The 72,089-nt window shown below is 44.6% G+C and overlaps 1 pseudogene; it reads left to right on the forward strand.

Annotated features, from left to right (window-relative positions):
• The first annotated feature begins 20,241 nt into the window (after positions 1–20,241).
• On the forward strand, positions 20,242–20,413 carry LOC137324078 (U2 spliceosomal RNA; annotated as a pseudogene).
• Positions 20,414–72,089: the final 51,676 nt, after the last annotated feature.

Consider the following 72,089-nt stretch of genomic DNA (forward strand, 5'->3'; position numbering starts at 1 on the left):
TCTTATATCCAGCTAGATTTTGGTGGCAGTACTAACTGATATATGTTGCTACTGGTGTATCCAAGTACTCAAAGGTTAGAAAGGAAACTTCATTTTTCATATCTCATTGTTTTAATAAAGATTCTACAGTCTTTACTACTGTCATGTGGGATTTATAAATGAGCAAATTCTAAATGAGAGCTACAGAAAAAAAATTCTGGCTAATAAAATATTCTTTCACGCAAAGTAAGAAAACCTTTCTCATATAAAATGCAACCCTAGTCTTGAATTCTTACCTTTCTGTGTGCTTTCTGCCTCTCGGGTAGAGACTTATACACTGATATGACATACACGGCTGGAATGGCAACTCTAAAACAGGAGTGTCATTTAAATACCAACTTCTTTGCAACTCAACTACTTGTCAGCAAAGAAAGTACCGGTTTGCTTATTTGATTCTTTCAAAGCACCTAATGTTCAAAGGACTAGAGCTAAAAATTCTGTTTCTGCCCCGATTTCCTGTCCATTTACTGTAATATATGAAAAATGGCGAGCTGATGAGTTCAGAAGTCGAATTTTGTCCCCTAGGTTTCCACATTGGGCCTTCCTGATTTTAAATTTGGTCACTTACCAAAGTAGGTAGTGACATTTGTAGGAAGGTACAGGTTATCTGTGATGGGAAGGAGGAGAGGATCAGATTGGAGCCAGGACTGGTAGTGTCCCAGCAACGATTAGCCAGGAATGAGAGCTATTATATAATTCTGAAACTGCAGCGTGACTCTTTATGATAAAGTACAAACCCAAAACCATTTGCCTGGAAACGTGTCTGCAGTTCCTTTGACAAATTGTTTGACAGTTGCTTGAAGCTGTTTCTGTGTGAGAGATGTAACATTTTAAAGGGAAATTTTTTTATCAGCTGAAAGTCAGTATCATACCTTTCTCTCGACATTATCACTGCACAGTATGGAGCATAATTCACTCTGGTCTTGAAATTACATTATGTGATGAACTCTTCAACTATCATTTAAAATTTCTTTGTCCACTATTTTAACAGAGGTGTAATCCTGTTTGTTTTTTAAAAAAGTTAATTCCTTCATTGAATTAGGGATTAAAAAATTTCGTATGAACGTATTAAGTATTCATATGCTAATATTGCAGAGCTCAATTTCAAGGCCGTTGTTCTGACATAATTTGTGCTGAAAATGACACTGTGTCTTTTGTACTTCCCATTATTGTGATACAAAATGATGTGCAGCTCTTCTGGGCTGTTTCCATCTCAGATACAGTGGTGGGTGTGCTAACCTGTGGGCTGGTTAGGATATTTAAGGCTGTAGTTGTTCTGCAGTTATCAGTCTCAGACCAATATCTGTTTAGTGCTGTAAACACACAGGGGCCGATTTTCAGATGGTGGAGCGGGTGCGTTGGTTGGGGGGGGGCTCGTAAAATGGCAGAAATCCGGAGCGGGTTCAGAGCCCGTCTCCAACCCGCTGACTTCTGGGTTCCCCAGTGACGCGTTCGGGTGCGCGCACACTTCCTGAATGGGACTCCCACCGGCAATTAAAGCCGACTGGTTGATAATTTATATAGTTAGTCAGACAGTTGAGGTACTTGAGAGACCTCATTGAGTGGAGATTTTGGCAGGGGTGCAATTTTGAAGGATCCACAGCGTGTTTCCCGTGCTGTGGGAAACACTCCCTGTTGGAGCAGACGTATTTCAGCCAGCAGCCAGTGGGAGATGCAAAGGATTATTTGACAGGCAGGGGGAGAAACCTCATTTATTGCAGCAGGGCACTCTGTCACTTCAGGCAAAGTTTTGGCTGCAAGACCTTTGTCTTTTCACTCAAAATTCTTAATTTATGCCCAAAACTCTGCTGTGCAAACACATTTACCTACTTTGCGGACCCCCTCAAACTCACACCATCAGGATGGGGGAGCGCCATAGCTGCATTCATCACTTCACCCGAGGACGAGCAACATCACCAGGCATGCCGTCCACCTTCGCAACATGGAGCGCCACAACACAGTGCTGCATCACAGGCACCTGCACAACAGCACGGAGGGCAACAACAGAGAGAGCGACATCGCAGGAGGCACTACCCTCTCAACAGGGTCTACAGATCGAGGCTCAGCTTCCTGGACCTCTCTGAGGAGCAGTGCATACGGAGGCTGAGTCAGTCACCAGTTGGTCGCAGACATCTGCAGCCTCTTTTATGCTGAGCTGCTCCCGGCTGGCCCGAGCAGCATCTCCTTACCTGTCGCTGTCAAAGTCACCACTGCCCTCAACTTCTTCGCCTCTGGATCGTTCCAGGGTGCCACCGGGGACATCACCGGGGTCTCTCAGTTGTCTGCATAACAAGTGCATAAGGCAGGTCACTGACGGCTTGTTTCGCAGGGCCTCGCACTACGTCAAATGCCCCATGGATGACCTCAGCCAGACGGAGAGGGCAGTGGGATTCCACGGTGTGGCCGGCTTCCCATGGGTGCAGGGTGTAATCGATTGCACCCATATAGCAATACGAGCACCTCCACACGAGCCAGGACTGTTCATTAACAGGAAGGGCTATCACTCCATCAACACTCAGCTCATCTGTGACCACTGCAAGAGATTCCTTCACGTGTGTGCCAGATTCCCTGGAGTCCAACATCCCGCCCCTCTTCCATGCACTGAACACCCGCAAAGGCTGGCTCCTCAGGGACAAGGGATATCCCCTGCATACGTGGCACATGACACCTCTGAGGAATCCCACCACCGAGCAACAGCGTCGATATAACGACAGCCACATCACTACCAGGTCTACAATTGAGCCTGCTAAAGGGCTGCTCAAGATGCGCTTCAGGTGCCTTGATCATTCTGGGGGTGTGCTTCAATACGCACCAGTCAGAGTGTGATGCATTACAGTCATGCTGCACAACATGGCACAACAGAGAGTGGTGCCGCTGGAGGAGGCCCCTTCCACATCTGCCACCCACATTGAGGAGGATGAGGACGAGGACGAGGCGGAGGAGGAGGAGCAACCCATGGGCAGAACAGTGGCTCACCTGGCTGCTCATGAGGCCAGGGAGTCACTGATATGTGAACGGTTCTCCTAACATCAGACAGTGTGAAGAGTCCAGTAATCACCGTCTAGACAGAGCAGCGCCCACATCAGCCCCCCGTCCCCCCGCCCCCTGCACAAAATAGTCGTGCAACTATACATAGACCCACTGTAGAGTGACCCAATGGGTGGCATCAATTGTGGGCGTTCATAGTGAATCTCACGAAAGCCTTATTACACAAGCCAGTCAAGAATGGCCAAGATATGGCAGTAATGGTGACAATAATAATATTTAATGTGCGATTAACAGAAAGCAAATATAAATAAAAAAACATAACAAACCGTCAAACATCCTTGTGCATCCCCTCCGTGCTCACAAAACCTTCGCCTTACGCTTCCGACTACTCCTATGTGGTGCTACCCCTGTGGCTGCAGTAGAGGTAGTGGCAGGTTGCTCTTGGTCATGCCCTGACCGATTAGATGCTTTGGGCCTACACCCTCTGGGTTTCGGTGCCCATGAGGGCCCCTCCAAAGACTGCTCCACCTGCACCTGTGCAGAGGCAGACTCAGATATCTGGAGAGGAGGCAGCATTGCGGGTACTGGTTGAGAGGGGGGCAACGGATGAGACGTGGGGGTGCTTTGAGTGGCTTCCCCGCTTCCATTTCCCCTTTTGCCATCATCCCTCCCCTGGGCCAGGCCCACATGACTCCTACCACTCCGCTGGACGACAGTTTGGAGGACATGTGTGAAGCCTTGTAAGGCCACTGCCAGAGTATCTGCCTGCCTGTTTAAGGCGGCAGAATGTTGTTCACCCTAAGTCCGAAGGGCCATTGTCAGGGCCTCAATGGACTCATTTGTGAGCCGTGCTTGAAGCTCCATGGAGGTTGGCCTTCCCTCCATCGCAAACGTTCCCGCACTTACCCACGACTCTAGCTCAGAGATGCCCTCACATCCCTGTGACAGTATCTCAGAGATGCCCTCCCTTACCTGTGCCACCATTCCACACATGCAGGAGTTGGACTCCTCCATCCTCTGCGCGATTGTGGAGAGTGCGCGTGGCACCTGTTCCAGTACCTCGCAAATGTGCTGCTGTTCCTCGATCATTCTCCTTTTCATGGATGGCCCCCAGGGTTCAGCATCTGTGTCCAGCTGAGCAGAGCCTGGAGAAGAGTGCTCCCACCGATGCGGACTCTCCACAGCTGCCTCTGCCACCAGTGTCTGCTCGTGCTCACGTGTGTGGTGACTCACCATGTGCAACCCCAACTAAGTGAGGACGGGGACTCACTGAGGTGTGTGTATCTGCGCTGGTGGATGGCTCACTCTGATGTGACGGGGCCCCCTCAGAGGCCGGCAGGTCCTCTGAAGAATCTCCCTCCGCCGTCACGGTGGTCGCCGAAGGCCCTGTAAGAGAACAGAAGGCAATATTAAGCATGATGACAGATGTTGAGGTGCAGAAGATGGCAAGGCATGTTAACACCATTTGCTATTGTGAGTGCTGAATGTTAAAGTTCTGTCACCAGCCGTTTGTTGGGTGCCAGTCTCGGCGTCCCCGACGGACAGGCACTCAAGGGTGCGGCTCACTTCAAGACCCTCCCGCTCCGCGTCTGTGAGCTCGACTAGATGTTGCGGTCCCCCTCCGGTCCTCGCCCTCTCCCGTGCATTCTGGGCTGTCTTCTCCTATAAGGGGAGAAAGTAGAGCGGCGTGAGTGAGTAGTGGCGACGTAGTTTGGGTGAGGCTGACCATGAAAGAGATGCATCAGAGGGTGAGTATGAGACAGAGCCATGACATTGTTTGAGGATTGGGTTGAGTGGTGGTGGTGGGATGAATACTGGGGAGGCGAGGAAGTGCAGGTAAGTTGAGGATGAGCTTTGAGTGGGTGTGAGGAGTGAAGTGATAGAGTAGTGTTGGCATGTACAGAATGAGTTGTGGGGTGGGGGCGGTGATGTGGAAGACGGAGTGTAGGAGAATGAGTAAGTGTACTCACTTTGGCTGACCTGGTTAGGTCATTGAAGCGCTTCCTGCACTGGATCCATGTGTGGGAGACGTTGCTGCTCCTGGTGACCTCCTCTGCCATCTCGAGCCAGGCCTTCTTGGTGTCACAGGCAGGCCGCTTCCTCCCGTCTACCGGGTAAAATACATCCCTCCTCTTCCTCACCCCATCCAGTAACAACTGGAGTGAGACATCACTGAATCTAGGAGCAGCCTTTCCCTTGGGCTGCTCCATTGTGTAATTTGGGGTGTTTGCTCCAGGAGCAGCCTTGGAGGACTGCCCCTTTAAATAAAGATCATCCAGCTGACAGCCTGTGATGCGGGTGCGCAGTCCACCTGTTGCGCAGGTTTCTGACAGGAAACCCGGAAGCCACGTTAAGTGGCTCCAATTTACCCGCGATCGCGTGGGGAACAGATGGATTTTACTGGGTGGGTTACCCACGCGCCCAATCGCCTCCCACCTGCCATCCCACCTTCCGGTAATATCGGGGCCACAGTGTTTTTTATCATTGAATATTGAATATTTGCTCACTATTTCTTCCCCCTTTACTTGATTCGCAAGACTAGGGCTATATGGCATGCTCCATGGCTCAACTGAAACACATGCTTTCTCTGCCAGGCCTTTTTTCACTTCTTGCTCTCCTCTTCTAATGACAATGACTCATTCTGGGACTTGGATTCACAGGAGGTAGTAGCCCTTCTATATCTTGTCCAGTGTGGCCATTCATGAGTGTTGATGGATATTCACTCGTAGAGCCATTACAGCAGGACCTGAGCCTATGCTTACTCAGCTTCTGCATGTGCATTTCCAGCACACTCACTGCATAGTGATCAGGAACAGTAACCCTAGCTGTATTTCTTCCATCAAGATGGAGGGTCACCAGAAATAATTTTACCTCATTGGTGTCCCATCTGATGTTGGCTGAATCAACACTGACTCTGGATTGAGTGTGGGATCTGTGCGATCTACATATACCAATTCTACACCATGTGGAGTATTCATCCTCTGAGTAATCAAAGGTGAGGGGCCATTAGTGCAGTGACAAAGTTAGTTACCATTTGGGATTGAATCATTGCTTGTGATTAGCAATGTTTTGAAATGCTTCAAACGATGAATACTTGGCCCAGTATTTGCTCAGCCTTTGCGGTACAACTCCACTGGGTATCTGCTGGAACAGCCAGGAGCTCCGCTGAGACCTGGATATGCTTTAAGCATGAGTTTCCAGCAGCTTCATTTGGGGACAGAGCCTCTGACCGCCAAACAAGGCCACCAATGTGATGGGGTTAGGGGTGGGGACGCCCTACGCTGGCAGTCCCCACTTCCTTGACCTCAATGGGACCCAGCTTATGTCGAGAGACTAGTACACCAAGTGAGATGAGGCATACCGGCCTCCAGAAGGATGCAAGTAGGTCCCTCCGGAGGGTTCAGGCTCAGGGCACCAACTGAGAGAGGGCCTTGGACAGGATGCTTTCTGCCAGCATTTATGGAGTCTTTGGCAAGTCGGGGAGATGCTGAAGATGTGCCCCCCCACTATTGAAGGCCTGTTTCTGCAGCGTCTTCCCCAAGCCTCTTGAACTTTTTTGGGGTCAGCAATGGAATTCCACAACGGGCACGATCCTAGTGTAATTGCCAGGATTGTGCCTGCCACAGATTTTCAGAGCCTTTGGGTCTTTCAGTGAGCTCAGTGGTATTTTGAGTGAAACTTTGCATATGTTTTAGAGTGATTGCAATGATATTTTGAATGATGAATGTTTATGATATGCTTTATGGTGTTTGTCGTGATATTTTGAATGGTAGCACATATAGTATTGTAATATTCTGGGTTTGATTCAGTAAATTTTCACAGCACGAACCAAGTCTGTACTTTATTTCATAAACAGGCACAATAGCCCCGATTTTAACCTCCCGTGCTCGACAAGAAGGTTAAAATAGCAGTAAAATACTTACCACTCCATTCTCATGCACCCACACCTGCTGCCACTTTAATTCATGGGTTTTGGTCACCCCGTGTAAGGGGTTTTGTTTCCGGGGCTTATTGTAGGTCAGCCAGTTATGTTTTCCTGAGCTGCTCTGCCTGCTGTGCGGTTTCGAATCGCTTTCCCCTTCCTGATTCTGAGCTCAGGACTTATCGAGCGGTAATAAGGACAGACAAACAGACCAGTGGATTGGTGCAAGGAAAACCAATGTTTATTAATAAGAAAACTAAAACTACAAGGTAAACAGTATTATACAGAAGATAAAAGGAATCGCTATGGATGCAATACAGTCTTACACTTAACGGGGTGGAAGAAACAGACACATCAAGGGAAAATTCTAAAATCACAATTTTAGCAATACCCCTTTAACTCCCACCCTTACACCGAGCTAGGTTGTCTTGTGACGGCCAGAAAAAAAAATAATGCTCACCGATGAAACAGATGAAAAGGCCTGGCCCCTGTGTCCTGCTGCTGCCGTCGACACGTGGTTGCGATGTTTACTGGACGGCCTTCCTTCTTGGTTGCTAGCAGGCAAGCAGGACACCGGGCCGAGGCGAAGAGAAAAAGAGAGAGAGAGGTTCTGGGACGCCCCAGTGATACCCTCCCGGTGACAGGTTATTTTCGCGCCTCATCAGTTTGCTCCATTGTCCGATTTGGGCGTGAAAACGTAAGACAAGAGGGCCCCGATCTTGGCCCATTTACATTAATGGCCGGTACCTGTACTGATCTGTTCCATAACTGCTTTCCATTGTTCTGAATGTTCCTTGATGGGCTATCTTTAGACCTGGGATTACTCCTGCTCGAATTTTGATTGTGTAGACCGGCAACGTTGATGCCTTGCCTCAGGGCGTGAATGCAACTGCATTGTTCAAAGAGCCCTGTCTGAAACACGGAGCCTGCCAAGCTGTCCGAGAATCCAATTTCAAATGCTGCAGGCCCTTGGCCATGTGTCTGACCGCAGCCATTTTGAGACCCTGAATTTTTTAAAACAGTCACACCAGGGTCTCTTTAATAACTCCAATAAATCTTCGAGGGAGGGGGGGGACATGTGAAATTTTGCGAATCCCTTCACCCATGAGGGCATGGGCCGCATAAATATATTAAAGTCGTGGTGTTAAGAAGGAATTAGGACCCCAACGTGATTTTAACTACGGATCGCACAAGTCATGTGCAGTGCTCAACCCAGCAGTAAAACCTGGCGGCACACAGGAGCGGGGCCAGGAAGGTAAGTACTATTCATTTTTATGGGGTATCCTTGTGGGTCAGAAGGAGCGGGCGCCTTAATCCTTGGTCAGAACTGTACACAGATACTGTTTGTGCATTTTCTGTTTTTATTAAATTTGATACAGTGAGCATAGTTAGAAATAATAGAGGGGTAAATGTTTGCAGCATATTTTTATGACTGATAGGGTCATGTGGTTTTGCTTTAACGTTGATTAAACATTTCCCCTGTTATTAGACTAAATGCTTTGAATTAGCTGGATTATTACCATGAAGTATTTCTCCAAGGATAGAAGACTAAGGTTTGAATCTCAGAAAGACTGCTTGGTATTTTGGAGACATAATGGACACAGACATAATTCTTCTGTTTTCAAACAGAGTGTGAGCTTGATGTCTCTATTCATTAAGGAATAGACCTTACTGCATGCTTGTCATTCTGTTAAGTGTATGGATGCTGTTGCCCAGTGATAGCAGTTGTCAGTGAAAAAGACAGTTGGTTACCCATCTTAAAGAAACACATCTCATGCCAAAGCTTCTTATTTCTATTCAAATATTGAACTCGGTGTAAATAAACTGCTCAGGCAGATTGAATATTCAACTGTCTATTGAACAACTCAAGTTTCTTTTAAATCAGGATGACGATTCACTATTCCCAACAGAATTAATCTGAAGTTAGGAATAATTTTGCTTGTGCTGAATCATATGATGTTGAAATGACAGCTCTTCTCCAGTGCCTCTCGTATTACCTCCATGCTTTGAATCTTATATCAGGCATTTTATTCCATCCAGCTTTGTAACTCTTGACATGTTTTTTTTTAAATTGCAACCATTGCAAGGTCAGCATGCATCAAAAAGCTATTAATACAAGCAGTACTTAAACTGAAGTGATGCACTCACCACAATTGGGATTCAAATCAACATTACTGTGGCATAAAATACAGTACAATCCAAAAGTCTGCTCATGAAAGTTTCATTCCCATTGGGATTGGAAAGATTTTCACTGGTAAACGCAGAGAGTGATACATGCGTTTGCCGATTATTATGTAATCAATAATGGGGGAATTATAATTTCAGTAATATATGACTAATATTTCTAAGTGCTACGTACTTTGGTTAGCAGCTGCTTGATATCTGTGGGAATTCAGTTTTATGCAGCAAGGTTGTATCAAGACTGGAAAATTGCACCCACCCAGGGACCCTGGGTATGGCCACCTTCCAGCCTAGGAGAATTGAAAACCAAACTAATTCATCATCCGACAGCGAACTCAGCATATATGTCCCTCCACCCTCACTCCTTTATTGTTTCTTCACTGTTACATCCGATCCTTTGTCATCTGTTGCAACGTTCCCTCCCTCACTAACACCTCCTCCACACAAGAGGTGTTTTTTATTTCCCTGTAGCATTCATTTCCTTTGCTAAAGCCTACGTAACAATCATTTAATGTCATGTTAATGTAAGTGAGCTTTGAGCACAAAAGAAGCATGCCAAGCAATATGGAACCTTGAAACTATTTTACCTTCACAGACAGGTGCACACACGTTGCCCCCCTCGCTCCCCCGCCCCCCCGGTGTTGGTCACGGTAAGTTAGAGAATATGTAGTTTTGTAACCGCCGGGTTACAAGCCCAGGATGTACAGCAAGATGTAGCAGATTGGAAGCAGGAATGTTGGATTTAGTGGTAATTAGGAGAGGGCGTGTGGTGTTTAGCAGCAGTTATAGGTGCCTTCAGCTACCTAGGCCCTAAGCTCTGGAATTCCCTCCCTAAACCTCTCTGCCTTCTTTAAGATGCTCCTTAAAACCTGTCTCTTTGACCAAGCTTTTTGTCACCTGTCCTAATATCTCCTTATGTGGCTCGGTATCAAATTTTGTTTGCTAACGCTCCTGTGAAGCACCTTGGGAAGTTTTTATTAGATTAAAGGCGCTATATAAATACACGTTGTTGTTGTTGTTGTTGTTGCATTGGCTTTGGTAGTAGCAGGGAGTAGTTCTGTTGTATGGCAGCACTACAGAGAAGGAACCTGGCATTTGGTAGCACTACGGGTAGAATATGGTATTTACTTTAATGGGTAATTTCTAACATCAGGCCACAAAAACAACTTGCATTTATATAGTGCCTTTAAAGCAATAAAACATCCCAAGGCGCTTCACAGGAGCGTTATCAAACAAAATTTGACATTGAACCACATAAGGAGATATTTGGTCAGGTGACCAAAAGCTTGGTCAAAGAGGTAGGTTTTAAGGATCGTCTTAAAGGAGGAGGGAGAGGCAGAGAGGCTAGGGAGAGAATTCCAGAGCTTAGGACCTAGGCAGCTGAGGCAGAGCCACCAATGGTGGAGCGATTAAAATCAGAGATGTGCAAGAGGCCAAAATTGGAGAAGCGCAGAGATCTCGGAGATTATAGGGCTGGAGGAGGTTACAGGGGCGAGGCCATGGACAAATTTGAAAACAAAGATAAGAATTTTTAAATCAAGGCGTTGCCGGACTGGGAGCCAATGTAGGTCAGTGATGGGTGAATGGGACTTGGTGCAAGTTAGGATACAGGCAGCAGAGTTTTGGATGAGCTCAAGTTTATGTAGGGTAGAAGATGGGTGGCCAGCCAGGAGAGCATCAGAATTGTCAAGTCTAGAGGTAACAAAGGCATGAACGAGGGTCTCAGCAGCCGATGAGCTGAGGCAGGGGCGGAGAAGGGTGATGTTTTGGAGGTGGAAATAGGCTGTCTTGTGATGGAGAGGATATGGGGTTGGAAGCTCATCTCAGGGTCAAATAGGACTTCAAGTTTGCGAATGGTCTTCGGTCTTCCCAATAGTTAGTTGGAGGAAATTTCTGTTCATCCAGTACTGGATATCAGACAAGCAGCGTGACACATGAGAAGCAGTAAAGCTGGGTGTCGTCAGTGTGCATGTGGAGCCTGACGTGTTTTCGGGTGATGTCGCTGAGCGGAAGCTTGGAGATGAGAAATAGGAGGGGGCCAAGGATAGATTGAGGTAATGGTGTGAGAGCGGGAAGAGACTCCATTGCAGATGATTCTCTCGCTCCAATTGAATAGATAAGAATGGAACCAGGTGAGCGCAGTCCCACCCAGCTGGACTTTGGAGGAGAGGCGTTGGAGGAGGATGGTGTGGTCAACCATGTCAAAGGCTGCAGACAGGTCAATAAATTAAGAATAATTTAAAGGAGTAAACTCCTTAAAGGGAGTGGCAAGTAGTTTTTCTTTCCTTTTTTTTCTCTTGACATTGTAGTTGTTGTTAAGCTAACTTAAGGGTTAAGCCATGGCAGGAGATCCCAGACCCGTGTCATGTTCCTCTTGTGGGATGTGGGAACTCGGGGATCCTTCCTGTGTCCCTGGTTCCTTCACCTGCGGGAAGCGTGTCCAGCTGCAGCTACTGTCTGAACGCTTGACGGCTCTTCAGCTGCGGATGGACTCACTTTGGAGCATCCGTGATGCTGTGGAAGCCGTGGATAGCACGTTCAGTGAGTTGGTCACACCACAGATAAAAACTACTGAGGGAGATAGTGAATGGGTGACCAACAGACAGAGGAAGAGTAGGAAGGCAGTGCAGGGGTCCGCTGCGGTCATCTCCCTCCAAAACAGGTATACCGTTTTGGATGCTGTTGGGAGAGATGGCTCACCAGGGGAAGGTGACAGCGGCCAGGTTCATGGCACCGTGGCTGGCTCTGCTGCACAGGAGGGCAGGAAAAAGAGTGGCAGAGCCATTGTGATAGGGGACTCAATTGTAAGGGGAATAGACAGGCGTTTCTGCGGACGCAACCGAGACTTCAGGATGGTATGTTGCCTCCCTGGTGCAAGGGTCAGGGATGTCTCGGAGCGGCTGCAGGACATTCTGGAGGGGGAGGGTGAACAGCCAGTTGTCGTGGTGCATATAGGTACCAACGATATAGGTAAAAAAGGGGATGAGGTCCTACAAGCTGAATTTAGGGAGTTAGGAGTTAAACTAAATGGTAGGACCTCAAAGGTAGTAATCTCAGGATTGCTACCAGTGCCACGGGCTAGTCAGAGTAGGAATGACAGGATAGCTAGGATGAATACATGGCTTGAGAGATGGTGCAAGAGGGAGGGATTCAAATTCCTGGGCCATTGGAACCGGTTCTGGGGGAGGTGGGACCAGTACAAATTGGGTGGTCTGCATCTGGGCAGGACTGGAACCAATGTCCTAGGGGGAGTGTTTGCTAGTGCTGTTGGGGAGGGTTTAAACTAATGTGGCAGGGGGATGGGAACCGATGCAGGAAGTCAGTGGGAAGTAAAGTGGTGACAGAAACAAAAGGCAGTAAGGGAGAGTGTACAAAACATGACCGGACAGATGGTCTGAGAAAGCAGGGCAAAGACCAAGGGAAGTCTAGATTAAACTGCATTTATTTCAATGCAAGAAGTCTGATGGGCAAGGCAGATGAACTCAGGGCATGGATGGGTACATAGGACTGGGATGTTATAGCTATTACTGAAACATGGCTAAGGGAGGGGCAGGACTGGCAGCTCAATGTTCCAGGGTACAGATGCTATACGAAAGATAGAGCAGGAGGTAAGAGAGGAGGGGGAGTTGCGTTCTTGATTAGGGAGAACATCACGGCAGTAGTGAGAGGGGATATATCCGAGGGTTCGCCCACTGAGTCTATATGGGTAGAACTGAAAAATAAGAAGGGAGAGATCACTTTGATAGGATTGTACTACAGACCCCCAAATAGTCAACGGGAAATTGAGGAGCAAATATGTAAGGAGATTACAGACAGCTGCAAGAAAAATAGGGTGGTAATAGTAGGGGACTTTAACTTTCCCAACATTGACTGGGACAGCCATAGCATTAGGGGCTTGGATGGAGAGAAATTTGTTGAGTGTATTCAGGAGGAATTTCTCATTCAGTATGTGGATGGCCCGACTAGAGAGGGGGCAAAACTTGACCTCCTCTTGGGAAATAAGGAAGGGCAGGTGACAGAAGTGTTAGTGAGGGATCACTTTGGGACCAGTGATCATAATTCCATTAGTTTTAAGATAGCTATGGAGAATGATAGGTCTGGCCCAAAAGTTAAAATTCTAAATTGGGGAAAGGCCAATTTTGATGGTATTAGACAGGAACTTTCAGAAGTTGATTGGGAGATTTTGTTGGCAGGCAAAGGGACGTCTGGTAAGTGGGAGGCTTTCAAAAGTGTGTTAACCAGGGTTCAGGGTAAGCACATTCCTTATAAAGTGAAGGGCAAGGCTGGTAGAAGTAGGGAACCTTGGATGACTCGGGAGATTGAGGCCCTAGTCAAAAAGAAGAAGGAGGCATATGACATGCATAGGCAGTTGGGATCAAGTGGATCCCTTGAAGAGTATAGAGATTGCCGGAGTAGAGTTAAGAGAGAAATCAGGAGGGCAAAAAGGGGACATGAGATTGCTTTGGCAGATAAGGCAAAGGAGAATCCAAAGAGCTTCTACAAATACATAAAGGGCAAAAGAGTAACTAGGGAGAGAGTAGGGCCTCTTACGGATCAACAAGGTCATCTATGTGCGGAACCACAAGAGATGGGTGAGATCCTAAATGAATATTTCACATCGGTATTTATGGTTGAGAAAGGCATGGATGTTAGGGAACTTGGGGAAATAAATAGTGATGTCTTGAGGAGTGTACATATTACAGAGAGGGAGGTGCTCGAAGTCTTAACGCGCATCAAGGTAGATAAATCTCCGGGACCTGATGAAATGTATCCCAGGACATTATGGGAGGTTAGGGAGGAAATTGCGGGTCCCCTAGCAGAGATATTTGAATCATCGACAGCTACAGGTGAGGTGCCTGAAGATTGGAGGGTAGCAAATGTTGTGCCTTTGTTTAAGAAGGGCGGCAGGGAAAAGCCTGGGAACTACAGACCGGTGAGCCTGACATCTGTAGTGGGTAAGTTGTTAGAGGGTATTCTGAAAGACAGGATCTACAGGCATTTGGAGAGGCAGGGACTGATTAGGAACAGTTAGCATGGTTTTGTGAGAGGAAAATCATGTCTCACGAATTTGATTGAGTTTTTTGAAGGGGTAACCAAGAAGATAGATGAGGGCTGTGCAGTAGACGTGGTCTACATGGACTTCAGCAAAGCCTTTGACAAGGTACCGCATGGTAGGTTGTTACATAAGGTTAAATCTCACGGGATCCAAGGTGAGGTAGCCAATTGGATACAAAATTGGATTGACGACAGAAGACAGAGGGTGGTTGTGGAGGGTTGTTTTTCAGACTGGAGGCCTGTGACCAGCGGTGTGCTTCAGGGATCGGTGCTGGGTCCGCTGTTATTTGTTATTTATATTAATGATTTGGATGAGAATCTAGGAGGCATGGTTAGTAAGTTTGCAGATGACACCAAGATTGGTGGCATTGTGGACAGTGAAGAAGGTTATCTAGGATTGCAACGGGATCTTGATAAATTGGGCCAGTGGGCCGATGAATGGCAGATGGAGTTTAATTTAGATAAATGTGAGGTGATGCATTTTGGTAGATCGAATCGGGCCAGGACCTATTCCGTTAACGGTAGGTCGTTGGGGAGAGTTATAGAACAAAGAGATCTAGGAGTACAGGTTCATAGCTCCTTGAAAGTGGAGTCACAGGTGGATAGGGTGGTGAAGAAGGCATTCGGCATGCTTGGTTTCATTGGTCAGAACATTGAATACAGGAGTTGGGATGTCTTGTTGAAGTTGTACAAGACATTAGTAAGGTCACACTTGGAATACTGTGTACAGTTCTGGTCACCCTATTATAGAAAGGATATTATTAAACTAGAAAGAGTGCAGAAAAGATTTACTAGGATGCTACCGGGACTTGATGGTTTGACTTATAGGGAGAGGTTGGATAGGCTGAGACTTTTTTCCCTGGAGAGTAGGAGGTTTAGGGGTGATCTTATCGAAGTCTATAAAATAATGAGGGGCATAGATAAGGTAGATAGTCAAAATCTTTTCCCAAAGGTAGGGGAGTCTATAACGAGGGGGTATAGATTTAAGGTGAGAGGGGATAGATACAAAAGGGTCCAGAGGGGCAATTTTTTCACTCAAAGGGTGGTGAGTGTCTGGAACGAGCTGCCAGAGGCAGTAGTAGAGGCGGGTACATTTTTATCTTTTAAAAAGCATTTGGACAGTTACATGGGTAAGATGGGTATAGAGGGATATGGGCAAAGTGCAGGCAATTGGGACTAGCTTAGTGGTATAAACTGGGCGACATGGACATGTTGGGCCGAAGGGCCTGTTTCCATGTTGTAAACTTCTATGATTCTATGATTCTATGAAGGATTAGGAGGGATAGTTTACCACGGTCGCAGACACAGAGGATGTCATTTGTGACTTTGATAAGGGCCGTTTCAGTGCTGAGGCAGGGGCGGAAACCTGATTGAAGGGGTTTAAACATGGAATTGTGGGAAAGATTGGCTCAGATTTGGGAAGTGACAACATGTTCAAGGACTTGGGGGAGGAAAGGGAGGTTGGAGATGGGATGGTAGTTTGCAAGGACAGAGGGGTCAAGGGTGGATTTTCTGAGGAGGGAGGTGATGATGGCAGATTTGAAGGGGAGGGAGACAGTACCTGAGGAGGTGGAACTGTTGACAATATCAGCTAACATGGGAGCCAGGAAGGAAAATTGGGTGGTCAGCAGTTTGGTGGGAATAGATTTAAGGGAGCAGGAGGTGGGTCTCATGGTCAAGATAAACTCGGATAGGTCATGAGGGGAGATAGGAGAGAAACTAGAGAAAGATGCAAGCTCAGGGCTAGGGCAGGGGGGAACCTTAGGGGAAGTTTGGCTTGGTGGGCTCGGGAAAGGGAGGGAAGCAGCAGAGGCAGCTGAATGGATGATCTCAATCTTAGTGACAAAGTAGTCCATGAGCTCCTCACATTTGTTGGAGGTGAGGGTGGAGGTGGTAGGGGAGAGGGGTTTAAGAAGACTCTTTGTAGTGGAGAATAGAAGCCAGGGGTTATTTTTGCATTCCAGGATGATTCTGGAATAGTGAGCAGTTTTGGCAGAGGAGAGAAGGACCCGATAGTGCTTTATGTGGTCCAGCCAGATCTGGTGACGAATGGCTAAACCAGTTATCCACCATAAATGTTCAAGTCTGCATCCCTTGGACTTAAGGGAGCGAAGATGAGGGCCATAGAAGGGGGAATGACCAAGGTCAGAGAGTTTTATGGTTTTAATGGGGACAAGTGCATTAAAGGTGGAGGTTAGGATGTAATTGAGTAAATTGGTAGCTGCAGAAATGTCGTGGTGAATGGTGGTCCAAAGGCTGGACAGTTGGGAATTTGAAAGTGCTGTTGTAAGTGACTTGGGAGAGAGTTTTTTCCAGGGCGAATACAGAAGGAAGTGGGGTTGGGAGGGGGAAGGGGGATGTGGGTGGAGATGGATAAAAGGAAGTGATCAGAGATGGCCTTATCTGTGATTGACACGATGGGAGTAGAGAGCCCATGTGAGATGGCAAGGTCGAGGGGGTGGCCCTGAATGTGGGTAGGGGAGTTTATATGGAGGGAGAGATTAAGGGAGATTGGAGGGCAGTGAACTCAGAGGAGAGAGGGCATGTTGAAATGAGATGGAGGAGTGGTGGGGAGTGGCAGAGTTTGGCAGCAGTGGGGAATGTGAGTTTCCAGGTAAGGCAGGACCATGAGGGGAGATCTTGGGTTCTGGTAGAATCAAGAGGAGGTTCAGGGGTCTTTCAACACTGGGTGGAGGATCCCAGAATGTGGCAGCATTAGGGAGAATGCTAGTCTTTGGAAGTGTGTGTGTGTGTGTGTGTGTGTGTGTGTTGGGTGGGGGGGTGGGTGGTGTCATGGAATAGTGCTATACACCCTCTATAGGGGTGAACTTGGTCTTTGGCATTAATGCAAACCAGGTGATAACGAATCGGCAGCCCATTTTACACCTCGCCCGAATTTCTTTTTGTTTCGTTATTGCCTGTTTTGCGCCAACATTGAAACCAATTTTATCCCCTATGTCTGTCTCTCTCTCTCTCTCTCTCTCTCTCGAGCACAACTGTCATAAGAACACAAGAACATAAGAACATAAGAAATTGGAGCAGGAGTAGGCCAATCGGCCCCTCGAGCCTGCTCCGCCATTCAATAAGATCATGGCTGATCTGATCCCAACCACAAATCTAAAGAACACAAGAAGTCGGAGCAGGACCCGGCCACATAGCCCCTGGGCCCTCTCCGCCACCCACAGGGCATTGACCGATCCGAACTCAGCTTCATGTCCAATTTCCTGCCCGCTCCCCATAACCCCTAATTCCCTTTACTTCTAGGAAACTGTCTATTTCTGTTTTAAATTTATCTAATGATGTAGCTTCCACAGCTTCCTGGGGCAGCAAATTCCACAGACCTACCACCCTCTGAGTGAAGAAGTTTCTCCTCATCTCAGTTTTGAAAGAGCAGCCCCTTATTCTAAGATTATGCCCCCTAGTTCTAGTTTCACCCATCTTTGGGAACATCCTTACTGCATCCACCCGATCAAGACCCTTCACAATCTTATATGTTTCAATAAGATCGCCTCTCATTCTTCTGAACTCCAATGAGTAGAGTCCCAATCTACTCAACCTCTCCTCATATGTCCGCCCCCTCATCCCCGGGATTAACCGAGTGAACCTTCTAAAACTGTCACTAATTCGAATGTTTTCATTTTCTAACTGTCAACAAATCACTGGTGATGGCAATTGTAGCCTTTATGTTTGTCTGAGAAGCTTTCAAAATTCAATTCATTTGTTTTAATGAACTTAACTTAGGATGAGGAAAGACTCGATGGTTCAAAAATTCCTCAAGGACATTGTCTGGCAATTATACCAGGACCTCTGTCACTGATCCTGCTGGAGTATGTGGAGTCAGTGGGAGGTCACTATATTTAAATGTGGGAAGTGAGTTCCCACGATTGGCACATCTTGGGTGTCTGTCACAAAATGTGGCCATGATGCCCAGGCTGAAAAGTGTTCTGGGGTCTTTCCTGGAAACAGTCTTAATCAGTACCCAGTGACTTCCTTTGTACGGTTGCTTCATTAAACAAAAAAAAATCTATTACATTAAATTTTCAGTGGTCCAGGTCATGATCCTAGCCTGGACCCCAAGGTAAGTCCCGCAAACAACCATCGAGGAGGCTGATGTGTCTCTTCCTATTGGGTTCTTCCTATTGGGTGTGCCAGCCTCCAAAGATACGCCAACCTCTTCCTAGGTTGAGGTGGTGAGAATGGAGGTGGGTTCCCTGCCTCCGGCTACAATCCCTCCACTTTACCAACCTTGTAAGGGGCGAGCGGCAATGTAGCATAAAGGGAAAGGAATCTCAACCTCTGACCCTATCTGTCTGGCTTCCTGGTGTCTCTGACTTATACAGTTGACTAAATAATTTAAAAAGTAATTGTGCAGCTTGTTTTTAAACTATTTGGAAAATATCATAAAAGGAACTCAAAAATCCTTTTATATCATGGGAGCTATACTTCTAGTTGTGAGTGAGCCTGCCACTTAGTCTGACAGATGCCTACTGATGCATGATGGGAAATTCTGCAGCTGCTCCAATTGCGGCATCTCCCTGAACCTAAAAAGCATCAAGTCGAAATATCAATTTCAAACGCAGGCTTTTGAGCGAAGTTGAGGCCTTCCCATAACAATATTAATGAAACTACTCAAACTCACAAAAAACAACTTAAATTTAATCATGTTGTTATGATTGTTTTTGTAAGTCCTTAGTAGTTTCTTAGTGGCAATTTTCGAGCACCTTTCCTCATTTTTAATTAATACATTCCCTACCTCCTCAAAGGAAAATAGCAAATTAAACTGAGCCAATCAATAGAGAGTGAAAAAAGTGTGACAGAAAACTGATAGGAAAAGCATGACAGAAAAGTGCTACAGGAAATAAATGTTACACTTACAGCAACTACATTGTTACCAATTCTGATCTGCTGTAGGTACCTTTGAGTTTAATGGTGTCAGTCACTATCATGAGCGGTCCAACCTTTATGGGAGTTGACTCACATCGACCCATGTCTACTTGTGGGGTAGTGGGATCTGAAGATGTAACAGTGAAAACCCCTTGTGACCTTCCCCAGATATCCCTGCCTTTTGCTTGTCCATTTCCACCCCACCTGTCCTTTGTGGAAAAGTTTGTGCAGAAAAACACCTTTGACCACAAGGAGATCAGCAAGTGGTCCGCACGTAACGTCCTCAAGACCCTGCGGGAAAAGGAGATGGTGGATCCTGTCGGTTGGTTCCCCGAGCAGACTGTCAATGTCATTTGGCAGAACACCTCATCACCAGAGCTTTCAAACAAGCACCAAGACCTAGCTTGGCTGGTGGTGAGAAGGGCCCTTCCCGTCAGATCCTTCATGCACTCCCGGAGTCTCAGCGCCACCGTGCACTGTCCCCGAGGAGGCTGCGGTGGAGACGAGACCGTCACCCATCTCCTTACGGAATGTGCCTTTGCAAGGAAGGTCTGGAGAGAGATGCAGTAGTATCTGTCCAGGTTCGTCCCGAGCAGTTCCGTAACACAGGACTCTCTGCTCTAAGGGCTGTTCCCGGGGACGCACACCGAGACAGACATCAACTGCTGCTGGAAGACCATCAACTCGGTGAAAGATGCCCTTTGGTCTGCCCGAAACTTGCTGGTCTTCCAGTGCAAGGAGCTGTCCTCGACCGAGTGTTGCAGACTGGCACATTCCATTATCCAGGACTACAGGCTCAGGGACGCACTGAGGATGGGTGCGGCTGCCGCAAAGGCTCTGTGGGGAAAGGCAACCGTTTAGAGCCTTCCCGCCGTTGTATACCGAGGGGATGCATTCAGGGAAAAACCCCCCTCGGGCAGAATGTAAAATTCAAATTGATGTAATGTACCTGTAATGAATCTGTAATGTAACTGTAATGTATCTGTAATCAATAATCCGTATTGAGTGTAATGCAATGAGGCACCCTATACTGTCATGAACTGTAATTATGTACAATGTGTTCATTGAATTGTACTTGATGTAACCTGCAAATTGTATAATCTGTATTGTGTACGTTTGGAATGTGATATGACAACTATTGGATGTATTGCTGCAAATTTTATGAATAAAGTATATTTTTTGAAAAAAAAATCTGTTCTTATCAGTTTAATATCTGATACGTCCCCTATCTGGGGACCATATATTAAGTTGATTTTTGGAACAGGGAGATGGAATAGGGGCTTGCTCCGTCTACTCCACGCATCGACCCAGTATTGCAGTGTCTCTGGGAACGGTGCACCTCCCTGTGGGGGGATATTCAAAAGGAAAAACAGGTCTTTCCCAGCGTCTCTGTACGTGTGTATGTATTATTACTGAGAATAAAGCTGATATATTACAAAAAAAAATTTCTTCAAGCTCTCTGAAGGCAGACTGAGTCAACGTTGGATGAGGCAAGACTTGGTTTACATCATTAAGCCAGCGAACTGGAAAACAAACCAAATCAATTTGGGGGCACATAAATAAAATAAAATGTAAATTAACGAAGTGGTGTAAATTAATTCAGTAGGCCAGAAAGGAGTTAAACCAGCCACATTTTAAAAGGAATGAAATGAAATTAGGAAGAATTGATGGGTCAAAGCGGCAATGATGGTGGCTTGATCTGCGGGGGCTCAAGAAGAAAATAAAGCATAACTAAATGTAATTGGCTAGAAAAGGGGGAGCATCAGCACTTTAGGTGGTGGGATGAAAATATGGGGCAGCAGTTGTAGGGGGGGCAATTGTTTAAAAGAAAATCAAATGACAACCAGGTTTGCTGCTACTCACTGATGCCAGGGTAATGTTGTGTGATTTCTAAACTGGCAATGGTGGCAGGTCAGGGACCACAGGGAAGATATCAGGCAGTGGGGGTGGGGGGACAAAGAACACGATGTGAAAATAAGCAAAATCATGAAATACAGTCAGAAGATAGAAAGATTGAAATACAGTTGGCAGTTTAGAAAGTAATTAAATAGTGGCTTTTGGATTACTTGCTAATCTGTTGAGCTGATGGAATCAGTTTTTGGGGAGCTGGGCACTTTATTGAATGGGATCAGCCAGTGAAGAGAATGAATGTTGAGCAACCTTTTGAAGGCTGCAATTGAAGCAGGCACAGAGAAGCAACATGCTATAGACAGAGCTAAGCGATTCCACAACCAACAGATCAGATCAAAGCTCTGCAGTCCTGCCACATTCAGTCATGAATGGTAGTGGACAATTAAACAACTAACGGGAGGAGGAGGCTTTGTAAACATCCCCATCCTCAATGATGGCAGAGTCCAGCACGTCAGTGCAAAAGACAAGGCTGAAGCGTTTGCAACCATCTTCAGCCAGAAGTGCCGAGTGGATGATCCATCTCGGCCTCCTCCTGATATCCCCACCATCACAGAAGCCAGTCTTCAGCCAATTCGATTCACTCCACGTGATATCAAGAAATGGCTGAGTGCACTGGATACAGCAAAGGCCCCAACAACATCCCGGCTGTTGTGCTGAAGACTTGTGCTCCAGAACTAGCCGCGCCTTCAGCCAAACTGTTCCAGTACAGCTACAACACTGGCATCTACCCGACTATGTGGAAAATTGCCCAGGTATGTCCTGTCCACAAAAAGCAGGACAAATCCAATCCTGCCAATTACCGCCCTATCAGTCTACTCTCATTCATCAGCAAAGTGATGGAAGGCGTCATCGACAGTGCTATCAAGCGGCACTTACTCACCAATAACCTGCTCACCGATGCTCAGTTTGGGTTCCGTCAGGACTGCTCGGCTACAGACCTCGTTACAGCCTTGGTCCAAACATGGACAAAAGAGCTGAATTCCAGAGGTGAGGTGAGAGTGACTGCCCTTGACATCAAGGCAGCATTTGATCGAGTGTCGCACCAAGGAGACCTAGTAAAATTGAAGTCAATGGGAATCAGTGGGAAAACTCTCCAGTGGCTGGAGTCATACCTAGCACAAAGGAAGATGGTAGTGGTTGTTGGAGGCCAATCATCTCAGCCCCAGGGCATTGCTGCAGGAGTTCCTCATGGCAGTGTCCTAGGCCCAACCATCTTCACCTGCTTCATCAATGACCTTCCCTCCATCATAAGGTCAGAAATGGGGATGTTCGCTGATGATTGCACAGTGTTCAGTTCCATTCGCAACCCCTCAAATAATGAAGCAGTCCGTGCCCGCATGCAGCACGACCTGGACAACATCCAGGCTTGGGCTCATAAGTGGCAAGTAACATTCGTGCCAGACAAGTGCCAGGCAATGACCATCTCCAACAAGAGAGAGTCTAACTACCTCCCCTTGACATTCAATGGCATTACCATCGCCGAATCCCTCACCATCAACATCCTGGGGGTCACCATTGACCAGAAACTTAACTGGACCAGCCATATAAATACTGTGGCTACAAGAGCAGGTCAGAAGCTGGGTATTCTGCGGCGAGTGACTCACCTCCTGACTCCCCAAAGCCTTTCCACCATATACAAGGCACAAGTCAGGAGTGTGATGGATTACTGTCCACTTGCCTGGATGAGTGCAGCTTCAACAACACTCAAGAAGCTCGACACCATCCAGGACAAAGCAGCCTGCTTGACTGACACCCCATCCACCACCCTAAACATTCACTCCCTTCACCACCGGTGCACAGTGGCTGCAGTGTGTACCATCCACAGGATGAACTGCAGCAACTCGCCAAGGCTTCTTCGACAGCACCTCCCAAACCCGCGACCACTACTACCTAGAAGGACAAGAGCAGCAGGTGCATGGGAACAACACCACCTGCACTTTCCCCTCCAAGTCACACACCATCCGGACTTGGAAATATATCGCCGTTCCTTCGTCGTCGCTGGGTCAAAATCCTGGAACTCCCTTCCTAACAGCACTGTGGGAGAACCTCCACCACACGGACTGCAGCGGTTCAAGAAGGCGGCTCACCACCACCTTCTCAAGGGCAATTAGGAATGGGCAATAAATGCCGGCCTCGCCAGCGACGCCCACATCCCATGAACGAATTTAAAAAAAAGCCAAGGCAGCAGTGAAAGTGGGGCAAAATCAGAGTGGAGTCAGGGCATCAGTGAGAGTGGGGCAAAATCAGAGTGAAGTCAGGGCAGCAGTGAAAGTTGGGCAAAATCAGAGTGGAGTCAGGGCATCAGTGAGAGTGGGGCAAAATCAGAGTAAATTCAGGGCATCAGTGAAAGTGGGGCAAAATCAGAGTGGAGTCAGGACAGTAGTGAGAGTGGGGCAAAATCAGAGTGAAGTCAGGGCAGTAATGAGAGTGAGGCAGAATCACAGAGGGACTCTCTTTTTCTCTCTCTCAGTCACTAGGTGGTCTGTGAATTTGACAGCGAGCAACAAAAAGGAAGTTTGAACCAATTTAGCTTTGAAGGCTTAAGATAGAGAAGTTGAGCCAATATTGAGAGAAGAAAGCAAGTTGCATCTCCATTGTTTTTCGTAACATGGAACGTAGGGACATACATGTTCTCACTGTGGAAACTGTAATATAGTTCATTCATGTATTTTATGTAAATAAACTAGTTATTCATCCCTTGTCCCAGTAGAATGCTATTTCAGTCCACCTTCCGTAAAGAGAGGAGAGTTCATATGGCGGTGGGGGGGTGGGTGGTGAAACCCTTTCAGTAGTTGGTATATGCGGTAAGCATTCTCTTGTACAATTCCTGGGATTTGCTACAATTTACCCAGTCAAAAAGATGTGCTTCGGATCATAGGAAATGCATGTTCTCACTGTGGAAACTGTAATATAGCTCATTCGTGTATTTTATGTTCCTTAAATTATGTTCCTTACAGAAGGAACCAGTGATGCTGAAGCTGAGATAGTATCTAGCATTAAAAAAATGAAAATGGTGACAGTAGATTTTAGGCTGAAATATGGTTATGGGGGGGGGGTGGGGATCTAAAGCAACGTGATAAATTATAATCACTTCAATTTATTTCCACACTAGTCGTTCTGAATTTATACAATATGGAATATTTCATCAGTGAGTTTTTAAAAAAATTTCATTTAATAGTCCAATTTTATTTATTGTGTAGAGATGACTAACTCTCAACTGTATCATTAGTGACTAATGTCATCCCGGCAAGTAAGATAAACATTGTTTCTGAAACATTGTGTAGGAACATTTTGTTCAATTAAACTGAATGGAGCTTCTGCATTTTTAAAAAATTACATTTATTACATGCAGGACACTCAATTCCATCAACAAAACTACCTACTTCTACTTCACCAATATCATTCACCTTCACCCCTCTCCCCCACCCCCTCACTGGAAAAAACCTTCATCCACACCGTCATCATTTCAAGGCTCGATTTTGTGCTGGCTTTCCAACTGCCACCTTACACAAATTCCAAATCGTCCATAACTCCATTGCCTCCAGTCTTCGTCGGTTCCCCATCCTGTGGTGCATTAGTTTTGTGTCCCAGTACTGGTATACGAATAGACAGAGGCTGCAGTCCTTGTCTATGTACCAGGAATGAGGGCTCTCGACATAGGAGTCAAATACTTACAACTTTATTAAGGGTGAAATGAACATACTCTCAGACAACATCCCCCAGAACACAAGGCGATGCTTTGCTATCGAAGATTACACGTTAGTCTTTGAGCTCAACACTCTGGATCTCTTTCTTCAGCTTCATCTTCTAACCTCGCATTACAATGTCTTTTTACATCTTTATAATTACATTGCATTCATACACTTTGCACCAGTTCATATCAGTCTTTATCAAGAAGTTCATCTGTGGTCCCAGGGCCCAGCAGGAGCAGGAGCAAAGCATAGAATGTACCTATTATGGCTACACTACAGTTAAGTTTGTCTCTTAGTGTGTATAAATTGTGAGGAAGTTCAGAGCCAAATGTACTCGATGTGTTTAACCTCGAAATCAGACAGTTTGTGACCTCTGTGAAGACTGCTGCTGTAAGAAAAGTTCTCGAGATTTTTAACTTTAGGAGCTTAATACAAAATGGAATCCTTACTTTCTCTTGGTCCCTTAACACTGGCCTATAAATCCCTTCAAGGCCTTGACCCTCCCCTCCCCCCCGCCACCTCTGCAAACTTCTCCAGCTCTATGTCCCAGCTCACAATCACTTCTCTTCTGACTCTGGCTTTCTGTGCATCTTCCCCCCTTTCTGCTCTTCCATTGGTTACACACTCCAATCACCTTTCGCCAGCACTCTGGAATTACCTTCCTAAAACCCTTTGCCTTGCTACATCTCTTCTCAGCTGTGCTTTTAGTCACCTCCCCTAACAGTCCTTCTAAACTCCTGTTGGGTGTTCTGTCCTTTTTTTTGTGAAGCACTTGGGACATTTTGCCACATTAAAAATATGGGCCTCGAATTTCCTGCATATTTGTGCCCAGAAACACACACAATTGGGGCACAAAGCAAATATGTGGCCTAAAAGATTGCAGAAAATTAGGCCACTTCGGCCTTGGCAAAGGTTGCTGATGGGTGGAGATGCCTTTAAATGGAATTCTTCTGGGGTTTGGTCGGTCTCCTGCCATAAAGCAAACCTGAGATCGATGGAAATCCCCAGAAAATGGCAGCAACCTAATTGTGTGACCATTTTACGTAGTTTGTGAGGGAAGGGCAGAACCATTGCCTGTAGCTTTGCGAGGCAGATATTGTCAGAGGGTAGGGCTGGGGCAGACGCTCCATTGGGTCCGTCTACACCTGGCATTTCTCTGGAGGCCAGTATGCCCAGTGAGTACCAGCCGTCAGGTAGGAAAAAATGGGACCCATCGGTGGAGTCTGGACCCTAAAGAAATTACGCATTTGTTTTTTTTAAAGAAAAGAAGCAGATCAGTCCCCTTATATAGAGGCCTGAGGACAACATGGCCAGGGTTGGAGGGTCCCTGGACACCCACCACCCCCTTCTCAATGGTGACCGGGTAATGAGTCTCCAGATGTGTAGAGCAAGCAGGTGCCAGAGATGCACCCTGAATGGCGCTTGCAATTTAAGTGCCCTCCCACTGACCCCGCAAACTATGATGGAGTTCTGATGTGGAGATGCCGGTGATGGACTGGGGTTGACAATTGTAAACAATTTTACAACACCAAGTTATAGTCCAGCAATTTTATTTTAAATTCACAAGCTTTCGGAGGCTTCCCCCTTCGTCAGGTGACGAAGGGGGAAGCCTCCGAAAGCTTGTGAATTTAAAATAAAATTGCTGGACTATAACTTGGTGTTGTAAAATTGTTTATGATGGAGTTGGCTTTGTGGGGCACCGAGGAGTGAAAGTTTAACCATCAGGATCGCGTTACAAGGAAATTTGGGGCTGTACACTATAAATCAAATCTGCAGTAGGATTTAATACCTCTTGCGCTGTTAGACCATAGAATTTCAAACTGGAATACAAGGACGCTATGTAGTTGGCTAAGCAATCCCAGAGGTTCGTGAAGTTATGATTTCTGGCCATCTGTCATCGGATTTCTGAACTTTTCTGTAATTACTGACTCATGGGCCGGATCTTGCTAGAGTGGGGCATCTCGTAGTGTGCTTCATTAGTTGGACTTCTTTTTGCACCCTTCAGCTCAAAACTTTTTGTGCCGTAACTTGCTGGAAGTGTGAGCTGATAACGGTGCGGCGAAGGCAACGGGGCAAGTGGGACCTTAATGAACGGTGGAACCAACAGTGCATCTCCATTGATGAGATTTAAGGATTGAGAAAGAAGGGTGAATTAGAGTGGGGTGAATTAGAATCAAATCAGATACAGAAAGAGAAGGAAAGAAAGATTAGATTAAGAGAGAGGGAAGAAAAAGACAGAAAGAAAAAAAAATGTCAATTAAAAATTTGACATTTTTAAAAATCTCTTAAGAACAATTTACCACCTGAAGGAATGAGATTGAACAGTATAAATTGTTCAATTTCTGGGCAAGAGAGGTTAATTGGCATTGCACTAACAATTATCACGTTATTAAAAAGGTACTTTTGCTGTTAATTACCAGACAACTTTCTGTGGTGGGTTTAATAGTTAATTAATGTGCAAATCCAGCAAGTTCTTAAAAATTATGGGGAGGCTAAGGTCAAGATGCAAAGCAAATGACGGAGTGAGGTAAATCAGGTTCTGGAGAGTCGCAACTCACGGCATAGCTCTTAATCCCCTGAATTTACTGGCCGATTTGCACATTAATAACGGCGTGTGTTGTTAACATTCCGTTATTTTTCCAGCAATATCACATCACTTCTGTTGCTGTATACTAATAAAACACACCTTCTGCAACGGTAGCACTGTTTTCCTTTGAATAACTGTCCTTGTCTTTTGAAAATTAAGTCACGAGACCCCAGGATTGTGTCAGTATTTGTAGGGTCTCCCTGCAATGTATCAGAATTTGCAGTGGGTCCCACACACACAAAAAATTGAAAACTACTGACAATTAAATCATAAACTTGCTGTTTTCAGCTAAATATGGCAGTCATTAACATCACAATGAAGTAATCTGAATGGGATTTTGAAATAAACATTTAATTCTTCAAACTGAAAGCAACTTTGTTATATTGTAATTAAAGGGATGGTATGAAATGTAATCTAAATTGAATTTGCCTTTGATTCAACTATATCTATTCTTTGTCATATGTAAGTTCAATGAAATTACTCAATTTTTTGTTCATGCAAATTCCATAAAATTTCTAATTTCCTGTTTTAATACAAATTGAAAATCATAATCTGAACTTCTGTACTAAAATGGCCTAGACTAGGAAGTTTGCTGAATAGAATAGAATGGACCATTTGCACAGAAACTCCAAAAGCTGGAAAAGTTCTTCTATATTTCTGTGTGTGGAGAAGGAATAAACATCAACTGGTACTTTAAGTCAGAGTTAATGGTTATTATTCTATCTGTGAGTATAACCTGTTTAATATTTTTGGCAGTGCAAAAAATACTTCTTACAAACCCAAATTATACTCCTAGGACACATGATAAATAATGATGGAATGTGAGCAGACCCAGAAAAGATACAAACTATCAGAGAGAGGCAAGTATCTTTGAAGATTGGTGAAGTTTGATGCATCCTTACAACACCTACCGACTTCGAAAATTCTTTTCAAATATAAAGATGACTAAATCAATTAAAGCCCAACAGAGCAAGAACAGTTTATTGATTTGGGACAAATATCAAGAGAGGACTTTTCAGCAAATCCAGATATTTTGGCAGATGCATCTTCAAGTAGCATGGGTGCAATACTTAAGCAGACACCAACTGATGGAAATTGGAGTTCAATTGCATGTATTTCAGATAGAACTGAGATATTTAATATCTGGTAATTTGTGGGCTATTACTCAGAAAATAAAGATGAAAGGTTTAGAAAGTCAGAAAAACCAAGTTGGTCCACTAATGTCCTTCAGGAAAGAGAGCTTGCCACCCTACCCGGTGAAGTTAAATGAAGTTAAATCTGTTGGATAAAATGATAGGCAGATTCAGTCCTAGTATCTTGTCTTGACTTTATTTCAATGTTATAGTGCGATAACAAGATTACAGTCAAGCCTAGGCATGAGCTCTTCAGACAGTACCTCTTACATAGCCAAAGTACGGTCCCTTTATACTACCTTTTCCTCATACTCTGGAAAAGCCTATCGAACCTATTTAATACACATAGACTGATTTGTCTCTGTCTGCCATTCAAACACTGCTTAAAACCAATTGGCTTTGGAACAGCCATTTCCTTGCAAAGATTTTGGGGTCGATTTTAGGATGGCCGAGCAGGTCCGTTCGTGGCGGGGGGGGGGCTCCGAAAATTTGGGATTCCCGGGGAGGGTCTGGAGCCCAGCTCCAACCCGTCCACTTCCGGGTTCCCCAATGACGCGCTTAGATGCGCGCGCAGCCCCCGCATGTGGGACTCCCACCGGCAATTAAAGCCAGCGGGATCCCAATTAAACCAATTATTTTGATACTTCAGGTCGTTAGCAGACCTGATTTGGAGGATATTTTAGGAGGGTAGGGATTTTCATCCAAACTGAGAGTGTTTCCCGTACTGGGGGAAACACTCCCAGTTGAAATAGACGTGTTGCAGCCACCAGCCTGTGGCAGCTGCAAAGGTCCATTTGACAGGTCGGGGGGGCGGGGGGGGGGGGGGTGGAGGAGGTGGTGGAGACCCTCACTCATTGCCGGAGGCCACTCTGTCACTTTGGGCAAAGTTTGGCCTCCACCACCCTCCTCCTAACAATAAAATTCACAAACTTGCAACCTCAACCCCGGTGTGCAGACACATTTACTTACCTTGCGGACCCCCTCAAATGTACATCTTCCGGATAGGGGCCACCATAGCTGCAGTCATGACCTCCTCAGAGGACGAACAGCATCACCAGTCTCGCTGTCCACGCCGTCCAGCTCTGACACGTGGACCTCCACAATACTGTGACACATCCACCTGCACAGCAGGAGGGAGGGCAACCACAGAGAGAGATGCGTTGCAGAAGGCACTACCCCCGCCACAGGGTCTACAAGCCAAGGCTCAGCTTCCTGGACCTCTCTGAGGAGCAGTGCACACGGAGGCTCAGAGTCACTCGACATGTAATTGTGGACATCTGCAGCCTCCTTGATGACGAGCTGCTCCCGGCTGGCCCGAGCACCATCTTCTTACCTGTCGCTGTCAAAGTCACCACTGCCCTCAACAACTTCTCCTTTGCATCCTTCCAGGGTGCCACCGGGGACATCGCCGGCATCTCTCAGTCGTCTGCACAAAAGAGCCCTGCAAATACACCTACACCCAATCTGCAGTGACACAATGGGTGGCATCAGGTGTGGGTCTTTATGGTGATCCTCAGGAAAGGGAATTATTGCACAAACCAGACAAGATTTACAAAGACGTGGCAGTAGTGTTGATAACAAATTTTAATCTGCTTGGCAAAACAAACGAAAGTAAATCAAAAACATGACATTTTGTCTTCCCTTGTGCATCCCCTTTGTGCTCACAAAACCTTCACCTTAGGTTTATGGGAACCCTTACGTGGTGCTTCCCCTGTGGCTTCAGCAGAGGTAGTGGCAGGTTGCTCTTGTTCATGCCCTGACCGATGAGATGCTTTGCGTGGATGCCCTCTGGGTTTCGGTGCCCGTGAGGGCCCCTCCAAAGACTGCTCCACCTGCACCTGTGCAGGGGCAGACTCGGCCACCTGGAGAGGAGGCAGCATTGTGGGTACTGGTTGAGAGGGGGGCAACGGGTGAGACGTGGGAGAGCTTTGAGTGGCGTCCCCACTTCCATGTCCCCTTTCTCCATCATCCCTCTCCTGGCCCAGGCCCACATCACTCCTTCCATCCTGCTGGACGACAGTTTGGAGGACTTGTATGAAGCCTTGGAAGGCTAGTTGTAATGTATCTGGCAGCCTGTTTAAGGTGGCAGAATGTTGCTCACTCTGAATCTGAACGGCCGTTGTCAGGGCCTGAATGGACTCATTGTTGAGCCGTGCTTGAAGCTCGATGGAAGCTAGCCTTTCCTCCATCACAGACATTCCTGCACCTACCCGCGACACTATCTCAGAGATGCCTTCACGTCCCTGTGACAGTATTCCACTCATGCAGGAGTTGGACTTCTCCATCCTCTGCGCGATTGTGGAGAGTGCGCGTGGCAACTGTTCCAGTACCTCGGCAATGTGCTGCTGGCTCTCGATGACTCTCCTTTTCATAGCTGGCCCCCAGGGTTCAGCATCTGGGTCCAGCTGAGCAGAGCCTGGAGAAGAGTGCTCCCACCGACACGGACTCTCCACGGCTGCCCCTACCACCAGGGTCTGCTCGTGCTCACATGTGCGTGGTGACTCACCATGTGCAAGCCCAACTAAGTGAGGACAGGGACCCACCGAGGTGTGTGTATCTGCGCTGATGGATGGCTGGCTCAGATGTGACAATGCACCCTCAGAGGCCGGCAGGTCCTCTGAGGAATCTCCCTCCTCAGTCACGGCGCTCGCAGATGGGCCTGCAAGAGAACAGAAAGCAATATTAGGCATGTGGACAGATGTTGAGGTGCTGCAGATGCCAACTGATGCTAAGATCATTCGCTATCATGAGTGCTGAGTGTTAGATTTCTGTCACCAGCCGCTTGTGTGCTCCCAGTCTCGGCGTCCGCCACGGACAGGCACTCCAGCGTCTGGCTTACTTCCCATGCCTGCTGCTCCGCGTCCGTTAAGACCACCTGGTGTGGCGGGCTCGCTCCGATCCTTGCCCTCTCCCGGGCATTCTGGCATCTCTTCTCCTAACAAGGCAAAACACAGAGAGGTATGATTGAGTGATGGTTGCATAGTGACCCACTGCCTGCATTGGTGTGGGTGGGGGTGACCGTGAGGGAGATGCATGGGAGGGTGCGTGTGAGACATAGCCATGAGATTGTATGAGGATTGGGTTGCGTGGTAGTGTTCGAATGGGAACTGGGGCGGTGAGCAAGTGCAGGCAAGGTGAGGATGATAGTTGAGTGGATGTGAGGAGTGATGCGATAGCATTATGGTGGCAGTGCAGAAGGAGTTGTGTGGTGGTGGAGGTGATGTGGAAGACTTAGGCAATCTTAGCCTCGTTGACCCTCTAAATTTCTCTTCACTAACATCAGGGGACAGGTGCTCAAGTTTGGAGAAGTGTCTCAGACTAGTCAAGCAACAGCCTGACATAGTCGCACTTCGACAATCATACCTATCATCCAACATCTCAGACTTCTCCAACACATCTGTGGGCTTGTCTTGTCCCACTGGCAGGATAGACCTACCAGAGGTGGGAGGTACAGTGGTATACAGTAACGTGGCACTTGCCTTGTAAGTCCTCAACATTGACTCTAGCCCCCATGATGTCTCATGGCTTCAGGTGAAACAAGGCCAAGGAAGCCAGCTACTGTTCACTACCTACCGCCTCAACTGATTAATCATTATGCTTCTGAAGGAAGCAAGAGCCCAGAATGTATTCTGGGAGGGGACAATATCCACCACAAGAGTGACTCAATACTGCCACCAATGACTATCCTGGCTGAGCGCTGAAGGGCAAAGCTGCTAGACTGGGCCTGCATTACACGATGAGGGAGCCAACACAAGGAAGTAACCTTCTTGTCCTCATCTGCCCATGACAGCAGTAGTAGGAGTGTCCACTACACAGCTCTTGTTAAGACATAGAATGCAAATTTCCTTGAAGCTGTTCCCACTCCACTGCCACGACTTAAACCTGTGTTTCCGCCACATTTCCAATAAACTTACGGCAGTGGACTGGTAGCAGCTCGGAGGAAATCCCCACCGTAGTCTTGTCTTCAAAATGAGGCCATCCTCCATCATAGAGTGTGGCATTATCACTGAGCTAAGTGTGACAGTCTAAGGATAGATCTAGCAGCCCAAAACTGGGTATCCATGAGTGGCTGTGGGTCATGAGCAACTGCAGAATTGTATATGACCACAAGCTGTCGCCTTATGATTTAAGATATCCCTCAATCATCATCAGCCTAGGAGACCAAAACTGGTTCAACAAAAGTATAGCAGGGTGAGGCAGGAGCAGCACCAAGCATTCCTTAGAATGAGGTACCGACCTAGTGAAACAACTACACAGAGCTTCATGCACGTTAAAGACCAAAAGCAGCAAGCTATAAACAGAGCTAAGCAGTCCCACAACCAATGGATCATAGCGGAGATCTATAGCTGTACATTATCCAGTCAAGAATGGTGATGAACAATCAGGCAACTAACAGGAGGACATCCTCAGTGAACATTCCCATCCCCAATTATGGCAGACCTCAGCAGTGCAAGAGTCAAGGCTGAAGTGTTTGCTGAAGTGGTTATTGAAAGATAATCATCGCTGCCCCAGGACATCATTGCAGGAAATCTACAGGGAAGCATCCTCAGCCTAATCATCTTAAGCTGCATTATCAATGAATTTCCTTCCACCATAAAGTCACTGATAATTACAAAGTGTTCACAACCCCTCCGATAATGAAGCAGCCCATGCCAGCCTATAGCAGGATTTGGACATAATCCAGGCTTGGGTTGACAAATGGCTGATAAGATTCACACACCCGCAGTACCAGGTAATGAACATCTCCAACAAGGAAAGGCCTAGCCATCTCTCCATGACTTTCAATCGTATCACCATCGCCTCACCTCTCCCTCCCCCATCAACATCCTCGGGGCGCAGGGGGGGTGGTCACCATTGACCAGGAGTTTAACTGGATCAATCATACCATACCATGGATACAAGAACAGGGCAAAGACTGGACACTCTGATGCATGGCTCACTTCCTGACCGCTATCTATATGGTTCAAATCAGGAATGTAATGGAATACTCACCATTTGCCTGGATGGTTGCAGCTGCGTCAACACTCAGGACAACATCCAGGACAGAGAAGTTCACGTTTGGCACCCCTCCCTTTGAACTCAGTAACTAGCCCGTCCACTACTAGTGCACTGTGGCTGTATCTATAGGATGTAATGTAGCAAATCACCAAGATTACTTAGACTGCATCCTCCTCCCCTATGAACTGTGCCACCAAGAAGGATAAGAGCAGCAGGGTCACAGAAGCAGCCATCCTTTGATTCCTTGCAAGAGTGGTCATTCTTTTCGTATTAGCCAACATAGTAGATGTGAGAGAGCTTAAGTATGGGGTATCAGACTAAATCAAAAGCAAAATACTGTGGATGCTGGAAATCTGAAATAAAAACAGAAAATGCTGGAGAAGCTCAGCAAGTCAGGCAGCATCTGTGGAGAAAGAAACAGACTAAGCCTGATTCTGTCCTCACCTGGTGTTTACACATACATACTTTCCAGCTGGGGTCACTGATCACTGGTTAGTGATCAGGGTTGGGAACCCTGGTTCATATGTTTTTCCTTCTTTAGTCCAGAGGTCTAGATGGCAACATGTAGAGTTCTGACAGCACCTTGCTTCTTTTCCTTTTAATGACTTGTTTCAAGGAATCTCCCACTTCCCAAAATATCTATTAGTGCGGTTTTCTATGTAATTTCTTACATTCACTGCCAGTGTGCAATTGAACACATTCAGTAACAAAGGGGCTTATTTCCCACAGGTAAACAGTTTAATTTCAATTAGTAACAGTTCATTCTGCTGGATAATTTAAATTGACTTCAACAGTAAATTTCCACGTGAGAATTCAGGAAGTAGCATTATCACAGTTCAAAGCAATGCGTGACTTGTACACTGTTGTTGCCAAAAGCACTTTTGTACCCACATACAGGATGATTCAGCCCATTGTTTCATAGATTCCCTTATAGCAGTTCTTTGACTGTAATAATAATGCTTTCCGTGTGTAGCTGCAAGAACAGTATGTGACTCTCGTGATACCTGTGACAAAACTGCAGCTTTATGTATAACATAAAGTCAGCTGCAAGCTGCTCCAAGGAGCTTTGTTTTCTCTTTGGTGCCAAACACTTCTTTTGCCTCTAATTGCCATAAAGTATATCAAGGGTTGAGTACTACTTCTGAACCTAATGCCCATTTGTACTGCTGCACAAGATAAAAGAAAAAGCATGTGGTCTGATAAGCAATCTTTGGGGGGAATTTTAACTTAACCGGCCTGGAGGGAAATGGGCAGGTTTGGGTTGAATGCCTGTTTTACACTGCGCCCGATTGTAGCCTCCATTGAGAGTAAAATTGGGCGAGGTATAAAGCTGATCCCGTCAGTTTCCCGCCAGGCAGGTTAGGTTAAAATTACCCCCTGTCGCTCATTTATAGACTCCAAACTCGTCATCTCAGCAGTAATTTTTCTTGTCTTTCTCTACTTTATCAATAGTATTATCCTTATTGTTTCTGTGGAATTTTCCTTCCTTGTTCCTCTAACTCCTAAATATGCCAATCTACATGCTGTTCTTTCTCCCTATATCCTCAATGTATTGAGTGTCCTGCTTTAAAACATTCTTTCCCAGGTCAATAATACAGTGAATTCCTCACCCATTTCCATTTCCTCTTCTTCCTACAATCTACAGGTATTAATAGGGAGGCAGGAAGGGTGCGTCGGAGGCCAAAATCAGCCAAAGAACCCGGCAAGGCCGGGGACATGGAGGTCCTGCCGATCTAAACGGGAGGGAGTAGGAAGCTCCTGTCGGCAATTGTGGGTGGGGGTGGGAGAGGCAATCGGGAATGGTGGGAGGAAGCTACGGTTAGCAATCAGGAGGGCTGAGGGGAGGTTGGCACTGGTAAGGAAGCTCCGATTGGCAATCGGGAGTGGGGTTAGGCCTGCGGTCGGGAGGCTTGGGGGAGGCAGCAGATCGGGGCTGGGGGAGGCCGAAGGCTTCCTTGAGGGGACTGGGGGCAGCACTCCTGCTCCTCCTGGCCCACAAGGAGTGCTGAAAGAGCTACTTATCTCAAGGAGCCGGCAGCTCCCCCCTTGGTTCGGCTGCCGGGAATCCCACAACATGGGCCATACCTTCGCTTTCTGTTAAATTTAAGCCGTGGCGCTGATGATGTCATCGGGTAAGGTAATTAGGCCCCTGCCTGCATTTTGCAGGAGCCTCGCCCGTTCCCTGAATTATGCACTTTAAAATTTAAAGGGACGGGAATGGGGTCAGGTTGGGGTCGGTTTGCCCGATCCTGATATTTTAACAACCTCCCCCCCAAACCTCTCCCGCCTATCAGGGGTGTTTAAAATCGCGGCCACTGTAGGTAGTGCTGTGAACATAATGTAATGTGACTAATTGAGTGTAATGAAGCTGCACCTAATGTTACATGACAGCCCCTTACTCAATCATAAGAATTCCCAATTGACCTCATTGAGGAAAAAAAATCATGGCACCCAAAATGTGTGCACCACAAGAAGAACAAAGTATAAAAATAGAAGAGCAATCAGGCTGCCCTTGTTAATGCAAAACATTGAAGAGAAGCTCACAGAGGCATATCTCTGCAGTTCAAAGTACGTCCATAGTCATCTGAAATGAAAGTGCAAATAAGGAGTCATTTCATGCTTCAGTTGTACGGAACCTTGGTCAGACCCCATCTTGAGAACTGCATTCAGAATTTGTGCACTGGACCTCAGGAAGGATATATTGGCCTTGGAAGGAGCACAGTGCAGATTCACCAAATGATACCAGGGCTTAATGGGTTAAATTATGAGGACAGGTTGTATAAACTTGGTTTATATTCCCTTGAGTTTAGAAGGTTGAGGGGTGATCTAATTGAGGTATTTAAAATGTTTAAGGGATTCGATCGGGTAGATACAGAGAAACTATTTCCTCTGGTGGGGGAATCCAGAACAAGAGGGCATAGTCTTAAAATTAGAGCCTAGCATTCAGGAGTGAAATCAGGAAGCACTTTTTCACACACAGGGTAGTGGAATCTGGAACTCTCTGCCCCCAAAAGGCTGTGGATGCTGGGACAATTGACATTTTCAAGACTGAGATCGGTACATTTTTGTTAAGTAAGGGTATCAAGGGAAATGGAACAAAAATGGGTAAATGGAGTTGAGATTCAGATCAACCGTGATCTAATTGAACAGGCTCAAGGGGCTGAATGGCGGAATAACACAGAGGATTAGACATTGGGAGGTGTCGATTTTTGCAGGGTAGGAAGAGCATTCTCCTGGTTCCACAGACCTTTTTTCCACTGGTCTATAGCAGCCCTTTTAAAGACCGCTGGATAGGCTGCTGAACGGCAAGTGCAAGTCATTGGCTTCTTCAAAATTGACATCATAGGACCCCAATTTGTGTGAGCTAATGAGCAAAGCTAAAACAAGACTGAACTATTTCATTTTTGTCACAGTGACTCTTTCATCAAGGGTCAAGGACAGCAATGTCTCCAGAGACCCTTAGAACTGTATAAAAATACTGGGTTTCTCCTGTAGTATTTAGCAGAAGATCCAAATCCCACGGATGAACTGGAATTTATATTTTCCTCATCTATTCTTGCTAATTTTCAGGTCAGTCAATCTGGACTGGTTCCCACGTACAACTTGTCTCTGTTTTGAAATCTATTGAGAGAGGCCAGCTTCCATTTTAAAGACAGCTTCCATTTTAAACGACAGATATTGTCACAACAAGATCCACTTACAGGATTGCCGTGAATCTGCTGAGAGGGGAAAACGTTCCATAAAAACCTGAAATTGTGGCAATATACACGGCCCAAAATTGCGCAGGCGGTCACCGCCCTGCATAAGGGCCAGAATGCACCCGCCCATGGCTACCATTGTGGATCCCTCCAACATTTGTGGGATCAGGGGGTGAGGCTATAAAAAGCGGATCGTTGGTGCCTGGGGAGGTGCATCTGGGGTGGCCTCCACCAGAAACGGCCACATACAGCAGTGTTTTTGGCCCTCCTTTCCCCGGAAATAAAATGAGGTAGGCCTCTGCAGCCTCATTTTCAAGAGAGCCGCTCTTACATCTTAAAAAAATAATCTCTAATGTTTGAGGGTCCAGGCTCGGATCCCAGCCTGAAGTTCCCAGTAGGAACCACTTGCATCAGAATGGAGGGCGACAGGCAACTTCTCCCTCAGCATACCTGTCTCCGATATTATGCAGGGTTCCCTCTAGGCTAAGGATGTGGAAACTTCCAGCCTGTGGAACCTCCACCCTCGACCCACCCCATCTGGTGCAGGAGCACAATCCAAGGTCCGTACCCATCGTATCCAGGTCCTGGTGGAATTTGCAGCCATTTGGAGCACATTTCTCCTTTTTACTTTTTAGAACCTGATTACCATATTACATATTTTAGGTTAGTGGTATTGCAGCTAAACTGTGTGTCATTCAAGCACGTACCTTATTCTGTGACAAAGCTGTACTTATAGCAAAATTCACTTTTGCATGGATGTAACTGGTCAGCCAAATATATATTTCTGTTTAGGAAAAGGGCTTCTACGTCATGATGTTTGTTCATATAAAAAAAGGGAATTTTCGTCATCAATAATCTACTCATTGAACACAATGGTTTCTATTGAAATGACTTCTGTGGAAAGAAAATGTTTAGAGTGCAATAATGAAGATTGCAAGAAGATAGATATTCTAAAGTTTTGTTTGATTACCATAGTGAGTTGGAGAAATCTTGAAGAACTCAGGAGATTAAATGGTTGAGGTAAAGGCTGTGATATAACAGCTGTGAAAGGAATTGATGGCTTTCTTATGTACTTACATTGTAAGCAGCATTGATCTTAAAGTGATTGATCACTTTATTGGCATTGGAGAAGCACAGACATTTCTGTATTTGCTATTACAACAATTTGCATTCTACCTTTAATGTAGAAAAAATGTCCCAAAGCGATTCACAGAGACTTAATCAAAAAATGGACACCGAGCCATAGAAGGAGATATTAGAAGGGGTGACTAAAAGCCTTGTCAAAGAGGTGGGTTTTAAGGATAGTCTTAAAGGAGGAGAGGAAAGTGGAGAAGCAGAGAAGTTTAGGGAGGGAATTCCAGAGTGTGGGGCCTAGTCGGTTGAAGGTACAGTTGCCAATGGTAGTCTGAAGGTGGGGGGTGGGGGGTGCACAAGAGAACAGAGTCAGAGGAACAGAGAGTTATGGGGGGTTGTAGGGCTGGAGAAGGTTACAAAGATAGAGATATGTAAGGCTATGAAGGGATTTAAGCACAAAGATGAGAATTTTAAATTGGAGGCTTTGGGGGACCAGGAGCTAATGTTGGTCAGTAAGGACAGGGGTGATGGGTGATTGAAGTGCGGGATATTGGCAGCAGATTTTTGGATGAGCAGAATTTTACGGAGCGTTGAAGATGGGAGGCTGGTGAGGAGAGCATTGGAGTACTTGAGTCTGGAGGGGACAAAGGCATGAATGAAGGTTTCAGCAACAGATGTGCTGAGGCAAGGCAGAGACAGATAATCCTATGGAGGTAGGCAGTTTTTGTGATGGAGAAAATATGGGGCTGGAAGCTCATCTTAGGATCTAATAGGATGCTGAGGTTGCGAACAGTCTGATTCAACCCGAGACAATGGCCATGAAGGGAGATGGAATTGGGGGCAAGGCTTATGGATTTTGATCCATTCCATATGAACGGTCGTAACACATTTCAATTCAGTTAATCCAATTTTACTTCCCCTACCTGTGTTTGGTGCATGTATGCTCAGTATTTCTTACCCTGTTTCTTCCCCTTTATGGAAATGTGTGGTGCATGTCTTCTTGTTATCTAACCATGTGCTCCTTCTAAATGATTCACCAGTGGAAAGAGAAAGTGTGGGTGGCTGTTTGCTGCTTCTTGGGATGGAAATGGTCCAGGATCTCCATCTGTTGGGTTAGTAGATGACACCTGCATCTGCTGGTGCTGCAAGTAATGCTGAGGTGACTGGCTGAGCTTGCATGCACATCTGCAGCCATTTGAAAGCGATGGCTGGCTGCTATAGATTTGGTGTCACGCTGACAGATACTCCATAATCCATGGTAACTCCTGCCATTCTCTTGCAGCTCGGTGCTCCCTCAGCACATCCAGTGATGTGTGTGATTGCAAACCATTGGTCAGCTATGAAGTCACTGAAGCCCCACATTATGTACTGCATGCTAGAAATGTTCTCAGTCGCCATCTCTGAAACGCCCAGCAACCTGGACGCCAGTTTGAACCTGGTATACAGGCCCTTTGAGTGGTGGAAATGTAGCCCCCCTGCAGGTCCAAACCTAGTCCTGGCCTGACCACCCCCATTAGAACGTCAGCAGCATGAATTCAAATGGTTCCCTAATAAAGGGGACCATTTAGGCAACAGGTTAAAATTTTTTGGAGCCAGGTTGAAAATATTACCTTGGTCATATTTCCCACCACCCCTCCTGCAGTGGGGACCAAAGATGCACTCATATGGGCGCATGCCACTTAAGTGAGATGACCCCGCTCTGACCCCAGATTTCCAGTGAGGTCAGGAGCAGTGGTCACTGGGTTCCATTGCACCACATGATGGAGCAGAGCCAAAGATTTTCAGCCCCATAATCCAAGCTCCAAGCTGACGTTTCATTACAAAAGTGCTGCATCATTAGAGGTGCTGTCTTTCAGGTGAGATGTTAAACCAAGTCTGTCTGATGGGGTGTATATGAGATCTTGGCCAACATTCTTCCCTCAACCAACACCATGAAAAATAATTGGCCATTCAACTCATTTATTCTTGTGTAATCTTGCTGTGTGAAAATTGGCTGCTGCATTTGTAGCAACAGTGACTTAAAAAGTAATGTATGGGATACCCTGAGCCTGTGATAAGGTGCTATATAAACGTGAATCCTTTCTTTCTTCCTTACTTCATTATCTGTACCTTTCATTGATTTCATGCTTACTCTCCATCTTCTCTTTAACTAAATTCAGTTGCTTGAACTTTTGTTCATAAAGTCTGTAATCATTCTATTCATTCTTCTCTAAATCCTTTATAATACATCTAAATCCTTCTTGAGGTAGAATCAACAAAAATGTACAACAAGCTCCAGAATTGGCAGCACCATCGATCTGCACAATCTCAGTATAATTTATTCTGACTTGTAGTTCATCTGAACCCAGTATCTGATTTGCCTTATTGATAGCTACCTCACCTTACCATATTGTTAAGTTTAACAATTGATTTGAAAACTTACTGTAATAATGCAAAAACAGTCCCTGTATTGATTTTGGCATTTCTCCGTGAATTTAAGATGTGTTTGTATGACTGGATAGTTAACAAATTGTGATGAAACCTGCAGCAATTTCTGTTCCTATATTGACCACTAGTAGTCACATTCCTGGGAGAGTGCCACAGTATTCTAATTAAACCTACAGGAAGTAGATTGCTCCTGAAATTTGCTGGGAGAAACTAAAGAATCATAAATAAAACATCTCGTCTCACTTTCAGAATTCTTCTCAGTATTGCGTAAGATGGTGGGTTAGAAAACTATAGGGCTGAGGAGGAAGATAGGCTTAACCAGGAAATGAAGGTGACCAATCAACCCCTAGCAGGAGAAAGAATTGTGTATTTTTCAGTTCACTTGGAAAGTCAGATGAGACGACTTGTATTCCATCGCTACCCAACATCTAGGACTAATCTGCCTCCATTGCATGAAGCAAGGCATTAAAGCTAACATCTTGATTCAGGGACACAATGAGGAATGGAGCCTGATGTAAGTGCACCTGTTCTGAGTTAGTATGAGACAAGGAATGTGGGCTATGTTGTGTGTTGCAAGCGTTAAAGAGCCATTCAGGGGTGGAAGGATGCATTGTGAGTGTAATTGTCTTTGATGCAACTGCTGTTCTTATAGTGTTTCTTTTAAGGGTGACATTCCTTTCTTTTTTGTGATTTATGCTGGTCAGGTAAGGGACATTTGTAGTGGAAATAGACAACTTGCCCTTTCAGGCACTCTCTTGTGTCAGTATCAAGCATCCCGCGTTCAAGTAAAATATGGTTATACTCGGAGTAAAGCTCCTTCTTCAGTCCCAACCACAGAAGAGTATTTCCTATTGCCACATTTTTTGCACACCAGCCATCCTATTACTACTCTCTGTGACATTAACAATTAGTGCCAAATTAAGGGCAGTCTTATGCTGTGAAGCCATGTCCACTGGGAACTGGATTAAGCTTACTTCTTGTAGGGTGCTGGCAGCTAGTAGACAGAGGAGATGCTTTCCATTGACAAGAGTTGGATGCAAATCCACCCCACAAGAGGTGAAAAGATAGTGTCTAACCTATTGCAGCGTCCAGTGCTCCTTCTGATTATTATGTTGGACTCCAATCCATCAATTATTTAAACTCTCATCATGAAAGTGGTGACTTTTGCTGAGGTATGATTCTACAGATGATTACAGCCACTTATCATATGAATGCCAAGATAGTTAGTGTTTAGAGGCTTTTTTTGAGATGGGACGAGGACATCACAACCGAGCTCAACCCTGCCTTCAGCTGATGTGCATCCATACATGTTATTCATCAGGGATCACTGGATAGTGAACAAGATCATGGACCCTGGCTTATTTTTTTCCTCCCTCTCCCTAGCTCATGAATACTCTGGACTGTGGTAGTCCACACACTGCTGCCCGAGTGAAGACTAGCTAACTTAGGACTGACTAAGAATTGAACTCGGAGTGTTCGTAATCTACATGGGTCAGTACCCATAGTCTGAGCATTGACTCACTGAGTCATTAGCAAACTCCCTGCCCCATTTATATTGCATCATGATTTTATTAAGAAAAACTTGGTGGCAGCTTAGAACAATGGCCTTGGCCAACTGTTCTGCTTCTCTTGCTGCAGTTTCTGTACCAGCTACCTACCCTCTAACTGGTTGTGACAGGATCTGTCTTGGACAGTTTGAAAGAGAAGTGCAAAAAGTGCTCCAGTGACCAATAAGGTGGACTTTTACAGTTGACTGTTTTAGGGATTTAACGTGCTAGGAAACCTTTTAAAATTAAAATAAGGCAACCAATAGGCAGAAAAAAACCTGCCAAAATCACTTGCAGAAGCAATCCTTCAAAGCAGGTCTAAGCTATAAAAAGTCATTAACTCGCAGATATGCCTCTTTTTATAGGAATTCCTTTGTGGCTATTTATTCAATCATCTCTATTAAATAAATATTGTATAAGAATGAATTGGTAGCTCTCATTTAAATTAATTTCTCAATTAGCAGGGTGTCTCTTAGCCATGCTTGAATAATGGTTATTTAAGAACTTTTATACTTAATTTTGAATTATGTCACAGGAGTTGCTCTGAACCAGAATTGTAGACTTGTTGAACCAACATTTTGTTCGTGTGCCTTGAGCTATCTGATGAGCTTCTCAGATTTTACATTCTACATTTGGAATTCTAGCTGCAGAATCTGTTAATGCTGTTTCAGCCTTTGCTGGAACTACCCATTCGAAAATACTGATCTTATATTTACGAATTCTGTGCTTCTTGACATGGAATGACAGTGCTGAAAAATAGAATGTTTTCCTTTGTGCCCAGTGACAATATTAAGCAGTCTCTCCTCTTTTATCAGGGATAACACGAGCTGGGAGTAGTTTACACTTTAGCTCCTTTTTCACTCTTATAATGATTGGTGCTTGTTGTAGGCTGTTTTTCGCTACGGAAAATTACTTTTTTTTCCAGCATCCAGCAACTTATCTCCGTCTGTGTGCTTCCAGAAAGTACCAGGATCAATTTTCTGAAACCTCTTATCCTTATCCACGAAAAGTGCGAGGAGCTCATGGATTTCTTTATCACTAAGACTGAGGCCATCCGGTCAGCTGCCTCTGCTGCTTCCTTTTCTTCCTCTTGCCCACCAAGCCAAACTTCCCCTAAGGTTCCCCCCTGTCCTAGCCCTGAACTCGCATCTTTCTCTAATTTGTCTCCTACCTCATGCCCTCTCTGAGCTCATCTTGACCATGAGATCCACCTCTTACTCCCTCAACCCTATTCCCACCAAACTGCTGACCAACCAACTTCCCTTCCTGGTCCCCATGTTAGGTGATATTGTTAACGGTTCCCATCTACATGCTGCCCCTCGGCAACATCATCGGAAAACACGATGCCAGGTTCCATATGTAAGCTGACGACACCCAGCTCTATCTCACTGCCATCTCTCTCGACCCCTCCGCTTTCTCTCATTTGCCACACTGCTTGTCTGACATCCAATACTGGATGAACAAAAATTTCCTCCAACTAAATATTGGGAAGACCAAAGTCATTCCCTGGCCACTGTCTGAGGCTGAACCAGACCGTTCGCAACCATGGTGTTCTATTTCACCCTGTGATGAGCTTCCGACCACATGTCCACTCCATCACCAAGAGTGCCTACTTCCATCTCTGTAACATCACCCATCTCCGCCCCTGCCTTAGCTCATCTGCCTCGCCCCTCCCTATCTCTGTAACCTCATACAACCCTCCAAGATCTCTGCGCTCCTCCAATTCTTGCCTCCAGCGCATCCCTGATTTAAATTGCTCTACCATTGGCGGCCATGCCTTCACCTGCCTAGGCCCTAAGCTCTGGAATTCCCTCCCTAAACATTTCTGTCTCTCTACTTCTCTCTCCTCCTTTAAGACACTGCTTAAAACCTACCTCTTTGACAAAGTTTTTGGTCGCCTATCCTAATATCTCCTTATGTGGCTCGATGTCATATTTTGTTTGATTTTGCCTTGGGGCATTTTACTACATTCAAGATGCTATATAAATGCAAGCAGTTGTTGCATTTGCCACTTGAAGCATCCTGCTATGCTACCAAATATTAGAAAATGCCCAGAAGAACACACTGTGGATGCCAAATTAGTGCAGGACATTTTTTACCCTAGGGCATACTTAGTGATGTTTCCAACAGATACTATCCATTGCTTACCAAATAGCTGAGGTATCATGATAATTAGCATATTCCATAAGCTTTTAGCTGTCAGAATTTTCAGAGTATTCTCAGACATATAATTTACTGCAAAAGTTGATGTTTGCCAACAATTTGTATTCCCCGAAGGGACAATTTGTGTTTTATGAGCAATATGTGTGTGTTGCTCTCTGAACTGGTTCCACTGTTCCAAACCAATTAATTCCCTTGTGATGGAGGGCAAAGTGTGATATAATGCTTTCTGGATTTCAATGGAACATGAGTAATAGAGGTGATACAGCATTCTTGCTCTCAAATGATTTTTAGCAGACTAAAGCTTAAGTAATTTTGAATTAATGTGGTCAATTATTGGCAATGAATATTAAGTACCAATTGCCATATTGCTGATTGGATAAATGAATTGTGACTTCTACTGTGACATACCGTGACATTTACCAACTGAGCCATTGGAGAAGACCTGAATCTCTCAAACTCCTGGTAACCCTCTATTCACCTGAATAATCTGGAAGTGTTATAACTGAATCTTTTGTTTCCTCACAATTTTCTCCTCCTGTTTTGAAGACAGTGATTATCACTGGGATATAATTCCATGCTCAGGACAGCCTTATGGTATATTCCCAAAGTATCTATTCATTTTGATTTGTCACAGGCATCACAGATAAGCCAGATATGCCCACATACGCTTCCCAGCAGAGGTCACTATATAGTGATTGGGAGCAGGAACAGTGGCTGACTTTTTTTTCCTTTCTAGCTTGGGCTAAAATGCCAATTTTAGCCCATCAACTATTGCTCTGAGATCAGCAACTCAGTTGAATCCTGGGTTCAAAGCTGGGAACTTTAAAATTCCTAGGTCCTGAAGCTGTACCATATCATACATTTACCTACTGAGCCATTGGAGCAGATCTGAATCTCTCTAAAACTCCTGGTAACCCTCTATACACCTGAATAATCTGGAATTAATAACCAGTGACCTGCACTTCTGTCCTTCATTATGCATAGCAACAAACAAGTAGAACTGTTCTTGATCAAGTAGCATATGGAACTGAAATTGCTGCCTTGTATGGATGTTTTACAACAGCAACAAAAGTTGTCATACATTTGCTTATCCTATTCTTTATGACAGTCCTAAATATGAAAGCACATTTTCAGTCCACCGAATCAAACATTTCTCGTCTTAATGGTTGAGCGTTGTTTGACTTTCATTTGTTAATCCTTCAGGACTTTCAAGTATTTCTTTCTGACGTTACAGACTTCAGGCCTTTTGGGATGCTTATCATTCATAAGTGAATTTTACAAACTTCAGAGTTTTTGATTCTGACTTTTATCAGTCAATTCCACAGATTCCGGCATTCTGGGAATCTCGCTTTCTGTCAGTTAATTCTACAGACTTAAGGTCTGTTGGGAGTTTCACTTTTACCAACACCCCAGTGTGTCCCCTAATATGAATGTTGTTTTAATTACTTTGCGACTTAATGGAATTGTGACACTTTACAGTTTAAAACAATGTTCAGATTTCACAACTACACTGAAATACAAAGAATCCTAAGAAATAGGTATCAATTTTGAAAACGCACCTTTTAAAAATGAATTAGCCATTTTGTGGACTTTTTTTTAAAAAGGGTGAGACGACCTCATTTTTTTGACTCACGGTATTGCTCTTTGCTGTTGTATTTGAATGGTATGAGGTCTGAGCAATTGTTTCTTTGCTAATTGGCAGCACTGATTTCAGTGGGGAGGTGGGAAGAAGATATGAGAATGTTTCAGTGGTTGGTAGTTCTAGCATACAAGCCAAACAGACATTTAAACATAGTGAACTCCATGGGCACTTGGAACACAGTGAGCTCTGTGGGCACATAGAACAGATAAATCTGGTCTGGTTATTTATCTCAGTGCTGTTTGTGGGACCTTGCTGTGCACAAATTGGCTGCTGCATTTCGCTACAACAATAATTACTCTTCAAAAGTACCTCATTGGCTGTAAAGTGCTTTGGGACATCTGAAAGTAGTGAAAGGTGATAAATAAATGTAAGTTCTTTCTTTCTGTATTTTTACTTATTGTGAATTATTTTTAATTGTAAATTTGGTCAGTTGTTTAGCCTATACAAAGTGACCTAATGTTGCCATAATTTGTCTTATGAATTGACAGGTTAATTTTAAACCTGAGCCACACTAATTCCGCAGAGAACAAATGACATAGATTTCAGCTCGTAAAATTATTCCAAAGAGAAAAGAAATGTAGGCACCAGAGTGATGCATTGGGCTTGGTGTCTCTTGGGATGAAGTGAGCTGTTTCATACTGTTGGGACCACCTGCCATTCAGACTTGCTTGTCTCATTTGGGAGATGTCCCATCAGCTCACAGCTGGGTAACGAGATTATTTTGACGTATTTTGTTGGGGAGAGGGAGAAGTACGTGTATAAGGGCTGGCTATTTGTAATGTAATGTTAATCACTGTCATGGATAAATCGAGTGGGGGGGAAGTGGGAAGCCTGCCCGACTATCCTGATGGCCCCACGATTGGAATTTGTGATGGGGTCTGCATCTGTTGCTATGGGTGTGCAGGAGTCCTTTATCCTCTGAGGCAGAAGGTTGTGGGTTCAAGCTTCCCTCCAAAAACTTGAGCACATAATCTAAGCTGACGCTTCAGTGCAGTACTGAGGGAATGCTGCACTGTTGGAGGTGTCATTTTTTTTTAGTTGAGATATTAAACCAAGTGGACATAGACGATCCCATGGCACTATTCAAAGAAAAACAGGGTAGTCCTCCCAGTGTCCTGGCCAACATTTATCCCTCAAACCAACATCACTGAAGCAGATTATCTGGCCATTGCTGTTTGTGGGACCTTGTGTACAAATTGGCTGCTGTGTTTGACTATGTTAAAAGACTGGGCCATCAGTGTTTGCCTATATCCTCCAGTCACGCTCTATTTTGTTATTGGTTTATTTTTAATCATTTTCTTCTTTTGTATCCTACAATGGTTTCCATTTTCTTTTGCCGCATTGGATGAGCCTTGTGCAACCAGCAATCCATACATGTGTGATCAGGCTTCATTATCGTTGTGCATATGGGATTCCAGCCATTCTGTACATTGTCACACTGGCACCTGTTTTTTAGTTCTTAATGTCATTGTGCTGAGGATACTTTTTCTACGTTTGTCTGCTTTATTTATATTATATAGTACATTTACATAATTGCACATAATTACATGCACTTATAATTACATATATACATGTTAAAATTATGAATTTGTATTAATAAAATATATAAAATACCAATTTACTAACATGTTTTAACTTTCTTTATTATAACTCTCCTGTTGTTATAAAACACTGGGGTTGATTTTAACCCTATCCATCCGGCATAATCCTGGGGGAAGGGCAGTTACTTACCCGCTCAAAACTCGACCCTTAGGCACCATTTCCTATTTTCACCTACAAGGTTCTGCAGGCAGATGAGGCCTCAAGGATTTATGCAAATTGGCATCCTATTGCATCAATGAGGCCCCTGTTGCATTTTAACTGAGACCAGAGCAGGAAGCCATCGCAGCTTTCCTACCAGGCTGAAGCAGGTCTGCATCTGATCTACTGACAGTAAAGGCTCTCTGAAGTAAGTCTGTCACTTTCCTTTATGTAGGGCAAGGAGGAGTAGGAGTGCTTCTCTGGGCCCCATAAGGAAAACTGCAGCCTCCCCTGCCCCGGTCTCCATCCCCCCCCCCCCACCCCCGGCCTCCATCCACCTTGACGTATATTAGTTGTCAAATTGGATACACCATTGGTCCTATTGGCGGAGCAGGGGGGGTGTGGGTGGTGAGGGATTTATTCAGAAGGAATAAGTTGGGTTAATGGAAAAAATATAGGTTAGTACAGTTGGCTACTCTAACAGGGAATTGGCCCATAGTTCTGGAAAAGCTCACCATTCCCCAAATCCCAGGCCAACCAAATGTCACCCATTAAGTGGAACAATCACTCATTTTGGTTTATAAATTACTTATTTTGATGTATGAAATCCTTAAGAAAGAAACACAGCTTAAGTGGGTTTGTTGATCATAAATATGACTCCTAGCATTTCAATGATCAGATCCAGGTATTCATTTAGAAGTTCAAGCAAACTTGAAAATCTGAACCGAGACCGACCAGCTCATCACTGATCAGTGCAGTTCAGCTTGATAGCAAAATCGTCAATTCCTGATTTATTTCAGACATTAACAGATTTTGATTTTAATTAAAGATGATCTCTCCGAAATGTTTGTAAAACCATGAGATTTGATTGTAATAACATTATTGTGCAGATGAGGAATTCGGATTTCATAGAAGGCAGGCTTTATACAGGCCATATCAGCTCTCCATGACATTAGAGAACATGGCCCCAATATTTCATGCAGTTTTCGGCATTTTTTTGTATAAAATTGGGGTCAGTATTTTTCCTGGGCAGCAAATTGGGGTGAACGCTCTTTCTGCTGGTTTTCCATCCCAGAATCAATTCCCTGCCACCTACTTCATGAGGATCCGCAACCATGATCATCTGCCCACACTGCTCTGTCTTTTCTATGAAGATGATGACCACACTCATCCTTTACTGCACTGGGTGATTTCAGGCAACCCTAGGGGAATCTCTAATATCAGTCAAGGTGTAATATTCATCAGGTGACTGACACACTTTTCAGGAGAGCAGGCTCAGGTAGGTCTGTTCTAGCTATCACCATATTACTAGGCCCTGGTTCTGTGTCCTCACTAATCAGCAGGCTGGGTGCTCTAACGGCAGCTATCAGCTCCTGAAAGCCTAAGAGACACCAGCCTGCATCTGAGCCGGCAGGGTCTTGAAGCCGGTATGCCAGGTGCTGTCTATTCTGTCCCCTATTGCCACCAGAGCTGCAGTCTGTGCTTCCATGGAGAAGGTGGCACAGACTGGTCCCCGGGTGCTTCTTAGATGGGGGACTGCTGCAGATTCCAATGAAGCTGCCGGTTGCTCCGTTGAAGTCTGCAATGAAGATTAAACTTCCCTGTTGTTGCTGCAAATGATGGCTGTAGGCTCCAGGGTTACAGCTGTCAGTTGTTGCACATCCTCTAAGAATGACGTCAGAAACTGTAAGTAGGTGTGACATTTTTTAAACAGCCTTCTTTTCAGTCCTGGGACCCATGGCTCTGAAACCATGGGCAGCCTTCTCCTCGGCCTCCACAGGGTTTAAAGTAAATAAAGAGAAACTGTTCTCATTGGCGGAATGGTTGAGAACCAGAGGACACAGATTTAAGGTGACTGGCAAAAGAACCAACGGCGACGTGAGGAGAAACTTTTTTACACAGCGAGTTGTTAGAATTTGGAAGTGCTGCCTGAAAGGGTGGTGGAAGCAGATTCAATCGTGGCTTTCAAAGAGGAATTGGATAAATACTTGAAGGGAAAAAATTTGCAGGGCGACGGGGAAAGAGCGGGGGAATGGGACTAACTGGATTGCTCTTACAAAGAGCCAGCACGGACTCGATGGGCTGAATGGCCTCCTATTCTCTAACCATTCTATGATTCCATTCTAAGTGAAAGTATCTGAGCTATGATGTATGGGAAAAAAACAAGTGATATAGGGGTGAGATCGAGTGAGTCAAGGCAGAGGAATACGGGACAGGATGTTGGTCCATGGGTGGGCTTCAGCTTGATTTCCTCTCCTTTTCCATCATTCTCTTTGTCTTCATCATTGATGAGGAAAAAGTTCCATCTCTCCTCATCGTTGTTGTCATCATCATTGTAATCTTCCTCTGCCCCTCTCCCACCCATTGCTGTGATGCATCTGCAGGAAAGAGGGTACAAGTTAGGAATGAGCACAACTCCCTTGGGATTAAAGAAACTGAGAAGATAATGGAAATCTGTGGTACTTCACAGGGATGCCACAGCAGTTGTGTAGGTGTGCAGTGTCTAACCTAGCATGGATTAGCTCCATAGCCTGCTCCTCATAGGGGGTGACCTTCTTGACGTTGGGAACGTCCCGTAAAGTGCCCTGCTTCTCACGGTTATTGTGCGCAAGTTTCTTCTGCAACGTGATCGAATAAATTGAGGACTGTCTCCGGGGTGACATTGGACAGTTGACATAAGAGGTGTAATGGTATCATCCTGTTTCAGGATATGCATGCAACTAAGTACTGTCAGGCAGAAGGCTTCACATACTGTAAGACCCCGAGTTAGTGGCCCCTTTAACCAGAGTGCAGTGTGAAGGGTTAGTTGTGCAGCTCTTAATTTTAAAGGGTGAAGAGTGTACTGATGGCCAGAGTGACCAAAAAAGAAAAGGGATAGCAGCTGGTGTGTTACCCTGCCTGCTCTGGTCAAGTCATTGAACTTCTTGTGGGGTGAGAGTTGGCACTCAGTGCCAGTCGCAACTTCCTCCATATGATATGAGGGACTTTTTTTTTTAGGTTTCTTCCCATGAAAACCCAACAGTCTGGCTCTCCTGTGTTCAGTCTCCTCAAGGAAAGTTTGGAGATCAGTCTCACTGAAAGTAAGATTTGTTCTTCTGTTCTCTATTGCATTGCCCTTGTGCCTTCTTTGGCTGTTCCATGCCAGATTCTCCAGTGGAAGACATTCTTGACAAGCAGGTTGAAATGACCCGTGAGCAATTCAAAATAGCCTCTTGACTATGAACTAGGAGATCCACACTACTTACCCCAGCACATTCATTTTACATGGAATTTGCTCCGGAGTTCTTCCAATGGATATGCAGATGAATGAGCTGACTCATGAGATTCTGACACATTCAGCTGTGCAGAGCATCGGCAGCTAAAATTTATGATCCATTGGTACGAGTCTGGTGCAATTGACCATGTGGCATTTTGGAAGCCATATATAGAAAAGTAATGTAATAGATGGACTCGACCACATCAGTTTCTCTTCAAAGAAATCCTACACCATTACTTACACCATTTGCTTCCATATAATTTAATACAATTACATTGGTTCCTGTGCTTTTATAGTAGATAATGTTTTTATGCCCTTTAATTTTGTCATTTTTGCTTGCGCAAGTACATATTTTTCTGTCCTGTCACCGTTTTACATTCCAATTAGAGCAGGCTAAAATGACTTGCGTCATAATGCACTATGTGAAAAAGAGGTGAGAGGTTAAAACAGAAGCGCAAGAATCTCAACTAAAAGCATTATGCAGATGATGAATGCACAGTTGAATATACTGTTGCAGAAAAAAAAAGAACAATTTGCATGTCCAGTTATTGCCAAAATTATAATTAGTACATTTTAAGGTGTGCATCACCAATTGTATTTTTTTTTCAAATTGCGACTTGGGCCTTTTGAGTCAAAACCTAATTAATTAAAATGGAAGGTAATGATTCCAAGCAGCAAATAACTGGCATTTTTACTGCAACCACAAAATGAATTGTAGTTGCAGTAAAAACATGTTGTGTGGCACTACACCATACCAAATGAGATAGATTCAGAACAGATCTAGCAGCTCAAAACTGGGCATCCATGAGGCGCTGTGGGCCATCAGCAGCAGCAGCAGATTTGTATTCCAGCACAATCTGTAACCTCATGGCTCGGCATATTCCTCACTCTACCATTACCAACAAGTCAGGGGATCAACCCTGGTACAATAAGGAGTGAAGAAGACCATGCCAGGAGCAGCACCAGGCATACCTAAAAATGGGGTGCCAACTTGGTGAAGCTACCACACAGGACTACATGCATGCTAAACAGCGGAAGCAACATGCTATAGACAGAGCTAAGCGATTCCACAACCAACGGATCAGATCAAAGCTCTGCAGTCCTGCCACATCCAGTCGTGAATGGTGGTGGACAATTAAACAGCTAAAGGGAGGAGGAGGCTCTGTAAATATCCCCATCCTCAATGATAGCAGAGTCCAGCACTTGAGCGCAAAAGACAAGGCTGAAGCGTTTGCAACCATCTTCAGCCAGAAGTGCTAAGTGGATGATCCATCTCGGCCTCCTCCCGATATCCCCACCATCACAGAAGCCAGTCTTCAGACAATTTGATTCACTCCATGTGATATCAAGAAATGGCTGAGTGCACTGGATACAGCAAAGGCTATGGGCCCCGACAACATTCTGGCTGTAGTGCTGAAGACTTGTGCTCCAGAACTAGCCGCGCCTCCAGCCAAGCTGTTCCAGCACAGCTACAACACTGGCATCTACCCGACAATGTGGAAAATTGCCTAGGAATGTCCTGTCCACAAAAAGCAGAACAAATCCAATCTGGCCAATTACTGCCCCATCAGTCTACTCTCAATCATCAGCAAAGTGACGGAAGGTGTCGTCGACAGTGCTACCAAGCGGCACTTACTCACCAATAACCTGCTCACCGATGCTCAGTTTGGGTTCTGCCAGGACCACTCTGCTCCAGACTTCATTACAGCCTTGGTCCAAACATGAACAAAAGAGCTGAATTCCAGAGGTGAGGTGAGAGTGAGTGCCCTTGACATCAAGGCAGCATTTGACCGAGTGTGGCACCAAGGAGCCCTAGTAAAATTGAAGTCAATGGGAATCAGGGGGAAAACTCTCCAGTGGCTGGAGTCATACCTAGCACAAAGGAAGATGGTAGTGGTTGTTGGAGGCCAATCATCTCAGCCCCAGGGCATTGCTGCAGGAGTTCCTCAGGGCAGTGTCCTAGGCCCAACCATCTTCAGCTGCTTCATCAATGACCTTCCCTCCATCATAAGGTCAGAAATGGGGATGTTCGCAGATGATTGCACAATGTTCAGTTCCATTCGCAACCCTCAGATAATGAAGCAGCCCGTGCCCGCATGCAGTAAGACCTGGCCAACATCCAGGCTTGGGCTGATAAGTGGTAAGTAACATTCACGCCAGACAAGTGCCAGGCAACACCAACAAGAGAGAGAGTCTAACCACCTCCCCTTGATATTCAACGGCATTACCATCGCCAAATCCCCCAACTTCAACATCCTGGGGGCTACCATTGACCAGAAACTTAACTGGACCAGCCACATAAATACTGTGGCTACAAGAGCAGGTCAGAGGCTGGGTATTCTGTGGCGAGTGACTCCCCTCCTCACTCCCCAAAGCCTTTCCACCATCTACAAGGCACAAGTCAGGAGTGTGATGGAATACTCTCTGCTTGCCTGGATGAGTGTAGCTACAACAACACTCTAGAAGCTCAACACCATCCAGGACAAAGCAGCCTGCTTGATTGGCACCCCATCCACCACCCTAAACATTCACTCCCTTCACCATCAGCGCACCATGGCTGCAATGTGTACCATCCACAGGATGCACTGCGGCAACTCGCCAAGGCTTCTTCGACAGCACCTCCCAAACCCGCGACCTCTACCACCTAGAAGGAGAAGGGCAGCAGGCGCATGGGAACAACACCACCTGCACGTTCCCCTCCAAGTCTCACACCATCCCGACACGGAAATATATTGCCGTTCCTTCATCGTCGCTGGGTCAAAATCCTGGAACTCCCTACCTAACAGTACTGTGGGAGAACCTTTACCACACAAACTGCAGTGGTTCAAGAAGGCAGCTCACCACCACCTTCTCAAGGGCAATTGGGGATGGGCAATAAATGCTGGCCTTGCCAGCGATGCCCACATCCCATGAGCAAATAAAAAAAAATCATAGAATCTTAGGTTACAGCATGGAAGGAGTCTATTCGGCCCATCGAGTCCATGCTGGCTCTCTGCAAAGCAATCCAGCTAGTCCCACTCCTCTGCCCTATCCCCATAACCCTGCAAATGTTTTCCTTTCAAGTACTTATCCAGTTCCCTTTTGAAGGCCATGATTGAATCTGCCTGCACCACCCCCTCAGGCAATGCATTCCAGATCCTAACCATTCACTGTATTTATATAAAAAAAGGTTTTCCTCCAGTCACCTTTGGTTCTTTGCCAATCACCTTAAATGTATTCCTCTGGTTCTTACCTTTCTGCCAATGGGAACAGTTTCTCTCTATCTACTCCGTCTAGACCCTTCATGATTTTGAACACCTCTATCAAATCTCGTCGCAACCATCTCTGTTGCAGGGAGAACAACCCCAGCTTCTCCAGTCTATCCACGTAACTAAAGTCCCTCATCCCTGGAATCATTCTAGTAGATCTCTTCTGCACCCTCTCTAAGGCCTTCACATCTTTCCTGAAGTGGGGTGCCTAGAACTGGACACAATACTCCAGCTGTGGCCGAACCAGTGTTTTATAAAGGTTCATCATGACTTCTATACTTTTGTAATCTATGCCTCTATTTATAAAGCCCAGGATCCCGTATGCTTTTTTAACCACTTTCTCAACCTGCCCTGCCACCTTTGACGATTTGTGCACACATTCCCCCAGCTCTCTCTGTTCCTGTACCCCTTTTAGAGTTGTGCCCTCGCGTTTATATTGCCTCTCCTCGTTCTTCCTACTAAAATGTATCACGTTGCACTTTTTTTGTTAAATTTCATCTGCCACGTGTCCGCCGTGCCACCAGCCTGTTTATATCCTCTTGAAGTCTATCACTCTCCTCCTCACTATTTACTACCCTTCCAAGTTTTGTGTCATCTGCAAATTTTGAAATTGTGCCCTGTACACCCAAGTCCAAGTCATTAACATAGATCAAGAAAAGCAGTGGTCCCAGCACTGACCCCTGGGGAACACCTCTCTCCAGTCCAAAAAACAACCGTTCACCACTACTCTCTCTTTCCTGTCCCTTAGCCAATTTTGAATCCGTGTTGCTACTGCCCCCTTTATTCCATGGGCCGCAATCTTGATAACAAGCCTATTATGCGGCACTTTATCAAACGCCTTTTGAAAGTCCATATACACCACATCAACTGCATTGCCCTCATCTACTGAGCGGCGGTGGACCTGAGCAGCAGAAGACTGAGTGGGGATAAAAGCAGCAGCAGACCTGCAACAAGAGAAAACTACTGTGTGGCGTCACAGGTGAGGGGGAGGAGAGTCTGAGAGGTGAACACAGTGTAAATCTAAGGCAAGTCATGGCAGCACAGCTCGCACCCGTGATATGTTCCTCCTGTACTATGTGGGAAGTCATGGACACTACCAGTGTCCCTGGCGACCATGTGTGTAGGAAGTGTGTCCAGCTGCAGCTACTGGCTAACCGTATTTTGGAGCTGGAGCTGCTGGTGGATTCACTGTGGAGCATCTGCAATGCTGAGACTATCGTGGATAGCACGTTCAGTGAGGTGGTCACACCGCAGGTAAAGATTAAGCAGGCAGAAAGGAAATGGGTGACCGCCAGGCAGAGTAAAAGGATTAGGCAGGTAGAGCAGGAGTCCCATGGGACCATCTCCCTCTCACAGATATACCGCTTTGGATACTGTTGGGGGAGAAGGCTTATCAGAGGAAAGCAGTAAGAGCCAAGTTCGGGGCACCACGGGTGGCTCTGCTGCACAGGAGGGGAGGAATAAGAGTGGCAGGGCTATAGTGATAGGGGATTCAATTGTAAGGGGAACAGATAGGCGTTTCTGCGGCTGCAAACGTGACTCCAGGATGGTATGTTGCCTCCCTGGTGCTAGGGTCAAGGATGTCACGGAACGGCTGCAGGGCATTCTGGAGGGGGAGGGTGAACAGCCAGTAGTCGTGGTCCATATCGGTACCAACGACAAAGATTTTTAAAAAAAGGGATGAGGTCCTGCATGGTGAATTTAAGGAGCTAGGAGTTAAATTAAAAAGCAGGACCTCAAAGGTAGTGATTTCAGGATTACTACCAGTGCCACGTGCTAGTGAGTATAGGAACAGGAGAATAGACCAGATGAATGCGTGGCTGCAGGGATGGTGTAGGAGGGAGGGATTTAGAGTCCTGGGACATTGGGACCGGTTCTGGGGAAGGTGGGACCTGTACAAGCGGGACGGGTTACACCCGAGCAGGACCGGGACTGATGTCCTCGCAGGGGTGTTTGCTAGTGCTGTTGGGGAAGGTTTAAACTAGAATGGCAGGGGGATGGGAACCTGAGGAGGGGGAAACAAGGATAGAAACAAAAGACAGAAAGGGAAGAAGTAATAGTGGAATGCAGAGAAAACAAGGGCAAAAAACAAATAGGGCCATAGTGCAAAATAATACTAAGATGACTAGCAATCTTAAAAAAGACAAGTCTAAAGGCATTGTGTCTTAATGCGTGGAGCATTTGCAATAAGTTAGATGAATTAACAGCGCAGATAGATATTAACAGGTATTAACGGGAATGATAGAGTTGCGATTACGGAGACATAGCTGCAGGGTGACCAAGGATGGGAACTGAACATCCAGGGGTATTCAATATTTAGGAAGGACAGGCAAAAAGGGAAAGGAGGTGGGGTAGCATTGCTGGGAAAGGAGGAAATCAATGCAATAGTGAGGAAGGATATTGGCTCGGAAAATCACGATGTGGAATCTGTATGGGTGGAGCTAAGAAACACCAAGGGGCAGAAAACGTTGGTGGGGGTTTTCTTATAGGCCCCCAAACAGTAGTGGAGATGTATGGGAGGGCATTAAACAGGAAATTAGAGATGCATGCAAGAAGGGTACAACTATAATCATGGGAGATTTTAATTTACATATAGATTGGTCAAACCAAATTAGCAATAATACTGGGGGGAGGAATTCCTGGAGTGTGTATGTGATGGATTTCTAGACCAATATGTTGAGGAGCCAACTAGAGAACAGGCAATCCTAGACTGGGAATTGTGCAATGAAAAAGGATTAATTAACAATCTTGTTGTGCGGGGTCCCTTAGGGAAGAGCGACCATAACATGATAGAATTCCTCATTCAGATGGAGAGTGAAGTCGTTGAATCCGAAACTCGGGTCCTGAATCTAAATAAAGGAAATTACGGAAGGGATGACGGTGGATAGGCAATGGCTAATATTTAAAGAACATGTGCAGAAATTACAACAATTATTCATTCCTGTCTGTCACAAAAATAAAATAGGAAAGGTGGCTCACAAAAGAAATTAGGGATAGTATTAGATCCAAAGAGGAGACATATAAAATTGCCAGAAAAAGCAGCAAGCCTGAGGTTTGGGAGCAGTTTAGAATTCAGCAAAGGAGAATAAAGAGATTGATTAAGAGGGGAAAAATAGAGAAAGAGAATGCCATGGAGGGAGTGCAACAAAGGTTACCAGACTGATTCCGGGGATGGCAGGACTGACGTATGAGGAGAGATTGGGTCGACTAGGCCTATATTCACTAGAGTTTAGAAGAATGAGAGGTGATCTCATTGAAACATATAAAATTCTAACAGGACTAGACAAACTGGATACAGGGAGGATGTTCCCAATGGATGGGGAATCCATAACCAGGGATCACAGTCTCAGGATACGGGGTATGCCATTTAGAACCGAGATAAGAAGAAATTTCTTCACTCGGAGGGTGGTGAACCTGTGGAATTCTCTACCACAGAAGGCAATGGAGGTCAAGTCATTAGATGTATTCAAGAAGGAGATAGATATATTTCGTAATGCTAAAGGAATCAAGGGATATGGGGAAAAAGTGGGAACAGGGTACTGAGTTAGATGATCAGCCATGATCATTTTGAATGGCAGAGCAGGCCCGAAGGGCCAAATGGCCTACTGTTGCTCCTATTTTCTATGATTCTACCCTCCCTGTTACCTCATCAAAAAACTCTGTCAGGTTAGTTAAACACGATTTGCCTTTAAGAATCCGTGCTGGCTTTCCCTAATCAATCCACACTCATCCAAGAGACCCACAACTACTAAGAAATGGGAAGGGAACTATAACCTTTGGACAAAATAGTAGAAAGAAATTAAAAATTCCAGTTTCCAATCACATCCCAGTTTGCTGTCTGTAAATCTGACCTGAAAGTAAATACTTTCATCTGTTATCTGTATACAAGAAGTAAAGGTGTGATCCAAATTGAAGGGAAACTTCAAATGGCCCAAATTGGCCAATTTTATGTTGTATTACAAATGCTCACATTCTGATCAACTTGATTTTGATATTCAATGGAACTGCAACTACCCAATGTCAAAGACGGACTCGTCCTCCCTGTTACGATTGGGGCTTTCTCCCAATTCATTTTACATGTACCAAATGCAAAAAGCATCTTCTAGAGGCAAGCATTGTACTTAGCCTGAACCACAATTTGACCTTATATGCAGAGTAGCTACACTGTTGCATGCCCAAGAGCAAATTCACCTTTTACTGTTGATATAGATACTGGAAACCGTATTGGTTACCCCTGCATTTCCTGATCTCTGCAAAACCCGCAGAATGTAACCCACTTATTCACCATATAGTTCAGGCTGGAAACTACTAATTAGCATTTATTAAGAGACAGAAGTAACACTGAAGCAAAATGAGTCTGAGCAGAATGAGTACTGTAATAGGATATTTAATTTCTCACCAGTCCTGTTAAAAAGATTCCAAAACTAACAATCTGGAATATATAACCGTATTCTTCAGCAATCATCCTCGATGAGCTGCTACATGACATACATTTCAGAGTCCTTGTAGGATTCAGTATGAATCACTTCCTAGCTGACCAGAGTCACCTACCATTCACCATGGAAACCTTCTTTCTAACCAATAAAGAATAAGCAAGTCTAACTTGGAAATAATACGGAATCTTTATTTACATGTGTCCAGGAAAATGGCTTGAGCGCAAGAGAGTGACTTGCAAACCGTATCAGTCAACAATTGGAATTCCATTTGGGAAGCAGCGCACAGTATTTTAACCTGCAATAATTTTTTTTAAAAAGGCAAATTAAGAGTAACGTTAGAACATACCATACTCCAGCCCATCTGCCGAAATGGAGCCCCAGAATCATGGTGAAATACCGGTCAGGGCAAAATCCTTCAAATATTCTGATCATGCCCAAATATCTGTTCCTGTTATAAAGAATTGCATGCCACATCCAAAAGATCATCAAGTACACAATCAAATCAGATCTGGCAAATTGCTTCCTGTGTCTCCCATAGCAACCCAGCAGTCTCTAACAAGGGGAAGCTGCTAGGTGTTCTTCTAATTAGAGCCTATCAGTGCACCCACCGAATTGGCAGCGGAAGAGACGCACACCACCAAGCAGGTCATTATAGGTTGAGAGACTATGGAGACGAACCCAAACCAATACAAATTGTAGTTCCTGAGGCAGAATCATGGACAATTCTTTGAAATCCAGCCACTATGAACAGTAAGCAGTAATTCCCGTTCTCACGTAAACTTTCACGTACAGCATGCAGTAGCCAGGTATATATCCATTAGTGTTAGGAGCAATGGTGAAGAAAGAAAGGCTTGGGTCCAGTCTCCTATCAGCCGGACTTGTCAAAGAGTGGGATGGAGGGTAGACGTGTCAGGGGCATGCTAGTTTTTTTTTCAGTAGATGCTGACATGTTGATCATGCTCCCAAGATAGCGACTGTCAGCACAAAACATTGACTAATGGTTAGTATGTATGAATGTGATGTGTATCAACATATTGTAACAATTTAAATTCCATAAATGCACGAAGTGTTCCTCCACAGACTGTCATTTTTGTTATTTTGCTATGTGGCATCCCTCACTCATTAAAAATGGAATTATAAATGTGTAGCATATCAGAGGTTGTGATATAAGAGATGGTTATACTGAGACACTACTGGATAAATTATGACTAGCACATCAATGGTGAACTTAAACCAAGAACTGAACCGCCAGCATATTTTACTCAGACTTATAAAAGAGAATGGTAGGTATTCCTCCATAGAGGGGAAACATAAAAACAAATTAGGTGAGTTGTTACAGGCTGCTCCCAGTGAGCGCTGGCATCTAAACGACAGAACTGCCAGAGGATTGCTGCTATAGGTATCTCTGTTCTGATAGCGGCTACTGAGTTACCACTGTCTGTAGCTGGAGCCATAGGAACGAAGATCATTTTTTCGCCCAAGCCATCCAATTCCTGAGTGGGGCAAGAGCCGTTATTCTAGTGGTGTATTAAAATGGCAGGTAACCCAGTGAGAGGCCGGCTCTGGGTCAATTTACACACGGGCTTTAGTGATGCAGCAAAACAGTTTCCACTATGATGCTGATGGTGTGTAAACTGAGATTGAGGTCAGTTATCTCACAGCCAACTGCACTGGAGCTGTTGAAATGAAACCCCAGAAGCTGATGGTTTCACACCCGAATGGCAGATCCTACACAATAGTAGAAGTGTGGTCTTTTGCAGTTCAGGTTCAAAAGTGCACAGTGGGGCAAGAGCAAGACTCAAACTTTACCAACACAGACTATTTTATGAAAAATCCTTAAACAATTGGCTGTCCCTCCTCGCGGTAATGTAAAAAAAATGATTTTCATTGCTAATAAATTTAACTAAATATCGTATGTGCATAAATTCCAAATGTTTTGACATCACACAAATGCAATATCAACAGGCTTCACAGTGAATTAAACCATGGAAGTAAGATCTAGTGTAAATTGGTTCTCCAAGCTCAAAAGTGAACACAGGAACAATTTGCGTTTTGTTTGCTTGGTGTGGTATAAATGCACCTTCATAGGACTAGTGCATTAATGCAATTCATAATGCCATCAGTTATTTGTAATACCCCTTTCACCTAAGTGAAACTGCTCTGTAGGAATATAGAGCAGTTTTGCATATGTGATAGAATGTGAGCAAGAGCTATCACTATTTTTACTGTTTGGCAGGAGGCAAGTGAATGAAAGATGCTGAGAGAAGTACTATTCATGTTTGGCGTTTGTACGATCAATGGTTGGTCAGTACCACCAAAGAATTATCTCATTTTCACCAGATCATGTTCCTGGGGCTGCTGACAACAAGGGAAGAGCAAAGCTTTCATTTTGTCAACTTTTGTAAATGTAAGCTTTGACCTGTAGCTTGTTATACATGAATTTTCTACTCAAAATTCTGATTTTCAATTGCCTAAAAGGATAATGAAGCAGTTTTTTTAAATCCTAGATTCTTGTCCGTCATTATAATACACATGAAAAGAAGTTAACGTAGTGCTTGACTCCATTTGGTTGATTTTGCCCATGCTGACAGAACAGCTTGGCTGATGCCTTGCCTTTCAAATGGAATGTCACGAGGTAAGGGATACTTTGCACAGGCATTTCACACTGCTGACCGCATAACTCATTTTGATGGCTAGCAATAGCTATTAAATTGGTTGGTTCTGGGTCCTAACAAGTAGTGGTGCAGAAATTGAAGACAAGCATGGGATACCAATTTTTTAAAATAGATTTGTCAAAAAAGATAGGTTCTCTTGTACTACATATCAATGTACAAGAAGCAGTCAAGCGATAAATTGATTTTCCATTCTGTCACAATTCATCAGATCACTCATGATGGCTACTGCATACCTATCCTCCTTTCCATAAATTGGTTGCAGTGAGAAGAGGAACATTTATGCACACGACAAAAAAATTCCCCAACACGATATATTTTCTAACTGTTTGAACAACATTGTTATAACATGATACATTTCTCCATATCCTGAATCTATTATTCCATTTATATTTTACGCTTCTTTTGGCGTGAAAGTGTTATTGAAGCTATATCGTATAAAGCTACCAGTGGTTTTTTTCATTCGTTCATGGGATGTGGGCATCGCTGGCGAGGCATGCATTTATTGCCCATCCCTAATTGCCCTTGAGAAGGTGGTGGTGAGCCGCCTTCTTGAACCGCTGCAGTCCATGTGGTGAAGGTTCTCCCACAGTGCTGTTAGGAAGGGAGTTCCAGGATTTTGACCCAGCGACGATGAAGGAATGGCAATATATTTCCAAGTCGGGATGGTGTGTGACTTGGAGGGGAATGTGCAGGTGGTGCTGATCCCATGTGCCTGCTGCCCTTGTCCTTCTAGGTGGTAAAGGTCGTGGGTTTGGAAGGTGCTGTCGAAGAAGCCTTGGCGAGTTGCTGCAGTTCATCCTGTGGATGCTATACACTGCAGCCACAGTGCGCCGGTGGAGAAGGGAGTGAATGTTTAGAATCACAGAATCATATAGAATCATAGAAGTTACAACATGGAAACAGGCTCTTTGGCCCAACATGTCCATGTCGCCCAGTTTATAGCACTAAGCTAGTCCCAATTGCCTGCACTTGGCCCATATCCCTCTATACCCATCTTACCCATGTAACTGTCCAAATGCTTTTTAAAAGACAAAATTGTACCCGCCTCTACTACTGCCTCTGGCAGCTCATTCCAGACACTCACCACCCTTTGAGTGAAAAAATTGCCCCTCTGGACCCTTTTGTATCTCTCCCCTCTCACCTTAAATCTATGTCCCCTCGTTATAGACTCCCCTACCTTTGGGAAAAGATTTTGACTATCTACCTTATCTATGCCCCTCATTATTTTATAGACTTCTATAAGATCACCCCGAAACCTCCTACTCTCCAGGGAAAAAAGTCCCAGTCTATCCAACCTCTCCCTATAAGTCAAACCATCAAGTCGCGGTAGCATCCTAGTAAATCTTTTCTGCACTCTTTCTAGTTTAATAATATCCTTTCTATAATAGGGTGACCAGAACTGTACACAGTATTCCAATTGTGGCCTTACTAATGTCTTGTACAACTTCAACAAGACATCCCAACTCCTGTATTCAATGTTCTGACCAATGAAACCAAGCATGCTGAATGTCTTCTTCACCACCCTATCCACCTGTGACTCCACTTTCAAGGAGCTATGAACCTGTACTCCTAGATCTCTTTGTGGATGGGGTGCCAATCAAGCGGGCTGCTTTGTCCTGGATGTTGTCGAGCTTCTTGAGTGTTGTTGGAACTGCACTCATCCAGGCAAGTATTCCATCACACTCCTGACTTGTGCCTTGTAGATGGTGGAAAGGCTTTGGGGAGTCAGGAGGTGAGTCACTCGCCGCAGAATACCCAGCCTCTGACCTGCTCTCGTAGCCACAGTATTTATGTGGCTGGTCCAGTTAAGTTTCTGGTCAATGGTGACCCCCAGGATGTTGATGGTGGGGGATTCGGCGACGGTAATGCCGTTGAATATCAAGGGGAGGTGGTTAGACTCTCTCTTGTTGGAGATGGTCATTGCCTGGCACTTGTCTGACACGAATGTTACTTGCCACTTATGAGCCCAAGCCTGGATGTTGTCCAGGTCTTGCTGCATGCAGGCTCGGACTGCTTCGTTATTTGAGGGGTTGCGAATGGAACTGAACACTGTGCAATCATCAGCGAACATCCCCATTTCTGACCTTATGATGAAGGGAAGGTCATTGAAGCATCTGAAGATGGTTGGGTCTAGGACACTGCCCTGAGGAACTCCTGCAGCAATGTCCTGGGGCTGAGATGATTGGCCTCCAACAACCACTACCATCTTCCTTTGTGCTAGATATGACTCCAGCCACTGGAGAGTTTTCCCCCTGATTCCCATTGACTTCAATTTTACTAGGGCTCCTTGGTAAACCATTTAAAGTGTGAAAGTGACATAAAACATCCCTCAGAACTAGATTCAGAAGTCCTTTCGTATTGGTATTATGTAAATCACCTGCACGCTTCAAACTACCACCTTATAACTGATCTCTAGCATGATACAACTATGTGTTATGTATATGCAAGTGTGTGTCACAATGGATTGATACTAAGCAAGGATTAAAATTTTGCACCAATCATGATTAGAGTTCGAAGAGCCCCTCCCTGTTAAATTCATTGTAAATGGGCATCGCTGAAAAGTGGGAAATGGAGTGAGCCTGATAGCTTAATATAAATGGGCTATGCAATTCACTTACAAAACTCCAATTTTCACAACCCAAATAGTTATGTATCCCACAGAAATGTTTCTTCTTTGTTATGTAAATGAGAAGGCAAGCTTTGAAAATGCATTGAATAAAATCAAGTAGAACCCAGTTATTACAGGCTTTTCCTTTGGTCATGGTGGTCCTCTCCGTCACAAAGACCACCAATTTCCATCTACTTAACATCGCCCATCCCCCAGCCCTGCCTCAGCCCATCTGCTGCTGACACCCTGATCCATGCCTTTGTCACTTCCAGACCCAATGCTTTCCTGGCCGGCCTCCCATTCTCCACCATCCATTAACTTAAGCTCATTGAAAATTCTGCTGCCTGAAGCCTATCTCGTACCAAGTCCTGCTCAATCATCACCACTGTGCTCGCTAACCTACATCGGCTCCTGGTCCCCCAGCGCCTCAAATTTAAAATTATCATCCTCATGTTCAATGTCCTTCATGACCTTCCCTCCCCCATTTCTGTAACCTCCTCCAGCCCTACGATCCTCCGAGATCTCTGCGTGCTTCCAATTCTGGCCTCTTGTACATCCTGAAATGATTTGCCCCACCATTGGCGGCCATGCTGTCAGCCGTCTAGTCCCTAAGCTCTGGAGCTCCCTCCCTCAACCTCTGCCTCTCCAGCACCATCTCCTAATTTAAGACCCATTTTGACCAAGCTTTTAGTTACCCCTCCTAACATCTCCTTCTGTTGTTTGGTATTGATTTTTGGCTGATTATGCTGGGACGTTTTTCTACGTTGTTGTTTATAAGTGAAGTAATGCAGATTGTGATGAGATTAAACCTTGATATGGTTTCTATCCAAATTCATAGTATCATAGTAGGTATAGCACAAGTGGAGGTCATTCGGCCCATCGTGCCTGTGCCGGCTCTTTGAAAGGCTATCCATTTGGTCCCATTTCCCTGCTCTTTCCCCATAGCCCTGTATATTTTTTCCCATCAAGTATTTATCCAATTCCCTTTTGAAAGTTACTATTGATCTGCTTCCACCACCCTTTCAAGCAGTGCATTCCAGATCATTACAACTCGCTGGGTAAAAAAATGTTTTCTCATGTTGCCTCTGGCTCTTTTGCCGTTCACCTTTTAATCTGTGTCCTCTGGTTACCGATCCTTCTGCCACCGGAAACAGTTTCTCCTTATTTACTCTGTCAAAACCATTCATGATTTTGAACACCTCTAGCAAATCTCCTCTTAACCTGCTCTGTTCTAAGAAGATTGTAATGGAATTTTAGCTCTGCATAATTTCAATATCTATCTTGCAATTTATTTCTAACATAATCCTTGCTTTTCAATTCCGCCAAAGACAATGAGATTTCCCACCACATCCACAGACATTTGGAAAGGCTCACCAATTGTTTTTAGTACATAGTTACGATTTTACATCTATTCATGAAGAAATTGAATCAGTAGATAGAAGGCAGCATTGACGTTGCACACTAGATAGGAACATACAAACAGTCAGCTCCTAGAGCCTGTTCCGCCATTCAATCAGGCCATGGCTGATCTGTGACCCAACTCTATATACCTGCCTTAGCCCCATATCCCTTAATACCTTTGGTTAACAAAAATCCATTAATCTCGGATATAAAATTAACAATTGAGCTGGCATCAACTGCCATTTGCGGAAGAGAGTTCCAAACTTCTACCATCCTCTGCCTGTAGAAGTGTTTCCTAACATCACTCCTGAAAGTCCTGGCTCTAATTTTAGGCTCTGTCCCCTAGTCCTAGACTCCCCGAACAGCGGAAATAGTTTCTCTCTACCCTATCAATTCCCCTTAATATCTTGAAAACTTCGATCAAATCACCCCTTAATCTTCTAAATTCCAGGGAATACAACCATGGTTTGTGTAATCTCGCCTTGTAATTTAACCCTTGGAGTCCAGGTATCATTCTAATAAATCTACGCTGCACTCCCTCCAAGGCCAATATGTCCTTCCTAAGATTCGGTGCCCAAAACTGAACACAGTACTCCAGGTGTGGTGAAACCAGGGCTTTGTATAGCTGTGGCATAATTTTTATCTCCTTGCATTCTAGTCCTCTAGATATAAAGGCCAACATTCCTTTAGCCTTTTTGATTATTTTCTGAACCTATCCATGACATTTTAATGATCTATGTACAATGGACCTCCACTTTTTCAAGCTTTTCACCATTTAGAAAGAAGTCTGATCTATCCTTTTTAGGTCCAAAGTGGATGACCTCACACTTGCCTACATTGAAATCCATTTGCTGCAGTTTTGCTCAATCACTTAATCTATTAATATCTCTCCGTAATTTTATGCTTCCATCTACACTGCTTACAGGGCTGCCTATCTTTGTGTCATCGGCAAACTTGGATATGTGGCTCTCTATCCCGTCATCTAAGTCGTTAATAAATACAGTGAATAGTTGAGGCCCCAACACAGATCCCTGTGGGACACCACCAGTCACATCCTGCCAATTTGAGTACCTGCCCATTATCCCTACTCTCTGTATCCTGCTGCTCAGCCAATTTCCTAACCAGGTCAAGAATTTGCCCTCATTTCCATGAGCTTCGACTTTAACTAACAGTCTCTTATGAGGAACTTCATCGAATGTCTTCTGGAAATCCATATAAACAATATCCATAGACATTCCCCTGTCCACTACTTTAGTCACTTCTTCAAAAAATTCAATCAGGTTTGTCAGGCATGCCCTACCCTTTACAAATCCATGCTGGCTCTCTCTGATCAGCTGAAAATTTTCAAGGTGTTCAGTCGCTCTATCCTTTATTATAGACTCTAGTAATTTCCCGACAACAAATGTTAAGCTAACTGGTCTATAATTCCCTGGTTTCCCCCTCTCGCCTTTCTTAAATAGTGGAGTGACATGTTCAATTTTCCAATTTAAAGGAATGGTTCCTGAATAGAAGGAACTTTGGAAGATTATAGTTAGGGCTCCTGCAATGTTCTCACCTACTTCCTTTAAACCCTGCGATGGAAACCATCTGGTCCTGGGGATTTGTCACTCTTTAATGGCACTAAAGAGTGACAATCCCCAGGACCAGATAGTTTTTAAGGGACCCACATTGCTCTTGACCACGCTCTTTTTTTCCTAATATAATTGTAAACATTTCTTTTGTGTTGATTTTGATATCCCTTGCAAGTTTCTTTTCATATTCCCTTTTCCTAGCTTTTACTGTCTGTTTTGTCCCCCTTTGCTGTTCATTTGAGTGAGTTCACTGTTGTCTGCTTACATTTACCCTTTGAGTACTGAATGTATTTTTCAGTTTTTCAAAATACAGCAGACCTTTTTTGTATGATATACAAAGCACATTGCAATAAGACACATGTTGTATGAAAGATGTTGTGCGTTTTATATTAGATCAAGAGTGGAAAATAATCTGTACTGACATGATACAGTGTTGCAGAGAAAGAGTACATAATGTTGAGTTTATAGCTGTGGTCTGTTTTGTGGTAATCTCTCCTGAGTAACTGGTCTTTTTCATTCAAACTGTTGCAAATAAAAATGTATCATCCACTGTCTTCCTGTCCCACTAGCAGCCATTCTTTCTGGTCTTTGGCAGAGCAATATCTCATAACTGCTGTGAATCCTCCTTTCCAGCTCTCTTCCATCAGTAGTACAATTGCTAGCTTTCCTAAAGATCCTGAAGACGTACCCTTTGTTGCTTCATTCTGATTTTCTATTATGCCATCAAGGAGGTACAATTAAATGATCTCAGTGGAAAAGGTTGGTAAGGAGAGGGAACAGGGTGGTGCAATGGGCTAGGTGTTGGCCTTTCACTTCTGAAACCTGGGTTCAAATTAATGGCTTCATTGGAATGGAAAATCGGACGGGGTGTCTAATGGGTAGCTGATCTGCAGCCGCAGTGAAAGTTAAAATCTAGCTCTTTATTCTTGCCTTCCTCCTTCAGTCTTCAGCCTTTTAAAACCAAAGCTCAGCATTATTCAATCACTACTTTCCAATTTACCGTCTGTTCTCTATTCTGCAATATTGGTGCCCACACTATATGCCTTATCCCTCCAACTTGAGTTTTTCAATTTGGGGGGTGTGGGGGGGTGCCTTATAAGATAGAATAATTCACTAATGCATAATGTGGAACATTGCATTTACTTTGGCTTTGATGGGATATAGCAGGCTTAGATAAAACAAATTGCACATCTCATATATAAATTAATATGAACATTAGATCATAGAATCTTGCAGCACAGAAGGCAGCCATTCAGCCCATCATGCCTGTGCCAGCTCTTTGAAAGAGCTTTCCAATTAGTCCCACTCCCCCACTCTTTCCCCATAGACCTACCACTCTCCTTTTCAAGAATATATCTAGTTCCCTTTTGAAAGTTACTATTGAATCTGCTTCCACCACCCTTTCAGACGGTGCATCCCAGATCATCATAACACTCTGCATAAAAAAATTCTCGTCATCTCCTCCACCCCTCCTTTTAAATGTTTTTAAAATGATAGCCCTGTGCTGCTGTCTTACACTTGAACTGTATGAGCATACTGCCTGCCTAGCCTGGATAATGATGTACACCATTGCATTTGTTGCTTTATCACTGCCCCCTCTCATTCAGTGGACACATGGACAGATTCGAATGATGCAAAAGTAATGGCTAAGAAATGAAAATTTGTGTTTGTAATCTTTAAACTCTGAGTTATTACTCATGCAGCAAGTAGAAACAACACTCAGACTTGCCAAGAAGTGTATACATTAGTGTCAACTTGTTGGAGTGAAAACTAACTGCAGTGGCTGAATGAAGGTGAAGTAGAAAAATAATAGTGATACTACAAAAGGACAAAGTACTTATAGATGGGCAGAAAGGCATTTAGTAGATACATGGATAATGTTGAAGAAATTACCTCCACCTTGTGTTAATTATCCAAGTGATTTATATCAATGTGTTAATTGTATTCAGATGGTGTGTATCAATTGGGGCTCTCTTGTATCCATATATAAGAGAGCTTATCTAGGGTATGGTGTGTGTAATGTGGAGCTGTCTGAATAAGGCTTGGAAGCAATGAAGAACAGGCTCCAGTATTCTATTCTTCACCACCAGACTATCTGATTTGTAAATCTTGAGTAATGCCTTTGCGTGACATGGCTGGACTAACTCTCAGCAATAGTTAAACAGTGGTGAAGGTAAGCTAACTTTGGGATAGTGCTACTATTAAAAAGTTAAGATTATTACTGACAAATCATTACCTGATCACCAGCAGCATGTAGACACACTTAATACTGAAGTAACAAGAAATACTTGAAAAAAAGTTAATGCAAGCGGAAAATCTGAAAGACAAAATTGAAACAATTGTGATGCTTTCCTTTTTCAAAGGAGGGGGTAGAAGGAATGGAAATTGGGGCAGTGATAATGCAACCAAACTCATTCTCTGCCAGAACTCTCAATTCAAGCCTTGACTATAGCCACGCCTATCAGTACTGGCACTATCACAACTTGTTCAACTTCCTTAACATTATCGTATTCCGTAATCACATAGCATTTCCACTATTATGTAAAGCGGAGGCTGAAACTAGTGCAGCTGTCTGATTAATGCACTAAATGAGCTTCATTTCTGCCTTCATTAATAATTGTCTAGGAAAGTGAACTGAAGAGGCAGCACGGAAGGTTTAGGAAAGCCAGCAGAAGTCTTCAGAGAGATGGTAGCCATATCATCACCACAGCTGTCAGGCAGTGGCATAGGATGAAATTATAACAACTTGTGTGGTTAATTGAAATATTGCCAAATGAGTATTGTCCACTTCTAATAAGTACAGGGTGCTTTAAGTTCAACAATGAAGTAAAATATCCTAATTGTGTGGCAGTGATGTTTTTCTCTTCCTTCCAACTCTCCCCTCCCCACTGTGGTTTCTGGGCATCCATGGCGTTATCTGCCCTTTTTCTGGTAGGATTCCCAACCATGTCCTGCCCATCATTATTCAAATACGCTGACCTCAGAATTATTGACAGGGTCAACTTCCTTGGCAACGGATGCACTTAAGTCCTGCCCCATCACACTTCTGGCATGGTGGGACTTGGAATTTTGGGGTCATTGTCACTAATCACCATAAAATCCATGTACTTTTAAAGGAGTTAATCAACTAAGGGGAAAACTTCTCCTCTCTGGGTTCATAAGAGATGTGTACACAATATTTTTTAAATATTTCAAAACCAAAATGAAGAGCCAAACCCCACACTGGAGTACATCACAAGGAGTGAAAAGAATAAAAGATGAGGTAAATAGGGAAGTAGTGATTGGTGATGCCAAGTTTGAGTTTTAAAAGCATTAAGATTGCACAAGGAAGGAAAGATTGAGAGAGGTAAGGAGCTCCACAGTTTGAGTCCTGAAAAATAATGAGTTAGAGCAGAAGACAGATGTGTTTTGATTTCAACACAGTGGGGATGTACAGAGGAGGAGGAGGAGGTGTGTAGATTTGTAAATTTGGAACATAGAAGGAACAAGAGAAAAAAGTTCTGTTGATTTCTGATCATACTAATTTTGATATAATAAAGATTGTCATGGAGAGAGAGTTTGGAGGCGAGAACTGAGAGAGAGCAATCACTAATCAGCTGATGAGTTTTTTCCTGTATCTTGTTCAGGAATATGTAAGATGTTGGAAGAGTCTCCCCAAATATGGGAGCAGTAGTCAAATCTTGCGAGAACTTGGACTTTATAGCCCATTAAGAGTTGTTGAGGGGAAAAGATGTGCTGGGTGCAAGTGAAAACTGAAGTAATAGTGCTTGTAATTCATATCATTCATGAACAAAGTGGCATTTGTGAGAATTGAGAGCCTTTTTACACCATGGAGTTGGACATTCTTGCTATGTCTGTACACTAAAGACACTGTAAGACAGAGGTAAAACCCCTTTTTGATATTGTAAATTCAGAACATTGGACCTTCAAGGAAAGGGTGAACTTTGTCCATTAAACCTGCAGAACAAGCTTTTGGCTTGTTAAAACATTGGAACTTATCCAGGACAATGAAGGCAGACAGCTTGGCCCTAATCTACATATTGTGAGGAAGAGATCCCATTTTCTTCTGTGATGTGTTAATACCAGAGGCTAGCCAGAACAATGGAGGGGCAGAAACTGGTAGATAACTTTTCAACATTACATTTGGACAAACAATTAAAAAACTGCAAACAGAAACTACCAGAAGTCCTCTAACAGGTTTTTGATGTGCAAAAACCATTGATGAGGTAAAGGGGCCACAGACCACAAGACGACAACATCACACCAGGCCATCAAAAGACTATGAAGGTAGTCAAGTCTCCAACACACAGAATGATTAGACAAAGAAGTGTGAAGCACCCACAAGACACATTGAAGACCAATTGCCTGCCATATGAGATCATGGCATCTAGTTTTAATTGACTTAACTATCAATCATTGAGGTCTGCTGGTGATCGAAGCCTAACGAGAGAGGCGATTGGACATTGGTGAGGCCTCCCCCAATTCTACATCGCATTGTTCTGAAACAACATAACAGACCTCACGGCAAAAGCTCGCTCTCTCATACTATGACTGCAAAGAGCTACAACATCAGGACTACGTGCTCAGGGATGCACTGAAGCTGGGTGCAGTCGCTGCAAAGGCTTTGTGGGGAAAGGCAACCATTTGGAGCCTTCCCGTCATTGTATACAGAGGGGCTGAAATCAGGGCAAAATCCCCTCGGCCAGAATGTAAAATTCAAATTGATGTAATGAAATGTAATGTATCTGTAATCAAAAGTCTGTATTGATTGTGATGCAATGAGGAACCCTAGAGTGTCATGAACTGTAATTATGTATGATGTGTATTGTTGGAATCATATTTGAACTGTACTTGATGTAACCTGCAAATTGTATAATCTGTATTGTGTATGTTTGAAATGTGATATGACAACTGTATTGTTGCAAATTTTATGAATAAAGTATATTTTTTTGAAAAAAAAATCAAAGAAGAAGCAACAGCCTTGAGCGTGGCAGGTTGATCATCCTGCAAATTCAATGACCACTCTCTATTGCGAAACGGTTATATGAACTTGTACCTATCATTTAAATAAAATTGTGCTTAGCCTTAAAGCGATTTTGTTTGTATATTTCTTTTCCAAAACTTACCGTCTGGAGTTTAACAACCCTTGGACACCGGTATAGGGACTGGTGTTTGGATTGTGTAGTGACAAACCCTGCACATTGTGGAAGGAA

This window comes from Heptranchias perlo, chromosome 7 (assembly GCF_035084215.1).
Source record: "Heptranchias perlo isolate sHepPer1 chromosome 7, sHepPer1.hap1, whole genome shotgun sequence".
Taxonomy (NCBI): domain Eukaryota; kingdom Metazoa; phylum Chordata; class Chondrichthyes; order Hexanchiformes; family Hexanchidae; genus Heptranchias; species Heptranchias perlo.